Genomic DNA, 53,969 nt, shown 5'->3' on the forward strand with positions numbered 1-53,969 from the left:
AAAGAAAAACTGCCTCTCGAAATTCGCTCCATTCATTTCAAATGACAATTTAACCAACACCCATCTATTGTTGTGACAACCGGGACCTACCATTTAACCAACACCCATCTATTGTCGTGACAACCGGGACCTACCATTTAACCAACACCCATCTATTGTTGTGACTACCAGGACCTACCATTTAACCAACACCCATCTATTGTTGTGACTACTGGGACCTACCATTTAACCAACACCCATCTATTGTCGTGACAACCGGGACCTACCATTTAACCAACACCTATCTATTGTTGTGACTACTGGGACCTACCATTTAACCAACACCCATCTATTGTTGTGACTACCGGGACCTACCATTTAACCAACACCCATCTATTGTTGTGACTACTGGGACCTACCATTTAACCAACACCCATCTATTGTTGTGACTACCGGGACCTACCATTTAACCAACACCCATCTATTGTTGTGACTACCGGGACCTACCATTTGGTTTTGAAGTATTGAAACCAAACCATATGATTGTAATGAAAAGTATTTTAATAAACAACATGAAAAGGTGACTGTAGGAAGTGCTTATCATTTCAAATAGGCTACATGTCATATTAAACAGCATATAAACACTGTAAATAGGTCAGGAGCCAGACAGGGAGTCTAAGAAGGAAAATTAATTATTTAGGCAGTATTATTTAAATTATTTCAAGGCTATAGCCTACAAAGAAATACATTGTGAAGCATTTGCGACAATAGGCTGGAAGGAACATAAAGTCCTCCGCATTTAAATAGCATTTTGTTGTATTAAATCATTACAGTCTATAAGTTATGCATTTAGGCTTTGAGTTACTTAGAAGTAAATACAAATTAAGCTAAAAATGACTTTGAATTCATTTCTGGAAACGCGAGTTTGGGTAGTTTGTGGCTACAGTCTCATGCGATGGTTTCTGGAGAATATCCTCTCCTCTCGCTTGCAGAGCCACTGGGGATGCTAAACACTGTTTTGGCCAGGCTGGGAAGAGATGCAGAGTTGTTCTTTTTTCTTCTAGAGGTAGACCTAAAGGTTTTTAGGCCAAATAACCCAATCAAGGTCCTTGAACCTTTGAATATGCCAGGCCTATAGGACTGCCCAACCCTCTTCCTGGAGAGATACTGTCCTTAGATACTGTCCAACTCTAATTTAGCATATCTGATTTAAGTTAGTTCAGGTCTTGTTGAGCAGCTAATAAGTAGAATCAGCTGTGTTAAATGAGGGTTGGACTGAAAACCCACAGGACGGTAGATCTCCAGGAAGAAGGTTGGACTGAACCCACAGGACGGTAGATCTCCAGGAAGAAGGTTGGACTGAACCCACAGGACGGTAGATCTCCAGGAAGAAGGTTGGACTGAACCCACAGGACGGTAGATCTCCAGGAAGAGGGTTGGACTGAAAACCCACAGGACGGTAGATCTCCTGGAAGAGGGTTTTACTGAACCCACAGGACGGTAGATCTCCTGGAAGAAGGTTGGACTGAACCCACAGGACGGTAGATCTCCTGGAAGAGGGTTGGACTGTGCCCACAGGACGGTAGATCTCCAGGAAGAAGGTTGGACTGAACCCACAGGGCAGTAGATCTCCAGGAAGAAGGTTGGACTGAACCCACAGGACGGTAGATCTCCTGGAAGAGGGTTGGACTGAACCCACAGGACGGTAGATCTCCAGGAAGAAGTTTGGACTGAACCCACAGGGCAGTAGATCTCCAGGAAGAGGGTTGGGCTGCCCTGATAGAACCAAAATTGAATGAAACGTTTAATGTGTGCTTGGGGAGGGGCTTGGCGTGCGTGGGGAGGGGCTTGGCGTGCGTGGGGAGGGGCTTGGCGTGTGTGGGGAGGGGCTTGGCGTGCGTGGGGAGGGGCTTGGCGTGGGGAGGGGAGGGGCTTGGCGTGTGTGGGGAGGGGAGGGGCTTGGCGTGAGAGAGTAAATGGGAAGGTGTACAGTCACAGCAGAAGAGAAAAGTCCAGAGGAAGCGGACATAAACGCTCTTACTTTTTTCGGCCGTACGCCTCCTCTCGGCCGTACGTACGCCTCCTCTCGGCCGTACGTACGCCTCCTCTCGGCCGTACAGCTCGTTTACAGGTATTTCTGCAGCACTGAGGACCCATTTTGTGTATGCTGTGTTTCACTCCAGGGCCCGTATCCACAAAGCCCCTCAAAGTAGGAGTGCCGATCTAAGATCTGTCCATTTATCTTACTTACTAAGATCGTAAAATCAACTGATCCTAGATCAGCACTCATACTCTGAAATGCTTTTGTGGGTACGTGGCCCAGCTCATTAAAACACATTACTCTGCCTGACCTGTGTCGTTTTAATGTCCACATTTCGTTCTCATTTTTCATTTTCCATGACCTTCTACAGACCCGGTTACAGACTCAACAACTCTGGCAGTGTTTGTCTTGTGTAAAGGACTTTTCTAATTAATGGAGTTCTGGTCTTCCTCTCCCAGCACCACCACACAGCCTGTCAACTACGGTTGTTAAGCACGGCGCCACACTATCTTTCACTCCAGCTGAACATATTGTAGAACATCAGGTGGTTTAATACTGCTCCTCAATGGGACTAAGTAGTTAAAAAGAGAACCTCGATACACAGTTGGGTCCCCAGTACTGGAGTTGAAACTCTGCTTTGTATCTAAACCCAAGGCTTCGAGTCCTAGCTAACTCGCCTCTCTCTCTGTTTCTCTCGATAGTTGTCCACACACTGAGGAGAGACTTTTCAGTGAGCAGGAGGAGGCTCGAGCCGCCAGATTCAACGAGTTCCAAGGTAACTTACAGGACCAATGGCCTCGTCTTTGTAATAGTGTCATGTTGATGCTAGACCACTAGGTGGTGGTCATGCTCCAGTCAACATTCACCTTTAATGTTTCTGTTCCTGGCATTTTATGTAATGAACTGTTAATTCTTTCTGTCCCCGTTCTCCTCTACCAGAGCGTCTGAGCCAGAAGGACTTTCAGATTGTGACGTTGCTGACAGAGAAGCTGCAGCTGTTTTCAGACATGTGTCTGGTGTCTGGTCACGAGGATACGAGCTTTCGCTCCCGCCTAATGCTGCGAGGTGACGCCTCAGACCTCCACCAGGGGGAGACACTGCTCAAGGGGACCATCACTGATGGTACAACACACACACATACGCACTTACACAAACACAAGGTACCACACACACTTACACAAACACAAGGTAACACACACACTTACACAAACACAAGGTAACACACACACTTACACAAACACAAGGTAACACACACACTTACACAAACACAAGGTAACACACTCACTTACACAAACACAAGGTAACACACTCACTTACACAAACACAAGGTAACACACACACTTACACAAACACAAGGTAACACACACACTTACACAAACACAAGGTAACACACACACTTACACAAACACAAGGTAAAACACACACTTACACAAACACAAGGTAACACACACACTTACACAAACACAAGGTAACACACACACACACTGTCATATGTTATTGAAAGGAAAAACATGTGATTTGAATGAAAGTATTTGAGTAAACAACATGTAAAGGAAGCTCTCATTTCAAATAGGCTGTGTGTCATATTAAACAGGTCGAAGCGTCTTTTCAGTTCACTGCAGCTAGCGACTGGAACGAGCTGCAACAAACACTCAAACTGAACAGTTTTATCTCCATCTCTTCATTCAAAGACTCAATCATGGACACTATTACTGACAGTTGTGGCTGCTTTGTGTGATGTATTGTTGTCTCTACCTTCTTGCCCTTTGTGCTGTTGTCTGGCCAATAATGTTTATACCCTGTTTTGTACTGCTACCATGTTGTGTTGCTACCATGTTGTTGTCATGTTGTGTTGCTACCCTGTTGTCATGTTGTGTTGCTACCCTGTTGTTGTCATGTTGTGTTGCTACCCTGTTGTTGTCATGTTGTGTTGCTACCGTGTTGCTACCATGTTGTTGTCATGTTGTGTTGTTGTCATGTTGTGTTGCTACCATGTTGTTGTCATGTTGTGTTGCTACCATGTTGTCATGTTGTGTTGTTGTCATGTTGTGTTGCTACCATGTTGTTGTCATGTTGTGTTGTTGTCATGTTGTGTTGCTACCATGTTGTGTTGTCATGTGTTGTTGCCTTGCTCTGTTGTCTTAGGTCTCTCTTTATGTAGTGTTGTGTTGTCTCCCTTGTCGTGATGTGTGTTTTGTCCAATATATTTATATTATTTAATCCCAGGCCCCTGTCCCCACAGGAACCCGTTTTGCCTTTTGGTAGATAAGAATTTGTTCTTAACTGACTTTCCTCGTTAAATAAAGGTGAAATGAAAACATTAAATGCAGGAGTGGCTTCAGGACAAGTCTCTAAATGTCTCCCCAAATACAGGTGTCCCAAGCTTGTAGCTTCATACCCAAGATGACTTGAGGCTGTAATCGCTGTCAAAGGTGCTTCAACAAAGTACTGAGTAAAGGGTCTGAATACTTGTGTAAATGTAATATTAATAAAAAATCTAATAAAACAAATTTAAAAAAGGAAAACAAACAACAACAAAAAATATATATATATAATTAACAGTCTAAATAGGTCAGGTGTCAGACAGGGAGCTTAAGAAAGAAAATGTAATTATTTAGGCTGTATTATTTAACGGCTATAGCCTACAAATAAATAAATGGGGAAGCGAGTCACACTAGGCTGGTAGGTACGTTTCGCCTAAAATGACACCCTAATCTATCTGGCTGCAGCTCAGGACCTGAAGTAAGGATATGCATATTCCTGGTACCATTTAAAAGGAAACACTTTGAAGTTTGTGGAAATGTGAAATGAATGTAGGAGAATATAACACATTAGATCTGGTAATAGATAATATAAAGAGAAAAACATGCGTTTTCTATTTCTTTTGTTCCATCTTTGAAATGCAAGAGATGGGCCATTATATCACTTAGGAGTCTAGGCGCAATTTAAATGTTGGCCACTAGGTTGCAGCAGTGTATGTGCAACGTTTCAGACTGATCCAATTCAATATTTTTTTTAAATCTGTTTAACTAGTCAGTTAAGAACAACTTCTTATTTACAATGATGGCCTACCAGATGGCCTACCAAAAGGCTTCCTGCTGGGCTTCATGCTGGGCTTCATGCTGGGCCTCATGCTGGGCCTCATGCTGGGCCTCCTGCTGGGCCTCCTGCTGGGCCTCCTGCTGGGCCTCCTGCTGGGCCTCATGCTGGGCCTCCTGCTGGGCCTCCTGCTGGGCCTCCTGCTGGGCCTCCTGCTGGGCCTCCTGCTGGGCCTCATGCTGGGCCTCCTGCTGGGCCTCCTGCTGGGATTAAAAATAAATTCAATAAAAATATAGGACAAAACACACGACGAGAGACAACACTACATAAAGAGAGACCTAAGACGACGACAACGGCATGGTAGCAACACAACATGACAACAACATGGTAGCAACACAACATGACGACAACATGGTAGCAACACAACATGACGACAACATGGTAGCAACACAACATGACGACAACATGGTAGCAACATAACATGACAACAACATGGTAGCAACATAACATGACGACAACATGGTAGCAACATAACATGACGACAACATGGTAGCAACATAACATGACGACAACATGGTAGCAACATAACATGACGACAACATGGTAGCAACATAACATGACGACAACATGGTAGCAACACAACATGACGACAACATGGTAGCAACACAACATGACGACAACATGGTAGCAACACAACATGACAACAACATGGTAGCAACATAACATGACAACAACATGGTAGCAACACAACATGACAACAACATGGTAGCAACATGACAACAACATGGTAGCAGCACAAAACAGGGTACAAACATTGTCGGGCACAGACAACAGCACAAAGGGCAAGAAGGTAGAGACAACAATACATTACTGTTCAAAATGTTGTATCAAGTCTGCCCAATCCCCTACGTCCACAGTTTCAGCCCCCCTCTGGCAGGCTATTCAGTAACTAAAGGATGTCTCTCCATGCCTCCTGGTCCGAGGCTTTGGGATAGTTAAAAGGCTGTCTCTCCATGCCTCTTGGTCCTAGGCTTTGGGATAGTTAAAAGGCTGTCTCTCCATGCCTCTTGGTCCTAGGCTTTGGGATAGTTAAAAGGCTGTCTCTCCATGCCTCTTGGTCCTGGGCTTTGGGATAGTTAAAAGGCTGTCTCTCCATGCCTCTTGGTCCTAGGCTTTGGGATAGTTAAAAGGCTGCCTCTCCATGTCTCTTGGTCCTGGGCTTTGGGATAGTTAAAAGGCTGTCTCTCCATGCCTCTTGGTCGAGGCTTTGGGATAGTTAAAAGGCTGTCTCTCCATGCCTCTTGTTCCTAGGCTTTGGGATAGTTAAAAGGCTGTCTCTCCATGCCTCTTGGTCCGAGGCTTTGGGATAGTTAAAAGGCTGTCTCTCCATGCCTCTTGGTCGAGGCTTTGGGATAGTTAAAAGGCTGTCTCTCTCCATGCCTCTTGGTCCAAGGCTTTGGGATAGTTAAAAGGCTGTCTCTCCATGCCTCTTGGTCCAAGGCTTTGGGATAGTTAAAAGGCTGTCTCTCCATGCCTCTTGTTCCTAGGCTGTCTCTCCATGCCTCTTGGTCCGAGGCTTTGGGATAGTTAAAAGGCTGTCTCTCCATGCCTCTTGGTCCTAGGCTTTGGGATAGTTAAAAGGCTGTCTCTCCATGCCTCTTGGTCCTGGGCTTTGGGATAGTTAAAAGGCTGCTTCTCCATGCCTCTTGGTCCTGGGCTTTGGGATAGTTAAAAGGCTGCTTCTCCATGCCTCTTGGTCCTGGGCTTTGGGATAGTTAAAAGGCTGTCTCTCCATGCCTCCTGGTCTGAGGCTTTGGGATAGTTAAAAGGCTGCTTCTCCATGCCTCTTGGTCCTGGGCTTTGGGATAGTTAAAAGGCTGTCTCTCCATGCCTCTTGGTCCTAGGCTTTGGGATAGTTAAAAGGCTGCTTCTCCATGCCTCCTGGTCCTGGGCTTTGGGATAGTTAAAAGGCTGTCTCTCCATGCCTCTTGGTCCTAGGCTTTGGGATAGTTAAAAGGCTGTCTCTCCATGCCTCTTGTTTCTAGGCTTTGGGATAGTTAAAAGGCTGTCTCTCCATGCCTCTTGGTCCTAGGCTTTGGGATAGTTAAGGCTGCTTCTCCATGCCTCCTGGTCCTGGGCTTTGGGATAGTTAAAAGGCTGCTTCTCCATGCCTCTTGGTCCCAGGCTTTGGGATAGTTAAAAGGCTGTCTCTCCATGCCTCTTGGTCCTAGGCTGTCTCTCCATGCCTCTTGGTCTGAGGCTTTGGGATCGTTAAAAGGATGTCTCTCCATGCCTCTTGTTCCTAGACTTCAGGATCGTTAAAAGGCCATGGGTACATAACATAAAAGCATGTCTGACATGTATTGTGGTGCACAATCATGGATTGATTTAAAAACCCAATAGAAGAATATTAAAATGTATTGTAAAACTCACAGGCAGTCAGTGTTTAAAACCAGTGTAATATGTGCTCTCCGTCTGGTCTTGGTCTGTATCTGTGCTGCAGCAATCTGTATGTTTTGCAGCTGATGGCTTTCATGGGTAGACCAGACAGGAGGAGCGTTACAGTAGTCAAGCCTGCTTGTAATAGAAGCATGGATGAGTCTCTCTGTATCTGTATGTTTGTTTTACTCCATGTGTAACTCTGTGTCGTTGTATGTGTCGAACTGCTTTGCTTTATCTTGGCCAGGTCGCAGTTGTAAATGAGAACTTGTTCTCAACTTGCCTACCTGGTTAAATAAAGGTGAAATAAATAAATAAAATCAGCCTGGGGGAGAAATGGCCACACCGTGGCAATGTTCCTCAGGTGGTAAAAGCTATTTTGATCACATTCCTAATGTGTGATTTGAAATTTAGTTCAGAATCTAAAATAAGGCCTAGGTTTGTTTTTTTTACCTGGTGTTTTATCTTTATTTCCCATGAATTAAAATGTGCTGCCAGATTCTCTCTCTGTACTTTGACTCCAGCAATAAGAAACTTTTTTTATTTTTTTTTATTCAGCTGGAGGAAGTTGTGAGCCATTTAAATATTTAAATCACTTAATGCGGTTTTTATTTATCCGTGGAGATAACGTTTACTGTGTCACCAGATGATTTTAAGTTGTGTATCGTCTCTGTGATGGTGAAAATCAATGCGTTGCTTTCTAATAATAACAGTGCCAAGGGTTTATATATCAAAAAAAAATATATATATATATATAACTGAACAGTACCTCGATTAGTTTAATCAGGTGTGTTAGATCTGTTACCGTAGGAGGGTCGGCTTCTCACTACACGCATCTGTTACCACAGGAGGGTCGGCTCCTCGCTACACCCGTCTGTTACCGTAGGAGTGTCGGCTCCTCGCTACACCCGTCTGTTACCGTAGGAGTGTCGGCTCCTCGCTGCACCCATCTGTTACCACAGGAGGGTCTGCTCCTCCCTGCACCCGCCTGTTACCACAGGAGGGTCGGCTCCTCCCTGCACCCGCCTGTTACCACAGGAGGGTCGGCTCCTCCCTGCACCCGTCTGTTACCACAGGAGGGTCAGCTCCTCCCTGCACCCGTCTGTTACCACAGGAGGGTCAGCTCCTCCCTGCACCCGTCTGTTACCACAGGAGGGTCGGCTCCTCGCTGCACCCATCTGTTACCACAGGAGGGTCGGCTCCTCGCTGCACCCATCTGTTACTACAGGAGGGTCGGCTCCTCGCAAATCTTGTCCTATCATAAAAACAGCCTTGAAACATTGTTAATCTCTCTCTCTCTCCTCTCCCCCCGCCTCCCTCTCCACAGTGGAGAGTCTTCAGAACCTGTTGCTGTCTGGTGTGAGAGAGCCAGCTTCACGTCTAGAGGAGGGTTCAGGATCCGGGGCTCTGCCCAGGAGAGCAGACACCTTCGGGGGCTATGACAGCAGGCCCATCATCCTCAACAAGAGTGAGTCCACTCCGTCTGCCTGTTCTGAGCCCCGTATCCACAAAGCATCTTAGAGTACGAATGCTGATCTAAACTCTGTCCATAGAATCATGTATTATGATCTAAAAGGTGTTTGACTCTGTGTTTGTGTGCGTTAGAAGGCATTGTGAAGAAGAATCACAGTGGAGGGGACAGGGCCAGAGACGAGACCCAGAAAGGCTGCTCTGACCCCCAGCTTACGAAGATCCAGGCTAGTCAGACCTTGGAGCAGCCACAGGTGGGTCAAATATACAAACACACACCCTACACAACAGTGTGTAATTGTGTGTGTAATGGGGGGGGTGTGTGTGTGTGTAATGGGGTTGTGTGTGTGTAATGGGGTTGTGTGTGTGTGTAATGGGGTTGTGTGTGTGTAATGGGGTTGTGTGTGTGTGTAATGGGGTTGTGTGTGTGTGTAATGGGGTTGTGTGTGTGTGTAATGGGGTTGTGTGTGTGTGTAATGGGGTTGTGTGTGTGTAATGGGGTGTGTAATGGGGGATATGTGTGTGTGTGTGTGTGATGGGGGGGTGGGTGTGTTATGGGGGTTGTGTGTGTGTGTGTGTGTGTAATGTGGGCGTGGTGTGTATAATGTGTGATGTACAGGCTGATGATGATGAGGACGAGGCCTCTCCAGCCACCTGGAGCCCCATCTGGTCTAACACCTTCCCTGAGGCTGAGGTAGGAGATGTGCTCATTTCAGTTGGTATTTTAACCTCTGTTAAGCTTCTTCAATCCTTATGCGTTATTATGGCCTCTATAAGGTGTGCTCAGAGTGTCCAAACCATCGGTATAAAACAGTCGGTATCTATGGCGCTAACCTACAGTTGTCTGTTGACCTGCTCTTTCCTAACGTTCCTGTTTCTGCCTCAACTAGTTCTTTGACCGGGTGCTGATGCTGTCCCAGAGACTCTACAGCCTGCAGGTAAACACTCACGTTTTCCTAGGTACCCTCTCAACATACTCCACATGACATGTAGCTCTCCTCCTGTCCAGTCCTGTCCTGTCTGTGTGTGTGACTGGGCCATGAACAGTCAACAGGACTGCAGTCTTCTTACCAGGGCTAGACCCCAAATACTAGTCTGTTTGCATGTGAACAAAACATTTTAAAATGACATCACATGGAGACTGCTAGACTCACCTTTTGATTGGTTATGGTCTGTGACCACAAGCCTTATCCTTTCAAAAGGTTGACCCACATCTCTCCTCCCTTCCCCTCCCGTGCCCCCCTCCCTTCGCCCCTCCCTCCCTCCCCCTCCCGTGCTCCCCTCCCTTCCTGTCTCCCCTCCCTTCCTGTCTCCCCTCCCGTGCTCCCCTCCCGTGCTCCCTGTCTCCCCTCCCGTGCTCCCCTCCCTTCCTGTCTCCCCTCCCTTCCTGTCTCCCCTCCCGTGCTCCCCTCCCGTGCTCCCCTCCCTTCCTGTCTCCCCTCCCGTGCTCCCCTCCCTTCCTGTCTCCCCTCCCGTGCTCCCCTCCCTTCCTGTCTCCCCTCCCGTGCTCCCCCCCTCCCGTCTCCCCTCCCATGCTCCCCCCCTCCCTTCCCTCCCGTGCTCCCCTCCCATCCCCTCCCGTGCTCCCCTCCCTTCCTGTCTCCCCTCCCGTGCTCCCCTCCCTTCCCATCCCATGCTCCCCTCCCTTCAGGCCATCATCGCCAAGCAGGACAGCCACATCGAGCTACAACGCGCCTCCCTCACCGAGCGCGCCTCCTTCCCTGGCCGTCACCGCGGCAACGTTCTCCTGGAGCAGGAAAAACAGAGGACGCTGGCCCTGCAGAGGGAGGAGCTGGCCAGCTTCCACAAGCTGCAGTCACAGCACCGTCAGGAGCAGGTGGGACTCAGTGGAAATGGTTCTTCATGTGATTTATCCTAGCCTTCCCGGGTTGTCTTCATTCCAACTCCACGTGCAGGTGATTAAACGTCACAGTGCTCGGAGAAAGGCACCACGTTAGTATGAGCATCATGATTCATTCTGCACAAACAAAAAGCTGTGCCCCCCCCAAACCTCTTTCTCAATGCTAAGGACGTCCTGCGTTATTTTACACACACAATGTTTTCTATGTAGCTGCTCCCCCCCCCCTCCACGTTTCTCTCTCTACTCCCCCCCCCTCCCTCCACGTTTCTCTCTCTACTCCCCCCCCTCCTTCCACGTTTCTCTCTCTACTCCCCCCCTCCCTCCACGTTTCTCTCTCTACTCCCCCCTCCCTCCACGTTTCTCTCTCTACTCCCCCCCCCTCCACGTTTCTCTCTCTACTCCCCCCCCTCCCTCCACGTTTCTCTCTCTACTCCCCCCCTCCCTCCACGTTTCTCTCTCTACTCCCCCCCCTCCCTCCACGTTTCTCTCTCTACTCCCCCCCTCCCTCCATGTTTCTCTCTCTACTCCCCCCTCCCTCCACGTTTCTCTCTCTACTCCCCCCTCCCTCCACGTTTCTCTCTCTACTCCCCCCTCCCTCCACGTTTCTCTCTCTACTCCCCCCCTCCCTCCACGTTTCTCTCTCTACTCCCCCCTCCCTCCACGTTTCTCTCTCTACTCCCCCCCCTCCCTCCACGTTTCTCTCTCTACTCCCCCCTCCCTCCACGTTTCTCTCTCTTTACTCCCCCCCCCCTCCACATTTACAATGATGATTACATCTCTAATTAGACTGGCTGTCTGCCTCCTACTATAGCCAGGTTTACAATGAGGATTACATCTCTAATTAGACTGGCTGTCTGCCTCCTGCTATAGTCAACGTTTACAATGATGATCACATCTCTAATTAGACTGGCTGTCTGCCTCCTGCTATAGCCAATGTTTACAATGATGATCACATCTCTAATTAGACTGGCTGTCTGCCTCCTGCTATAGTCAATGTTTACAATGATGATCACATCTCTAATTAGACTGGCTGTCTGCCTCCTGCTATAGTCAACGTTTACAATGATGATCACATCTCTAATTAGACTGGCTGTCTGCCTCCTACTATAGCCAGGTTTACAATGAGGATTACATCTCTAATTAGACTGGCTGTCTGCCTCCTACTATAGCCAGGTTTACAATGAGGATTACATATCTAATTAGACTGGCTGTCTGCCTCCTGCTATAGTCAACGTTTACAATGATGATCACATCTCTAATTAGACTGGCTGTCTGCCTCCTACTATAGCCAGGTTTACAATGAGGATTACATCTCTAATTAGACTGGCTGTCTGCCTCCTACTATAGCCAGGTTTACAATGAGGATTACATCTCTAATTAGACTGGCTGTCTGCCTCCTGCTATAGTCAACGTTTACAATGATGATCACATCTCTAATTAGACTGGCTGTCTGCCTCCTGCTATAGTCAATGTTTACAATGATGATTGCATCTCTAATTAGACTGGCTGTCTGCCTCCTGCTATAGTCAACATTTACAATGAGGATTACATCTCTAATTAGACTGGCTGTCTGCCTCCTGCTATAGTCAACATTTACAATGAGGATTACATCTCTAATTAGACTGGCTGTCTGCCTCCTGCTATAGTCAACATTTACAATGATGATTACATCTCTAATTAGACTGGCTGTCTGCCTCCTGCTATAGTCAACGTTTACAATGATGATCACATCTCTAATTAGACTGGCTGTCTGCCTCCTGCTATAGTCAACGTTTACAATGATGATCACATCTCTAATTAGACTGGCTGTCTGCCTCCTGCTATAGTCAACATTTACAATGAGGATTACATCTCTAATTAGACTGGCTGTCTGCCTCCTGCTATAGTCAATGTTTACAATGATGATCACATCTCTAATTAGACTGGCTGTCTGCCTCCTGCTATAGTCAACGTTTACAATGATGATCACATCTCTAATTAGACTGGCTGTCTGCCTCCTGCTATAGTCAACGTTTACAATGATGATCACATCTCTAATTAGACTGGCTGTCTGCCTCCTGCTATAGTCAACGTTTACAATGATGATCACATCTCTAATTAGACTGGCTGTCTGCCTCCTGCTATAGTCAACGTTTACAATGAGGATTACATCTCTAATTAGACTGGCTGTCTGCCTCCTGCTATAGTCAACGTTTACAATGATGATCACATCTCTAATTAGACTGGCTGTCTGCCTCCTGCTATAGCCAACGTTTACAATGAGGATTACATCTCTAATTAGACTGGCTGTCTGCCTCCTGCTATAGCCAACGTTTAGAGTGATGACTACATCTGTAATACAGCTGTTTGCCTCTTGCTTGTGTTTGATATGCTGTCTAGATAGCTGCATGGAACTCCCCACTTGAATTTAGCATTGGGGCAAAATAAAATGTTTTAACCAATCACAGGTTGCTATTTCCCCCGTCAATAGAGAGCAATAATAATGGCGTGTTTTGGTAGGCACGATCTATAGTAGTTTGAGCATGTCTACCATGTATTTTGTGTACAACATTCATGGGCGATCGAGTAGAGGGAGGAAGCGTCAGGGGAGCCGCCAGCAGCAGCCGAACACAGAGGTCGGTTGTGGCATAGAAGACCTAGTTCAATTGCAGTTGGTCCAGAACAGAGCAGCACGTAGCTCGACACAGAGGGTGAATGGCGTACCCTTTACAGACAGACTTTACTGTGTTTTGCTTATTTAAAATAGAAAAAAAGATCTGTCAGTGTTCTCTTTTAGAACCCAATTCAGAATCCCCATTTTTAGCACGTTCTTGCTGGGATGAGCCTTTGGTTATATCTCCCATGTCGGGCAAGTTGAGGAGTAAAACATGGATTTGGTGTTTTTGCTATTTTATTAGGATCAAATCAAATCTTAAGTTTATTTGTCACGTGCGCCGAATACAACAGGTGTAGTAGACCTTACAGTGAAATGCTGAATACAACAGGTGTAGTAGACCTCACAGTGAAATGCTGAATACAACAGGTGTAGTAGACCTTACAGTGAAATGCTGAATACAACAGGTGTAGTAGACTTTACAGTGAAATGCTGAATACAACAGGTGTAGGTAGACCTTACAGTGAAATGCTGAATACAACAGGTGTAGTAGACCTTACAGTGAAATGCTGAATACAACAGGTGTAGTAGACTTTACAGTGAAATGCTGAATACAACAGGTGTAGTAGACCTTACAGTGAAATGCTGAATACAACAGGTGTAGTAGACCTTACAGTGAAATGCTGAATACAACAGGTGTAGTAGACTTTACAGTGAAATGCTGAATACAACAGGTGTAGTAGACTTTACAGTGAAATGCTGAATACAACAGGTGTAGTAGACTTTACAGTGAAATGCTGAATACAACAGGTGTAGTAGACCTTACAGTGAAATGCTGAATACAACAGGTGTAGGTAGACCTTACAGTGAAATGCTGAATACAACAGGTGTAGTAGACCTTACAGTGAAATGCTGAATACAACAGGTGTAGTAGACTTTACAGTGAAATGCTGAATACAACAGGTGTAGTAGACTTTACAGTGAAATGCTGAATACAACAGGTGTAGTAGACTTTACAGTGAAATGCTGAATACAACAGGTGTAGTAGACTTTACAGTGAAATGCTGAATACAACAGGTGTAGTAGACTTTACAGTGAAATGCTGAATACAACAGGTGTAGTAGACCTTACAGTGAAATGCTGAATACAACAGGTGTAGGTAGACCTTAGTGAAATGCTGAATACAACAGGTGTAGGTAGACCTTACAGTGAAATGCTGAATACAACAGGTGTAGGTAGACCTTACAGTGAAATGCTGAATACAACAGGTGTAGTAGACCTTACAGTGAAATGCTGAATACAACAGGTGTAGTAGACCTTACAGTGAAATGCTGAATACAACAGGTGTAGTAGACTTTACAGTGAAATGCTGAATACAACAGGTGTAGTAGACCTTACAGTGAAATTATGAATACAACAGGTGTAGTAGACCTTACAGTGAAATGATGAATACAACAGGTGTAGTAGACCCCACAGTGAAATGCTGAATACAACTGGTGTAGTAGACTTTACAGTGAAATGCTGAATACAACAGGTGTAGGTAGACCTTACAGTGAAATGCTGAATACAACAGGTGTAGTAGACCTTACAGTGAAATTATGAATACAACAGGTGTAGTAGACCTTACAGTGAAATGATGAATACAACAGGTGTAGTAGACCCCACAGTGAAATGCTGAATACAACAGGTGTAGTAGACCTTACAGTGAAATGCTGAATACAACAGGTGTAGTAGACCCCACAGTGAAATGCTGAATACAACAGGTGTTGTAGACCTTACAGTGAAATGCTGAAGGTAAGTAAAGAAATAAAAACAACAGTAAACAACAGTAAAAGACAGGCTATATACAGTAGTGAGGCTATAAAAGTAGCGAGGCTACATACAGACCCGGTTAAAGTGACTATGCATATATGATGAACAGAGAGTAGCAGTAGCGTAAAAAGAGGGGTTGGTGGGACACGATGCAGATAGCCCGGGTTAGCCAATGTGCGGGAGCACTGGTTGGTCGGGCCAGCTACTCTTCCTGTAGTCCACACAAAACACAATACAGAACATCAATAGACAAGAACAGCTCAAGGACAGAACTACATGCATTTATGAGGGTGGATGTCTATTTTAATAAATCCATTCAATATGCACCATAAGAAAGAGAGAGAACATAGAAAGTCATGTTTTGAGTTGATGTTATTGGTGTGTGCAGCCGATAGGTCAGATGGCTGAGCCAATGAAATCAATAGTTCAACTGACAAGAAACCTTTAGTCTGCCCTGATCAGTCGCGTACATATTTTATAGTATATAGTATAGTATATTTTTATAGTAGGCTGAGAATATAATGAAATATAACGGAATCAAATATAAATATTTCATGGCAACGTGTGGAACCGCTGTCGTTTAACAAATAAATGATGATGTTTTGAAACTGAGCCCAAGACGAGGCCATGCTTTTGATTTCCGTTTCATCTAGATTCCTACCCTAACTCTGCTTTGTTAGGGAACAGTCGTAGGGTCTTTAAATTAAAGGGTGATTCGTCGTGATGTGTGAGTCTCGTGTTCATATTTCACAACCTCCGCGGGATTTTGGAGTTGCCTTTTACGAGATCAAGCAAAATAGACCTACACTTGATTTAGGCTTCATTATCGCAAGCTAAATGCTTCTGTTCAGTAATAGATGAGTAAACGAATAGATGAGCTATACAGCAGGTTGCCTAGTGGTTAGAGCTTTGGACAGGTAGCCTCGTGGTTAGAGCGTTGGGCAGGTAGCCTAGTGGTTAGAGCGATGGGCAGGTTGCCTAGTGGTTAGAGCGATGGGCAGGTAGCCTAGTGGTTAGAGCGATGGGCAGGTAGCCTAGTGGTTAGAGCGTTGGGCAGGTAGCCTAGTGGTTAGAGCGTTGGGCAGGTAGCCTAGTGGTTAGAGCTCTGGGCATGTAGCCTAGTGGTTAGAGCGTTGGGCAGGTAGCCTAGTGGTTAGAGCTCTGGGCATGTAGCCTAGTGGTTAGAGCTCTGGGCATGTAGCCTAGTGGTTAGAGCTCTGGGCATGTAGCCTAGTGGTTAGAGCTCTGGGCATGTAGCCTAGTGGTTAGAGCTCTGGGCATGTAGCCTTAAATTTACCAAATATACAGACAGAGATTCAGTTAAACAAAATCACAATGGTTGATTTAAGACTAGTTTCAGGCTTTTGGTCAAGAGTAGGCCTAGGTTACTAAGCAATTACAAATCAAGAGCAAAATAATCCACTTGTTAAACTACAAAATATTTCTGGCGAAATGTTCTGATCAGTGCTGATAATTGAGCCACCTAGACAAGGTGATTATGAGCAGCACTCACATCAACTTAGCATTTCCACAACCTAATTGTATTGTAGCCTAACCAATATCTAAACGGAGATTTTAGTGAAAAGAAAATTTATTGATTTATTAAAGACGAGCCCCCTTCCCCACGCTTGTCTAAAAGCAGGGTGAAACGGTGCTGAAATAGGCTGGGCTATTCCTTCAAAATGGATTACAAGATCATCATTGGATCATTTGGGGACTTTTAGTAAACAATTTGCTGTCTTTAAAATATATATATATATATATATATATATACAGTGCCTTGCGAAAGTATTCGGCCCCCTTGAACTTTGCGACCTTTTGCCACATTTCAGGCTTCAAACATAAATATATAAAACTGTATTTTTTTGTGAAGAATCAACAACAAGTGGGACACAATCATGAAGTGGAACGACATTTATTGGATATTTCAAACTTTTTTAACAAATCAAAAACTGAAAAATTGGGCGTGCAAAATTATTCAGCCCCTTTACTTTCAGTGCAGCAAACTCTCTCCAGAAGTTCAGTGAGGATCTCTGAATGATCCAATGTTGACCTAAATGACTAATGATGATAAATACAATCCACCTGTGTGTAATCAAGTCTCCGTATAAATGCACCTGCACTGTGATAGTCTCAGAGGTCCGTTAAAAGCACAGAGAGCATCATGAAGAACAAGGAACACACCAGGCAGGTCCGAGATACTGTTGTGAAGAAGTTTAAAGCCGGATTTGGATACAAAAAGATTTCCCAAGCTTTAAACATCCCAAGGAGCACTGTGCAAGCGATAATATTGAAATGGCCGTCCCTCTAAACTTTCAGCTCATACAAGGAGAAGACTGATCAGAGATGCAGCCAAGAGGCCCATGATCACTCTGGATGAACTGCAGAGATCTACAGCTGAGGTGGGAGACTCTGTCCATAGGACAACAATCAGTCGTATATTGCACAAATCTGGCCTTTATGGAAGAGTGGCAAGAAGAAAGCCATTTCTTAAAGATATCCATAAAAAGTGTTGTTTAAAGTTTGCCACAAGCCACCTGGGAGACACACCAAACATGTGGAAGAAGGTGCTCTGGTCAGATGAAACCAAAATTGAACTTTTTGGCAACAATGCAAAACGTTATGTTTGGCGTAAAAGCAACACAGCTGAACACACCATCCCCACTGTCAAACATGGTGGTGGCAGCATCATGGTTTGGGCCTGCTTTTCTTCAGCAGGGACAGGGAAGATGGTTAAAATTGATGGGAAGATGGATGGAGCCAAATACAGGACCATTCTGGAAGAAAACCTGATGGTGTCTGCAAAAGACCTGAGACTGGGACGGAGATTTGTCTTCCAACAAGACAATGATCCAAAACATAAAGCAAAATCTACAATGGAATGGTTCAAAAATAAACATATCCAGGTGTTAGAATGGCCAAGTCAAAGTCCAGACCTGAATCCAATCGAGAATCTGTGGAAAGAACTGAAAACTGCTGTTCACAAATGCTCTCCATCCAACCTCACTGAGCTCGAGCTGTTTTGCAAGGAAGAATGGGAAAAAATGTCAGTCTCTCGATGTGCAAAACTGATAGAGACATACCCCAAGCGACTTACAGCTGTAATCGCAGCAAAAGGTGGCGCTACAAAGTATTAACTTAAGGGGGCTGAATAATTTTGCACGCCCATTGTTTCAGTTTTTGATTTGTTAAAAAAGTTTGAAATATCCAATAAATGTCGTTCCACTTCATGATTGTGTCCCACTTGTTGTTGATTCTTCACAAAAAAATACAGTTTTATATCTTTATGTTTGAAGCCTGAAATGTGGCAAAAGGTCGCAAAGTTCAAGGGGGCCGAATACTTTCGCAAGGCACTGTATATATATATACACACACACACACACACACACACACATGCAAAGAAATATTTAGCCACTGAACTTTTGGGTTCCCGAAAATCCTGAACCGCAGCCACTTCGAAGAACAACTGTATTATACCAGTCTGCATGAAGTAGAGATGAACCTTGTGTTTGTCCCCAGGCTCGCTGGGAGAGGGAGCGGGAGCGCCACCGGCTGCAGGCCGAGGTCACAGAAGGGATGCTGAGGCAGAGAGAGGACGACTGCAGGAGGCTGGAGGAGAAGCTGGCGGAAGAGAGGGAGGACCTGGAGAGACAGAGAGAGACGTACCAACAGGATCTGGAGAGACTGAGGGAGTCAACCCGCACAGTGGAGAAGGAGAAGGAACGCCTGGAGCAGCAGAGGAAGATCAAGAGGAAGACCATTGAGGTGGGGATGATGTCTCTCTCTCTCACACACACACACACATTACACTTACACCCGGTGTCCATTGGTATCGCTCTGCTATCCGTACCAGCACCAGTCGCATATGGCTAAAACACGACTTGCCCCAACCCAACACCTCATTGGTGGTTAACAACTAAAGCTTTGAAGTTATCTGGTGACCTACCAACCCATTTCACCAAGCCATGTCCCAGTATCAAGCCAAGACCCAAGAATGAGGGATTCCACTCGATGGCACAAACTCAAAGTAAAAATGGGCTATATCCTAAACTTGATTTTCTTTGATATTTTTGGTCTTCTTTTAAGGTTAGCATTGTGGCTAGGGTTAAGGTTAGTTTTAAAATCAATTTTTTTTTAGACGATCAATTGTGGAAATAGGCAGTGTTTATGACTTTGTGGCTGTGGTAACTAGTACTTCAATTTTGAAGTAGTTAATTTTCTTCTTCGGGATTGGCTGATCCCTCCTGATGACCCGGTTGGACATGACTCCCAACAGGGTCACCAGGAGGGATCAGCCAATGGAAGTTGGACGCCCCCAGTTGACAACATTAAAATGGCGGAAGCCCTTAATGGCGCTGCCTGTGCTAACACTGCCTTTTGTCCACTACAGGCCTCTATCATGTTCTGTTTCCCCCTCATATCCTTCCCCATCCAGCATAGCAAACACCTCTGCTGTGTTTCAGTGTTACCTATGCTCTGTCCCTATGCCAACAGGAGAACAGACACACAAATACTGAAGATACTCCCTCCCTCCCTTGTTCCCTCCCCTCCCTCCTTTATTCCCTCCCTCCTTTGTTCCCTTCATCCATCCTTCCTCCCCCCTTGTCTGTCTGGATTCCTATAGCAGCCCACACACTTGCACACACACACACACCTGCCACTTCCCTTAGACTGTTTACTGATGGGCCGTGTGATAACCACAGCAGTAGCACAGTAATGGGGGAAACACCCACATATCTGAATACAGTTCTAACTAGTCAACCAGGAAGCCACCTACACAGGGAAATATTCTCTTTCCTTCTCTCTTTCCATCTCTTTTTACTCTTCAACAAAAACTTGAATTGTGTGAGTTTGTTCAACTAGTGGAAGTCTATAGGAACAGCTAGCATGCCATTGAGCACAGAACAGTACTAGCATGCAGCTGACGTGAATTACCTGCTACATTACAGCCAAATATCATTAAATGTATCTAAATGTAAATGTATGTCTTTCACGCCGGCAGGCGGGACTGTGTTTCACCCGGAACATTCTGCAGACAGACGGGTGCCCCTGATAGCCAGAGCTGCCTTGTGGGTATTATTTGGTTTGACTTCAATTGACTGGGTTAGCCATCTGAAGTGAGGAGTTGACTACCACAACCACGACGTTGTTCAGGTATGACATGGCATCTCTGGCTGGCTACTTGTCAGATCAAGACCTGGCCAACTCCACAGGAAGTGGAGGGAATCTCCCTTGAGTCCCTAATGATAAGGATCTTTGGCAATGTCCGTGGCTAGAAACAGGTCTCTCTGTGGTGGTGTAAAGCAGAGAGTGACAGAGTTACACAATTTGTTGTTAGTGAGTGAAGTGATGAGAGCATTATTGTATTTGGTGCAAATCATTCCTTAAGTGCTAGACATCAGCTGAATCTGGTAATGAATGGTGTGGCTGTGGAACAAGTGGAGGAGACTAAATGACTTGGTGTTACCTTAGATTGTTAACTGTCATGGTCAAAACATATCAATTCAATGGTTATAAAGATGGAGAGGGGTCTGTTCGTAATAAAGAGATGCTCGACTGACACCACACTCCACAAAGCAGGTCCTGCAGGCTCTAGTTTGATCTGATCTTGATTATTGTCCAGCCATGTGGTCAAGTCCTCCAGGCTCTAGTTTGATCGTATCTTGATTATTGTCCAGCCATGTGGTCAAGTGCTGCAAGGAAAGACCTAGTTAAGCTGCAGCTGGTCCAGAACAGAGCGGCTCGTCTTGTTCTTCATTGTAATCAGAGGGCTGATATAAATACTATGCTGCCAGTCTCTCCTGGTTAAGAGCTGAGGAGAGACTGGCTGACTGTACTTCTTGTTTTTATATAGAAACATTAATGTTGAAAATTCCAAATTGTTTGCGTAGTCAATTTACACACAGCACTGACACACACACACACCTCAAGACATGCCACCAGGGGTCTTTTCACAGTCTCCAGGTCTAGAACAAATTCAAGGAAATGTACAGTATTATACAGAGCCGTGAGTGAGTGGAACTCCCTTTCAATCTTATGTATCACAAGAGAACAGCAAACCTGTTTTCAATAAACTAATAAAGCAACGCCTCACGCACGCCTCTCCTCCATGTGACCTACTGGTTGTGTGTATGTACTTACATGTGACCTACTGGTTATGTGTCTACTGGTATGTACTGTGTGTGTGATGTTTTTCAGCTCTGAGTAAGAGCTTGTTTTCTCCCAGGCAGACGTTAAACACAACAGCCTTTTGAAAATCAGTGACACACAGACTCTGCTCTAGGCTGGCCTCTGAGTCAAGCTGATAACATCACTGCTCTTCAGCTATCCTTTAGCCCTCATGAAGAAAACTTCTTTAGGATATATTGTCTTTTTATCTATTATTATTATTTATTTATTTTTACCCCTTTTTTTCTCCCCAATTGGTAGTAGTTACAGTCTTGTCTCATCGCTGCAACTCCCGTACTTACTCGGGAGAGACGAAGGTTGAGAGCCATGCGTCCTCCGAAACACAACCCGACCAAGCCACACTGCTTCTTGACACAATGCACATCCAACCCGGAAGCCAGCCGCACCAATGTGTCGGAGGAAACACTATACACCTATCACCCTGGTCAATGTGCACTGCGCCCGGCAGAAGTTGCTAGTGCTCAATGAGACAAGGATATCCCTGCCGGCCTAACCCGGACGACGCTGGGCCAATTGTGCGCTGCCCCATGGGCCTCCCGGTCGCGGACGGCTGCGACAGAGCCTGGAGCAAACCCAGAATCTCTGGTGGCACAGCTAGCACTGTGATGGAGTGCCTTAGACCACTGCGCAACCTGGGAGGCCATATTGTCATATTTTGATACTCAAATGTGTATTTATTTCAACTGTTGTCTGCTCTTCAAAGGTCTAAAATCTAATCTCAACTGATCACACTTAGGCGGTGCTATCACAATACACAGCACCCAGCTAGTTAACTATCACAATACCCAGCTAGCTAACTATCACAATACCCAGCACCCAGCTAGTTAACTATCACAATACCTAGCTAGCTAACTATCACAATACCTAGCTAGCTAACTATCACAATACCCAGCACCCAGCTAGTTAACTATCACAATACCTAGCTAGCTAACTATCACAATACCTAGCTAGCTAACTATCACAATACCCAGCACCCAGCTAGCTAACTATCACAATACCCAGCACCCAGCTAGCTAACTATCACAATACACAGCACCCAGCTAGTTAACTATCACAATACCCAGCTAGCTAACTATCACAATACCCAGCACCCAGCTAGCTAACTATCACAATACCCAGCACCCAGCTAGCTAACTATCACAATACCCAGCACCCAGCTAGCTAACTATCACAATACCCAGCACCCAGCTAGCTAACTATCACAATACACAGCACCCAGCTAGCTAACTATCACAATACCCAGCTAGTTAACTATCACAATACCCAGCACCCAGCTAGCTAACTATCACAATACACAGCACCCAGCTAGCTAACTATCACAATACACAGCACCCAGCTAGCTAACTATCAAAACTAACAAATAACACATATGGAATCATGTAGTAACTAAATAATTGTTAAACAAATCTAAATATATTTTGTATTTGAGATTTGTCAAAGTAGCCAACCTTTGCCTTGATGACAGCTTGGCACACTCTTGGCATTCTCTCAACCAGCTTCATGAGGTAGTCACCTGGAATGCATTTCAATTAACAGGTGTACCTTGTTAAAAGTTAATTTGTGGATTCCTTTCCTCAATGTGTTTGAGCCAATTAGTTGTGTTGTGACAAGGTAGGGGTGGTATACAGAAGATGGCCCTATTTGGTAAAAGACCAAGTCCATATTATGGCAAGGAATTATGCAAATAAGCAAAGAGAAATGTCTCTCCGTTACTTAAAGTACAGGTCAGTCAGTCCGGAAAATGTAAAGAACTTTGAATGTTTCTGCGACCGCACTTGAAGAAACTATCAAGCGCTATGATGAAACTGGTTCTCATGAGGACCGCCACAGGGAAGGAATAGCCAGAGTTCCCTCTGCTGCAGAGGATACGTTCATTAGTTAACTCCACCTCAGGTTGCAGCCCAAATAAATGCTTCACAGAGTTCAAGTAACGCACATCTCAACATCAACTGTTCAGAGGAGACTGCGTGAATCAGTCCTTCATGGTCAAATTGCTGCAAGGTAACCACTAATGAAAGGACACCAATAAGAAGAAGAGACTTGCTTGGGCCAAGAAACATGAGCAATGGACATTAGACTGGTGGAAATCTGTCCTTTGGCCTGATGAGTCCAAATTTGACATTTTTGGTTCCAACTGTCGTGTTGGAACCGAAAGGACAGATTTCCACCGGTCTAATGTCCAGTGCTCGTGTTTCTTGGCCCAAGCAAGTCTCCTTCTTGCTAAGCAAGTCTCCTTCTTGCTTTATACTAAGATTATTTCCAGACAAGGCATTTTTTCCAGCTGTGTGTAACTTTTTATTGAGGTCTTTTTTGGAAGTACATACAGTCAGGATTGCAGTAATGATGATCGTTGCTCAGCAACACTCCGTTCTTTTCATGAGCACCAAATTTAATTTTACATTATTAAGCTTGAAAAGCTGGTGAACGGGAAGTTTGAACGGCTGCTTCCTGAGAACGTCTTGTGTGAACCCAGATTCTGGTTCAGAGTTGGGGTTAAGAGTTAGGATTTAAGGTAGGGATGTCCCAGCTAGCTAGCTATCCCATCACCCACAGCAGCAGCCGGCAGGTTTGGGCCCATAGGCCCTTCACAATGTTCGTTGGATAAAATGGGGGAAGTGTTACCTCTCCAGAAGGAATGCATATGTTAATTATCATTCCGCCCACTCCACTATCAGGACCATGTGCTTTTTTTGGAACACGAAAAGGCCTTGGGTCTGAACTCTGAACTCTGAACTCTGCAGTGAAGGCTGCTGATGCCGTTGTAAAACCACAGGTCTGAATGGGAATCGTTTCCAATGATAAAAAAAAAAAAAAAAAAAAACATTTTTAAAGGAAAAACTTATCTAAAATACAAATATTGCCACATTCTAATAATAATAAGTTATTTAATAAGGCCATGTATGGCTTGAGAACCTGTGAAACAGTGGAGGTCAGTGCCGTTTAAGATGAGGAGGGAATCTTTTTTTTTTTCTTCATTTAAATGAGCGTGGCCTTATTTCTATTACAGCATATTGGATGACTGTCATTCATATTCCATTCACCCAGTTCAGTGTAACAGCGATAGGTTTAGGATACTACATGATACTCTAATTTGCACTATATACATCATGAGGTTGCTACAACCTAGCCTACGAATGGAAGTTTGACACAGGTGCACAGGTCAATGAGACCAATTGGAGTAATCAAGGTGGGTGACACATTCGATACGGCCTAGCCTGCATCTAGCTGATCTGGGCTGTAAGCATTAGTCCAAGCAGTTGTGAATCTTGTGTCCCCAATCATTGCCCTGGGGGATTGGGATCATTTTTTAAATTTTTTTAGACCAAAGCTAAATGTGCCTCCTATTGGCCCTCCAACACCACTTCCAGCAGCATCTGGTCTCCCATCCAGGGACTGACCAGGACCTACCCTGCTTAGCTTCAGAAGCAAGCCAGCTGCTGTCGAACAGTGGGTTTTAATCTGTTATTTGGTGACGTGAATATATTTAGTGTTTAAACAAACAAACAAAAAAGGCTTAACTTTTTTTTAAATAGGTTATGTATTTATTTACTATGAAAATTCTTCTGTCGTCCCGTTCCTCCACTGCTGTAAAGGTTATCAGTATTTCTGCATCACTGCACACTTTGCTCTGCACTCTAACGTAGAAACACCGTGCACCTGGCAACCTTGGTTAGCGCGCACTGCGCCCGGCCCGCCACAGGAGTCGCTGGTGCACGATGAGACAAGGATATCCCTACTGGCCAAACCCTCCCTAACCTGGACGACGCTAGGCCAATTGTACGTCGCCCCACGGACCGGTCGGTTACAACAGAGCCTGGGCGCGAACCCAGAGTCTCTGGTGGCACAGCTGGCGCTGCAGTACAGTGCCCTTAACCACTGTGCCTCTTAACCCCTGACCCCCCCCCCCCTTGGTCTTGGTCACGTGTCTGACGTCTCACTGTATCCTAGTCATTCAGTGTCACTGTATGATGTTTTGTAAATGGAATAATTCATTCCTTCTCACCCTTCCCACTATAACACAGTAGCTAGGTGATGTGTGATGAGCTTGCTGGCATACAAACACTGCTGTGGCATCACTCAGGTGGGTCAGAGTGCTTCACCACCTACTCCTTTGCAATGAGTCCACTCTTCTTACTATGTAAAAGGACTTAGACAATGTTTCAATCACAATATCCACTCCATTTTCAAGCCATTCATCAACTCCACATCTTTCTGCCTGTCTGTCTCCTGATCCTGCTTTTTCTATATATTTTGGTTTTTGGCATATTGACATTTATCCAGACAGTGAGGAAATTGGAGGTGGGAGAAACAGTTGGAAGGGTGGACGCTGGGATTGAAATCCATTGCACTTCCTGGTCGCCCTCTGTGATATAATACAGCTTTCTGGCAGTGTTGTCGTGGTCTGTCAGACAGTCGGAGTGGTTTTACGGCTAACTCTGTCAAGGCCTCTGGGGTCAAGGCCTCTGGGGTCAGCCAGGGCTCTTAGTCACTTCCTCTCCTCCAGGTAATAACTTATGTTCCTCACATCAGGCCTGTAAACCTGTACTCACTCACACCAGACCTGCTATCCTCAGGGCACACATTCTGTTGTCTTGAGTATTAGCAATCCCATGTTAGTGTGCAGTGCAGTGCTCTGACCCTAGCTTACGTTGAGACTGAAAAGAGGATGATTTCTGAGGCATTTTGTGTCTTTTTTTAAAAATAAAGTTTTGTTTTTGGCTGGAGTGGAGGTGCTAGTACCACAAGCTTTTCTGTTTTCTTTTCTTAGAGCAGACAAGTTAGGCCCACCTGCTTGAACAGGAATGAGCCCTGTTAGCTATTTGGGTTATGGGTTCGCAGCCCCCTTCCCAAGGCATTGTGTAAACAGGAAACAGGAAACCCACCTGTCTCAGCTGGTGATGAGTATCCAAGGAGCCTGATGATGAGAAAAAGCCACCATGTATAATTAGCCATTCGGCAGGCAACCCATCACCCTCTCATTAATAGAGCTGCTAGAGCCCAGTCAGGCCTAATTGTTTATGTGCTGTCAGTCAAGTCTTTGTGCTCCCTGTATTTACCATGTCTTTACCATGGGCACCTTGGGGAGGAAACAATGGAACGTCTGTGTGCGAGTGTTGAGAGAGGGGAGAGCGCTAGCCAGCACAGAACCCCACTGCATAACTGAGTAATCACCTCGGGGCACTTCTATCCTCCAGAGCTGAGCGGGCTGCAGCCTCAGAAGAGGCCTCAGTGTTACCTTTCACAAACAGACATGCATACCACTCGCTCCGCCTGGCCTACCCACTCCCTCAGCCTGGCCTACCCACTCCCTCAGCCTGGCCTACCCACTCCCTCAGCCTGGCCTACCCACTTGCTCAGCCTGGCCTACCCACTCGCTCAGCCTGGCCTACCCACTCGCTCAGCCTGGCCTACCCACTCGCTCAGCCTGGCCTACCCACTCGCTCAGCCTGGCCTACCCACTCGCTCAGCCTGGCCTACCCACTCGCTCAGCCTGGCCTACCCACTCGCTCAGCCTGGCCTACCCACTCGCTCAGCCTGGCCTACCCACTCGCTCAGCCTGGCCTACTCACTCGCTCTGCCTGGCCTACGCACTCGCTCTGCCTGGCCTACCCACTCGCTCTGGAACCAGCCCCCTGGGACCCAGGCCCTCCCAGCCCCCTGGGACCCCGACCCTCCCAGCCCTCTGGGACCCCGACCCTCCCAGCCCTCTGGGAACCCAGACCCTCCCAGCCCTCTGGGAACCCAGACCCTCCCAGCCCTCTGGGACCCAGACCCTCCCAGCCCTCTGGGACCCAGACCCTCCCAGCCACCTGGGACCCCGACCCTCCCAGCCCTCTGGGACCCAGACCCTCCCTGGCATCCCATCTCCTTCTCCACACTCATCAATCATACTGGAGCTGGACTGTCTGTCACTGCACAGGGTGTCAGATATATGCCAGCAGGACAATAAACTGATGTGGTTTCTTGACTTAATACATTTTTTTTGGAGATCGACCTCCTACACTTTGGTGCTTCACTCAACTTTCTTCGAAGGTGGTTATTAGTGTGACAATGCAGACAGTGTTTAGAGTTTTATTTTTGTTGCTTTGGGATTGTGTTGTAAAAGCCAAAATGCCTGCTCAGCAGAAAGAGCAGCATGTGTTTCTGATTGCTCTTCAACAGATTGTGTTTCCTTTAATGGTACAGCGGCTCTGTGCTGAGTTAAGACGCTGCTGTCGCACGGCGCCGGGTGCCGGGCTGGCCCTTTAGAAGCAGGGTTCAAAGATACCTCAACACTCATTTAAACATAACAAGCAGTGCTCTCTCTCTCTCGCTGCCGTGCACTGCAAACCGCGGCTGCCGTGCACAAACATAAAATTCCAAAGAAAGAGGGTTCCAATTTACATGGCAAACCAAGTTCGCTCAAAGCCATAGAACAGAGATCAACAAACTATTATATTATGTTGTTACCATGGGTTCCATGACAACAGTATTCTCTTTTATGTTGTTACCATGGGTTCCATGACAACAGTATTCTCTTTTATGTTGTTACCATAGGTTCCATGACAACAGTATTCTCTCTAATGTTGTTACCATAGGTTCCATGACAACAGTATTCTCTTTTATGTTGTTACCATAGGTTCCATGACAACAGTATTCTCTTTTATGTTGTTACCATAGGTTCCATGACAACAGTATTCTCTTATGTTGTTACCATAGGTTCCATGACAACAGTATTCTCTTTTATGTTGTTACCATAGGTTCCATGACAACAGTATTCTCTTTTATGTTGTTACCATAGGTTCCATGACAACATTATTCTCTTTTATGTTGTTACCATAGGTTCCATGACAACAGTATTCTATTTTATGTTGTTACCATGGGTTCCATGACAACAGTATTCTCTTTAATGTTGTTACCATAGGTTCCATGACAACAGTATTCTCTTTTATGTTGTTACCATAGGTTCCATGACAACATTATTCTCTCTAATGTTGTTACCATAGGTTCCATGACAACAGTATTCTCTTTTATGTTGTTACCATAGGTTCCATGACAACAGTATTCTCTTTTATGTTGTTACCATAGGTTCCATGACAACAGTATTCTCTTTTATGTTGTTACCATAGGTTCCATGACAACAGTATTCTCTTTTATGTTGTTACCATAGGTTCCATGACAACAGTATTCTCTTTTATGTTGTTACCATAGGTTCCATGACAACAGTATTCTCTTTTATGTTACCATAGGTTCCATGACAACAGTATTCTCTTTTATGTTGTTACCATAGGTTCCATGACAACAGTATTCTCTTTTATGTTGTTACCATAGGTTCCATGACAACAGTATTCTCTTTTATGTTGTTACCATAGGTTCCATGACAACAGTATTCTCTTTTATGTTGTTACCATGGGTTCCATGACAACAGTATTCTCTTTTATGTTGTTACCATAGGTTCCATGACAACAGTATTCTCTTTTATGTTGTTACCATAGGTTCCATGACAACAGTATTCTCTTTTATGTTGTTACCATAGGTTCCATGACAACAGTATTCTCTTTTATGTTGTTACCATATGTTCCATGACAACAGTATTCTCTTTTATGTTGTTACCATAGGTTCCATGACAACAGTATTCTCTTTTATGTTGTTACCATAGGTTCCATGACAACAGTATTCTCTTTTATGTTGTTACCATATGTTCCATGACAACAGTATTCTCTCTAATGTTGTTACCATAGGTTCCATGACAACAGTATTCTCTTTTATGTTGTTACCATAGGTTCCATGACAACATTATTCTCTCTAATGTTGTTACCATAGGTTCCATGACAACAGTATTCTCTTTTATGTTGTTACCATAGGTTCCATGACAACATTATTCTCTCTAATGTTGTTACCATAGGTTCCATGACAACAGTATTCTCTTTTATGTTGTTACCATAGGTTCCATGACAACAGTATTCTCTTTTATGTTGTTACCATAGGTTCCATGACAACAGTATTCTCTTTTATGTTGTTACCATAGGTTCCATGACAACAGTATTCTCTTTTATGTTGTTACCATAGGTTCCATGACAACAGTATTCTCTTTTATGTTGTTACCATAGGTTCCATGACAACAGTATTCTCTTTTATGTTACCATAGGTTCCATGACAACAGTATTCTCTTTTATGTTGTTACCATAGGTTCCATGACGACCTCAATCTAAAGCGATGTAATTGTCCTGCACATTTTTGGTGTCCAACTGAAACTGAAATATCTATATCTTGAGTTGAACTTGTTGAAACTACTTGCACATGTGACTCAAAATGGCTTCTCATCCTCCACTTTTATGTTATTAATTGTGTGTATGCACAGTGCATTCGGAAAGTAGTCGCACCCCTTGACTTTTCACCCCCAAAAAATTACTTTACAGCCTTATTCTAAAATGTATTTCATTTTTTCTCATCAATCTACACACAATACCCCATAATGACATCACAATACCCCATAATGACATCACAATACCCCATAATGACATCACAATACCCCATAATGACATCCCAATACCCCATAATGACATCCCAATACCCCATAATGACATCCCAATACCCCATAATGACATCCCAATACCCCATAATGACATCACAATACCCCATAATGACATCCCAATACCCCATAATGACATCCCAATACCCCATAATGACATCCCAATACCCCATAATGACATCCCAATACCCCATAATGACATCCCAATACCCCATAATGACATCCCAATACCCCATAATGACATCCCAATACCCCATAATGACATCCCAATACCCCATAATGACATCCCAATACCCCATAATGACATCCCAATACCCCATAATGACATCCCAATACCCCATAATGACATCCCAATACCCCATAATGACATCCCAATACCCCATAATGACATCCCAATACCCCATAATGACATCACAATACCCCATAATGACATCACAATACCCCATAATGACATCACAATACCCCATAATGACATCACAATACCCCATAATGACATCCCAATACCCCATAATGACATCCCAATACCCCATAATGACATCCCAATACCCCATAATGACATCCCAATACCCCATAATGACATCTCAATACCCCATAATGACATCACAATACCCCACAATGACATCACAATACATCATAATGACAAAGCAAAAACAGGTTTTTAGACATTTTTGCACATTTACACAAGTATTCAGACCTTTTACTCAGTACTTTGTTGAAGAGCCTTTTGGCAGCGATTTACAGCCTCCAGTCTTCTTGGGTATGACGCTACAAGCTTGGGACACCTGTATTTGGGGAGTTTCTCCCATTCTTCTCTCCTGATCCTCTCAAGCTCTGTCTGGTTGGATGGGGAGCGTCGCTGCACAACTATTTTCAGGTCTCTACAGAGATGTTAGATCGGGTTCAAGTCCGGGCTCTGGCTGCAGAGATGGTTGTTCCTCTGAAAGGACTAGAGCGCTGTCAGAGTGACCATCGGGTTCCTGGGCACCTCCCTGACCACGCCCCTTCTCCCCCGATCGCTCAGTTTCCCGGGCGGCCAGCTCTAGGAAGAGTCTTGGCGGTTCCAAACTTCTTCCATTTAAGAATGATGGAGGCCACTGTGTTCCTGGGAACCTTCAATGCTGCAGACATTCTTTTGGTACCCTTCCCCAGATCTGTGCCTCGACACAATTCCTTCGACCTCATGGCTTGGTCTTTGCTGAATGAATGAATGAATGAATGCTCTCCCTTTCCCCCTCCCAGGTGATGCCCTTCTCTGGCAGTCTAAATGGGGATCTCCTTCTGGGCGTGGGCAGTAGCTGCAGCGTCGGACCAGACCTCTCCCTCCCCCAGAAGGCCCTGGTTCGTTCTAGCCCTTCTGTGGCGCCCGCAGACTACCTGGAGCGTCCTGAGGTTCTGGCTCGGGGTCAGAGCGCCAACGCCACGGCGCTGCCGTTGAAGAAGGAGGTGCCCCTCCACCTGTGCAGCACCACCAACCAGCAGCACAAGCAGGTGGGTGTCCAGCAGCAGATCCCCACCAAGCTGGCAGCCCTGAGCTCAAAGAGTTCGAAGAGTGCCAAGGCCACCCACCGCACCGACAGCACAGGTAAGACCAGCCACAACACATCACCACCCTACAGTAGGATAGCAGGTCACTCCCTACTGTTGATCTATGATGTAATGTTGATCTAATGTTGATCTATGATGTAATGTTGGTCTATGATGTAATCTAATCTAATGTTGAATCCAAGATGGCGCCGCAGTCGGACTTTTGTTTTTGTCTTGTCCCGTCCCGTGTATATATCGTTTTCTTCGTATATATTTTTAAGTTCAATTTCCATCTATGGACTGAACATACTCTCCTGCAACCCTCCTCACCCAATGTGGTACGGATCTGCAACCCCCACCAGAAGCTAGCCAGCTAACTAGCTAGTAGTCAGTTAGCCACTACCTAGCAGTCAGTTAGCCACTACCTAGCAGTCAGTTAGCCACTACCTAGCGGTCAGTTAGCCACTACCTAGCGGTCAGTTAGCCACTACCTAGCGGTCAGTTAGCCACTACCTAGCGGTCATCACCGTTGAACATCAGCCAGTCTGCACAGCGCGATATCAACCCAGAGCATATCGGACTGCCTTGTCTCTACCACATCTCCGGATTCCTACCGCAAGCTCTGAACCTTCACACCTGATCATCGCAGATAGCTAGCTGCTAGGAGTGGCTAATCCTGGCTAACGTTTCTGTCCCGACGCAAGCAACAGTTAGCCTGGAGCTAACCTCGAGCTAGACCCATCTCCAGGCTAGCCGAAGAGGTCCATCAGCCAATTCTTGGGCTACAATACCTCTTTTGCCAATTGGCCTGGACTGCCGACACGGAGACCCGCCAATCCATCACGACCGGTCTGTCGACGTAACCGTCCGAGGTGGTTTCAACAGGCTCTTCTGTTGCGACGTCCCCAGAGGCTCATCTGCTAGCCCCGGCCCGCTAGCTGTCTGAATCGTCGTGTCTCCAGCTCGCCTAGCATAGTAGCGATTACTGAATTGGTTCCCTGACTCATATATTGCTACTCACTGGACCCAATGATCACTCGGCTACACACGCCTCTCCCTTATGTCAATATGCCTTGTCTATTGCTGTTTTGGTTAGTGATTGTCTTATTTCACTGTAGAGCCTCCAGCCCTGCCCAATATGCCTTATGCCCTTTTGTTCCACCCCCCACACATGCGGTGATCTCACCTGGCTTAACTGGTGCCTCTAGAGACAAAACCTCCCTCATCGTCACTCAGTGCCTAGATTTACCTCCACTGGACTCACTTCCTACCACACCCTTGTCTGTACATTATGCCTTGAATATATTCTTCCGCACCCAGAGATCTGCTCCTTTTACTTTGTTCCCGAACACACTAGACGACCAGTTCTTATAGCCTTTACCCGTACTCTTATCATACTCCTCCTCTGTTCATCTGGTGATGTAGAGGTTAACCCAGGCCCTTGCTTGACATCATGGGAAAATCAAAAGAAATCAGCCAAGACCTCAGGAAAAAAAAAATGTGTATACCTCCACAAGTCTGGTTCATCCTTGGGAGTAATTTCCAAACGCCTGAAGGTACCACAGTCATCTGTACAAACAATAGTACCCAAGTATAAACACCATGGGACCACGCAGCCGTCATACTGCTCAGGAAGGAGACGCGTTCTGTCTCCAAGAGATGAACATACTTTGGTGCGATAAGTGCAAATCAATCCCAGAACAACAGCAAAGGACCTTGTGAAGATGCTGGAGAAAACGGGTATAAAAGTATCTATATCCACAGTAAAATGAGTCCTATATCGACAACCTGAAAGGCCGCTCAACAAGGAAGAAGCCACTGCTCCAAACCTGCCATAAAAATGCCAGACTACTGATTGCATCTGCACATGGGGACAAAGATCGTAATTTTTGGAGAAATGTCCTCTGGTCTGATGAAACAAAAATAGAACTGTTTGGCCATAATGACCATGATGTTTGGCTTGCAAGCCGAAGAACACCATCCCAACCGTGAAGCAAGGGGGTGGCAGCATCATGTTGTGGGGGTGCTTTGCTGCAGGAGGGACTGGTGCACTTCACAAAATAGATGGCATCATGAGGCAGGAAAATTATGTAGATATATTGAAGCAACATCTCAAGACATCAGTCAGGAAGTTAAAGCTTGGTCGCAAATCCCAAATGGACAATGACACCAAGCATACTTCCAAAGTTGTGGCAAAATGGCTTAAGTGGAGTGGCCATCACAAAGCCCTGATACTATATTTGTGGGCAGAACTGAAAAAGCCTCCAGCCTCCGCAAGCAAGGAGGCCTACAAATCTGACTCGGTCACACCACTTTGTCAGGAGGAATGGGCCAAAATTCACCCAACTTATTGTGGGAAGCTCGAAACGTTTGACCCAAGTTAAACAAAAAATTATTATTATTATTTTTTTTTTTTGAATTTTTGTTTTTAATCTTTTTGAATTTTTACCCCTTTTTCTCCCCAATTTCGTAGTATCCAATTGTTATCCTATCTTGTCTCATCGCTACAACTCCCGTACGGGCTCGGGAGAGACGAAGGTTGAAAGTCATGCGTCCTCCGATACACAACCCAACCAAGCCGCACTGCTTCTTAACACAGCGCGCGTCCAACCCGGAAGCCAGCCGCACCAATGTGTCGGAGGAAACACCGTGCACCTGGCCACCTTGGTTAGCGCACACTGCGCCCAGCCCGCCACAGGAGTCGCTGGTGCGCGATGAGACAAGGACACCCCTACCGACCAAGCCCTCCCTAACCCGGGCGACGCTAGGCCAATTGTGCGTCGCCCCACGGACCTCCCGGTCGCGGCCGGTTACGACAGAGCCTGGGCGCGAACCCAGGAACTCTGATGGCACAGCTGGCGCTGCAGTACAGCGCCCTTAACCACTGCGCCACCCGGGAGGCCCCAAGTTAAACAATTTAAAGGCAATGCTACCAAATACTAATTGAGTGTATGTAAACTTCTGACATTTCACATAATTAAAATAAAGTGGTGATCCTAACTGACATAAGATGGGGAAGTTTTACTAGGATTAAATGTCAGGAGTTGTGAAAAACTGAGTTTAAATGTATTTGGCTAAGGTGTATGTAAACTTCCGACTTCAACTGTTTGTGTCTGGTTAGACTGTAAACTCTCCTTCCAGACTCACAGTAAGCATCTCCAATCCAAAATTAAATCTAGAATCGGCTTCCTATTTTGCAACAAAGCGTCCTTCACGCATGCTGCCAAACATACCCTTGTAAAACTGACCATCCTACCGATCCTTGACTTCGGTGATGTCATTTACAACATAGCCTCCAACACTCTACTCAGCAAACTGGATGTAGTCTATCACAGTGCCATCCATTTTGTCACCAAAGCCCCATATACTACCCACCACTGCGACCTGTATGCTCTCGTTGGCTGGCCCTCGCTACATGTTCGCCCTCGTTGGCTGGCCCTCGCTACATGTTCGCCCTCGTTGGCTGGCCCTCGCTACATGTTCGCCGCTTTTGTCGCACTGCTTTGCTTTATCTTGGCCAGGTTGCAAATGAGAACTTACTCTCAACTGGGCCTACCTGGTTAAATAAAGGTGTTCTCAACTGGCCTACCTGGTTAAATAAAGGTGTTCTCAACTGGCCTACCTGGTTAAATAAAGGTGTTCTCAACTAGCCTACCTGGTTAAATAAAGGTGTTCTCAACTGGCCTACCTGGTTAAATAAAGGTGTTCTCAACTGGCCTACCTGGTTAAATAAAGGTGTTCTCAACTGGCCTACCTGGTTAAATAAAGGTGTTCTCAACTGGCCTACCTGGTTAAATAAAGGTGTTCTCAACTGGCCTACCTGGTTAAATAAAGGTGTTCTCAACTAGCCTACCTGGTTAAATAAAGGTGTTCTCAACTGGCCTACCTGGTTAAATAAAGGTGTTCTCAACTGGGCCTACCTGGTTAAATAAAGGTGTTCTCAACTAGCCTACCTGGTTAAATAAAGGTGTTCTCAACTAGCCTACCTGGTTAAATAAAGGTGTTCTCAACTGGCCTACCTGGTTAAATAAAGGTGTTCTCAACTAGCCTACCTGGTTAAATAAAGGTGTTCTCAACTAGCCTACCTGGTTAAATAAAGGTGTTCTCAACTAGCCTACCTGGTTAAATAAAGGTGTTCTCAACTGGCCTACCTGGTTAAATAAAGGTGTTCTCAACTGACCTACCTGGTTAAATAAAGGTGTTCTCAACTGGCCTACCTGGTTAAATAAAGGTGTTCTCAACTAGCCTACCTGGTTAAATAAAGGTGTTCTCAACTAGCCTACCTGGTTAAATAAAGGTGTTCTCAACTGGCCTACCTGGTTAAATAAAGGTGTTCTCAACTAGCCTACCTGGTTAAATAAAGGTGTTCTCAACTAGCCTACCTGGTTAAATAAAGGTGTTCTCAACTGGACTACCTGGTTAAATAAAGGTGTTCTCAACTAGCCTACCTGGTTAAATAAAGGTGTTCTCAACTAGCCTACCTGGTTAAATAAAGGTGTTCTCAACTAGCCTACCTGGTTAAATAAAGGTGTTCTCAACTGGGTCTACCTGGTTAAATAAAGGTGAAATAAAAAAAAAACGTATTTTCTTTGTTGAGCTCAGGAAATGTAAATAAAATTAAACGGTAGCCACACCCTGCACTAGTAAAAGCTGACTATGTAGGTTAAAGGCTGACTATGTAGGTTAAAGGCTGACTATGTAGGTTAAAGGCTGACTATGTAGGTTAAAGGCTGACTATGTAGGTTAAAGGCTGACTATGTAGGTTAAAGGCTGACTATGTAGGTTAAAGGCTGACTATGTAGGTTAAAGGCTGACTATGTAGGTTAAAGGCTGACTATGTAGGTTAAAGGCTGACTATGTAGGTTAAAGGCTGACTATGTAGGTTAAAGGCTGACTATGTAGGTTAAAGGCTGACTATGTAGGTTAAAGGCTGACTATGCAGGTTAAAGGCTGACTATGCAGGTTAAAGGCTGACTATGCAGGTTAAAGGCTGACTATGTAGGTTAAAGGCTGACTGTAGGTTAAAGGCTGACTATGTAGGTTAAAGGCTGACTATGTAGGTTAAAGGCTGACTATGTAGGTTAAAGGCTGACTATGTAGGTTAAAGGCTGACTATGTAGGTTAAAGGCTGACTATGTAGGTTAAAGGCTGACTATGTAGGTTAAAGGCTGACTATGTAGGTTAAAGGCTGACTATGTAGGTTAAAGGCTGACTATGTAGGTTAAAGGCTGACTATGTAGGTTAAAGGCTGACTATGCAGGTTAAAGGCTGACTATGTAGGTTAAAGGCTGACTATGTAGGTTAAAGGCTGACTATGTAGGTTAAAGGCTGACTATGTAGGTTAAAGGCTGACTATGTAGGTTAAAGTCTGACTATGTAGGTTAAAGGCTGACTATGTAGGTTAAAGGCTGACTATGTAGGTTAAAGGCTGACTGTAGGTTAAAGGCTGACTGTAGGTTAAAGGCTGACTATGTAGGTTAAAGGCTGACTATGTAGGTTAAAGGCTGACTATGTAGGTTAAAGGCTGACTATGTAGGTTAAAGGCTGACTATGTAGGTTAAAGGCTGACTATGTAGGTTAAAGGCTGACTATGTAGGTTAAAGGCTGACTATGTAGGTTAAAGGCTGACTATGTAGGTTAAAGGCTGACTATGTAGGTTAAAGGCTGACTATGCAGGTTAAAGGCTGACTATGCAGGTTAAAGGCTGACTATGTAGGTTAAAGGCTGACTATGTAGGTTAAAGGCTGACTATGTAGGTTAAAGGCTGACTATGTAGGTTAAAGGCTGACTATGTAGGTTAAAGGCTGACTATGTAGGTTAAAGGCTGACTATGTAGGTTAAAGGCTGACTATGTAGGTTAAAGGCTGACTATGTAGGTTAAAGGCTGACTATGCAGGTTAAAGGCTGACTATGCAGGTGAAAGTCTGACTATGTAGGTTAAAGTCTGACTATGTAGGTTAAAGGCTGACTATGCAGGTTAAAGGCTGACTATGCAGATGAAAGTCTGCCTCTCAAACACACCTATCTCCTGAAGCGTCCTAAGCAGACACACCACTGTGAGGCTATTTACTTCAGGATCAGGTGGGACTTTCTGCTACGTGAGAAGACCGTACAAATCGAAGCCTGCCTGGTGCCTCTGGTCGAACAGTGTGATACCTACACCCTGGCTTCTGAAAACACGTCTCTGGCCTTACTGATCTTAATGGTGCTCCATCATGATCACATTAGCTGCTGTGAACTGGCCAATAACACAGTAATTGGAATGGAATGGAATGTAATGGGACTGTCCTCTGTTCTCTCCCCTCTCTCTCTGTCTTTGTTCTCTCCCCTCTCTCTCTCTCTGTTCTCTCTCCTCTCTCTCTCTCTGTTCTCTCTCCTCTCTCTCTCTCTGTTCTCTCTCCTCTCTCTCTCTCTGTTCTCTCTCCTCTCTCTCTCTCTGTTCTCTCTCCTCTGTCTCTCTCTGTTCTCTCTCTCCCCCCCCCCTCTCTCTCTCCCCCTCCCCCTCCCTCTCTCCCCCTCCCCCCCTCTCTCTCTCCCCCTCCCCCTCTCTCTCTCTCCCTCCCCCCTCTCTCTCTCCCCCTCCCCCTCTCTCTCTCCCTCCCCCCTCTCTCTCTCCCTCCCCTCGCTCTCTCTCTGTTCTCCCCCCTCTCTCTGTCTCCCCCCTCTCTCTGTCTCCCCCCTCTCTCTCCCTCCCCCTCTCTCTCTCTGTCCCCCCCTCTCTCTCTCTGTCCCCCCCTCTCTCTCTCTCTGTTCTCTCCCCTCTCTCTCTCCCCCTCTCTCTCTCCCCCTCCCCCTCTCTCTCTCTCCCTCCCTCTCTCTCTCCCTCCCTCTCTCTCTCTCTCTCTCCCCCCCTCTCTCTCTCTCTCTGTCCCCCCCTCTCTCTCTGTATCTGTTCTCTCTCTCTTACCCTCTCGCTGTTGCGCTCTTTTTCTACCAACCCCCTCATCTCTGTCCCCCCCCCCCCCCCTCTCCCAGCCTCTCTGGATATGAAGCAAATGCTGCCTATGAAGTTGTCAGCCAAAGAGGACGGCACTCTGAAAGCCAAGCGCTCCATCAGCCCTAACCAGCAGCTTCCTCACACCCTAGTCCACTCCCAGTCCATGCACTTGACAGGTAACACACACATTCGCAAACTCACACACACACTCTCGCTCTCTCTCACTCTCACTCACTCACACACACACCACTACCCCTATCTAAAACCAAATGGCTGAGTGCTATCTCTCTGGCTCTCTTCCCCACAGTTTCATCGAGCCTTCCAGACAGGGGGCCAGAAAACCAGCCCGCCGGCCTACAGAAGCCCCCCAGCCAGGCCTCCAACCCCCTGCACATTCACACCCAGCCCCAGGCTCCTAACCCCCTCCATACCCAGAGCCCTAACCCCCCTCCAGCACAGGCCCCTGTCCACAGCCACAGCCTGCCCCCTCCATGCAGGATCCCTGAGGATGTAATCTTCTTCTGAGCCCCCCGTCCCCCCCACGTCAGTCAGGGACCAAAGGGAGGCCTGTGATGTCACATCTCTAGAAACCGTTCAGATCTGGGACGCAACACGTTGCCGTAAAAAAAAGAGTCATTTAAAACATGTAAAAAAGATAACTCTGTTCATTCTTAGAAGAATCTATATAATCACGTCTCCCTAAAACTAATTCCAATAATTGTTTTGAATCATTTGTTTTATTGAACCGCCGATTGTTGAATATGAAGAAAGACAACTATGATTAATATGAAGGTTTATTTTAAACATGAAGGGGTCACGTGACGTTCTGGACAAATCCAGAAAGGAGAGGGGGGGGGTTGGAGAGTGAGTTTGGGGAGCGAGTTTGGGGAGCGAGTTTGGGGAGCGAGTTTGAGGAGCGAGTTTGGAGAGCGAGTTTGGAGAGCGAGTTTGGAGAGCGCGATTGGAGAGCGCGATTGGAGAGCGATTGGGGAGGAGAGGGATTGGGTAGAGAGAGGAGGAGAGGGATTGGGTAGAGAGAGGAGGAGAGGGATTGGGTAGAGAGAGGAGGAGAGGGATTGGGTAGAGAGAGGAGGAGAGGGATTGGGTAGAGAGAGGAGGAGAGGGATTGGGGAGCGAGGGGAGGAGAGGGATTGGGGAGCGAGGGGAGGAGAGGGATTGGGTAGAGAGAGGAGGAGAGGGATTGGGTAGAGAGAGGAGGAGAGGGATTGGGGAGTGAGAGGGGGAGAGTCTCCTGACATAATGTACACCTTTTGGAAGCAGTGGAGCCACAGGAAGCGTCAGACTGATGGCATCGCTCGATGTCCTGTGTGTTGTTTTATTTTGCACAGTCCAAATACTCCTTTTACAGGCCGACGTGACGTTACTGTGATGCTTTGGACTTTGGGTGGACCCATCAATTAAGTTGTAACTATGAAGGGTTAATTTTATTTCAGTGTTGTTGTTTTTTTCTTCCCTTAATCATGTGTTTCTCGAAAAGACTGAACAGTTGTTGTGCAGTTGTTGTAATTGATATTGGCTCCTTTTGTTGAAGATGTCTTGGTTCGGTCCACTGTTGGGACAGACGGGCTTATTTAAAATAACATTTTATTTTCATTTTAATCTCACTGTAAACAGAATGTTTGATTTGATTTTAGAGAATTGACTTTAAATACCGCTAGCCATAGACGAGTTATCTTATTTAGAACGTCATCATTATAATTCATACCAGATTTTGAATCGACGGCTTTTTTAAACGCTTCCATTGTAATTGTATACAGCGTGTGTAAATACAACCAACCTTGTTGTGTAGCGAAGATTATTTGAACATGAAGCCATTCTGTATAACCAACAATGACTTAGGGATGCTGTGACACTGGTTTAGACGTCTCCCTAGCACTGCCTGGGTCCCAGGGCGAGGGCCACTCTCATGGCATCCCCTTCCTAATTTCTGTCTAGGCACACGGACCATTTCATACATGATAACAATATGGAAGGGGGGGGGGGGGGGTGTCACAGAATGGTTAGATAAGCAGTAGTGCGGACACTGAAGGATTTCATAGCTTGATTATACTGTAAAGCTGTAAACCATTTAAGTAATGTTTAAACAAGCCAGTATCTTACAAATGTAAGATGTATCATTCAGTTTTTATTGATTAAGTTTGGTGTGATTTTGCATTAGCAGCAGGTCCTGAATCACAACGTGGTTTCCACACATGTCCTTCAGCCTGGTCATTAGTCTGAAGAATGCAGTGGGCCTCATGCAGGAGTGTCTCGTTTTCCCCTGTTTCTTTACAAAACTATTTAGTTACCTCTGTGTCTGTATAGCTGGGCGTGTGTGTGTGTGTGTGTGGTGGAATACATGTCTCTAATAGGGAAGGCAAAGCATTCCCTGACAGGTTGAGTGGTACATGATCATTGTGATCACTTGTTAGCCGGACCTTTCGGAACAAGTCTTGTTCAAGTGCATTCTGTTTTGGACCCTGTGTTTCTGATATACAGGTAACTGCCGAAACAAAGGACATCTTGAGTAAATGAGGGATACTAAGTACACTATATATACAAAAGTATGTTAAAATAGTTGGATTTTCGTCAATTTTAGCCACACCCATGCTGACGGATGCATTAAAAAAAATTGCACACTGCCATGCAATCTCCATAGACAAACATTGTCAGTAGAATGCCCTTACTGAAAACCTCTGACTTTCAACGTGACACCCGCCATAGGATGCCACCTTTCCAACAAGTCAGTTTGTCAAGTTTATGAGCTGCCCCAGTCAACTGTAAGTGCTGTTATTGTGAAGTGGAAACGTCTAGGAGCAACAACGGCTCAGCCGCGAAGTGGTAGGCCACACAATCTCACAGAACAGGACCTCTTTATTTGGGCAGGTACCTGTATATTCTCTGCATGGACAGCCATTGAGTATACATGAGGGTGGTGATGGATAGTCCTGGTGCTCTGAGTTAGCAACATGTAAAGCTATTGGACCACCGGCCTAATTCTGATTCCGGTGACATTTCATAACTCCCCAATAAAATACTAAGCTTTATTTCAGTTTTGTGGTTCCGATTGTTTTATCTCTTAACCTGTGTTTTTTGGAAACGATGAAGGCAAAGTTGGCTCTTATTTTATACTAAATAAAAATATAAACGCAACATGTAACATTTTCATCGATTTTACTGAGTTACAGTTCAAATAAGGAAATCAGTACATTGAAATACCATTTTCACATGGATTTCACATGACTGGGCATGGGGTGCAACCATGGGTGGGTGCCAGGCCCAGCCAATCAGAATGAGTTTTTACGACAAAAGGGCTTTATAACAGACAGAAATACTCCTTTCAACAGCTGTCCGGGTGGCTGGTCTCTGATGATCCCGCAGGTGAAGAAGCCAGATGTGGAGGTCCTGGGCTGGTGTGATTACACGTGGTCTGTGGATGTGAGGCCAGTTGGACGTACTGACAAATTCGCTAAAATGATGTTGGAGACTTATAGTAGAGAAATGAACATTTAATTATCTGGCAACAGCTTTGGCGGACATTCCTGCAGTCAGCATGCCAATTGCGCGCTCCCTCAAAACTTGAGACATCTGTGGCATTGTGTTGTGTGACAAACCGCACATTTTAGTGTCATTTTTATTGTCCCCAGCACAAGGTGCACCTGTGTAATGATCATGTCGTTTTAATCAGCTTCCTGACATGCTACACCAGTCCGGTGGATGGATTATCTTGGCAAAGGAGAAGGGCTCTCAAACTGGGACGTAAACACATTTGAGAGAAATAAGCTTTTTGTGCGTGCGTATGGAACAATTCTGGCATCTTTTATTTCAGCTCATGAAACGTGGGACCAAACACTTTACATGTTGCATGTTATATTTTTGTTCTGTAAAGAACTGGTACTCTAATCATTGTTTTGCCGTTATAACACCGACGTTGTGTAGCAGTAGTTGGCGACTCATTTATTTTACATTTCATTTCACCTGGTTAACCAAAGACATTTTCATATTTGACCTAATGCTTTATGGTGTCTTATTGAAACTGATATGAAAAGGTTATTTTTTGGAGATGACGCGACGAAGAATCATTGCTCGATTTGAAGATTCATCCGAGGTCCATGTTTTTTAAAATATGTGATGTCACTGGTCTGAGAGATGATTCATCTGAGGTCCATGTTTTTAAAGATGTGATGTCACTGGTCTAAGAGATGATTCATCCGAGGTCCATGCTTTTAAAAGATGAGATGTCACTGGTCTGAGAGATGATTCATCTAAGGTCCATGTTTTTAAAGATGTGATGTCACTGGTCTGAGAGATGATTCATCTGAGGTCCATGTTTTTAAAGATGTGATGTCACTGGTCTAAGAGATGATTCATCCGAGGTCCATGTTTTTAAAGATGTGAGAGATGATTCATCTAAGGTCCATGTTTTTAAAGATGTGATGTCACTGGTCTGAGAGATGATTCATCTGAGGTCCATGTTTTTAAAGATGTGATGTCACTGGTCTGAGAGATGATTCATCTGAGGTCCATGTTTTTAAAAGATGTGATGTCACTGGTCTGAGAGATGATTCATCTGAGGTTCATGTTTTTAAAGATGTGATGTCACTGGTCTGAGAGATGATTCATCTGAGGTTCATGTTTTTAAAGATGTGATGTCACTGGTCTGAGAGATGATTCATCTGAGGTTCATGTTTTTAAAGATGTGATGTCACTGGTCTGAGAGATGATTCATCTGAGGTTCATGTTTTTAAAGATGTGATGTCACTGGTCTGAGAGATGATTCATCTGAGGTCCATGTTTTTAAAGATGTGATGTCACTGGTCTGAGAGATGATTCATCTGAGGTTCATGTTTTTAAAGATGTGATGTCACTGGTCTGAGAGATGATTCATCTGAGGTCCATGTTTTTAAAGATGTGATGTCACTGGTCTGAGAGATGATTCATCTGAGGTTCATGTTTTTAAAGATGTGATGTCACTGGTCTGAGAGATGATTCATCTGAGGTTCATGTTTTTAAAGATGTGATGTCACTGGTCTGAGAGATGATTCATCCGAGGTCCATGTTTTTAAAGATGTGATGTCACTGGTCTAAGAGATGATTCATCCGAGGTCCATGTTTTTAAAGATGTGATGTCACTGGTCTGAGAGATGATTCATCTGAGGTCCATGTTTTTAAAATATGTGATGTCACTGGTCTGAGAGATGATTCATCTGAGGTTCATGTTTTTAAAGATGTGACCATTTCTAAAGTCTTACATTTCCTCTAGCTCTACTGGAATCTGAGTTTGAGTCTTACTCAACCAAGAGAGCCGTGTGTGTGTGTGTGTGTGTATGTGTGTGTGTGCGTGTGTGTGTGCGTGCGTGAGAGAGAGAGAAAACCCCCGTCAATGTTAACAATATTGCCTAACTGAAAGGTTTCTAGAAGTTGTTTTATTTCCTTGCTTGTGTGTTTCTACAGATACAAGTATGATGATCCAGAATTTATAAAGAACCAAGATCATGTTGTGTACTGCCAATTACCACGAGTCACTTTGGATAGTAGCATACTTGAAGGGGAAATGAATGTCCTTAATAATAATAATAATGCTTAGTAATGTGAGGTTGGTTCTAACTTTTATCTATCGCTTTCCGTCTTTATTTAGTCTTTTTTGTAGCAGCACACAGCAAGGATGATTTTATTGTGCCGTTGTAGTTTGTTGACCGTCGGATGTAGAGACCTAAGAGACGCATGAAACTGCTGCCTTAGAGAAATCAGCTTTTTTAGGAATAAATGTTTTTCAAACTAAGTGTTGTGGGTTTGTTTTATTTGCTAGGGATTTTTAAGTGTTTATTACGTATGGATTACTGGGCTCGCATGAACACAACCATTTATCATCTCATATTTCCCAGCATGATTAACTTAGCTAGTTACCTTCCCGGTTGAAAGTTAACTGGTTGTCGGTTAATGTGATTTGTACATTTTTAATTTTGTGTGTTATTTCAAAGGATATGTTTTTATTTATTTTTTACTCGTTTCCTAAATATCCTGGAAGTTTTAACATTTGCAGTAGGGCCACGTTTTGTTTATTGTAATGGCCACTACATTCATTAAATATTCCGTGAAAATACATGGTCTAGACCAGGGGTGTCAAACTCGTTCCATGGAGGGCCTAGTGCAGCGTTTCCCCAAACTCGTTCCCATGGAGGGCCTAGTGCAGCGTTTCCCCAAACTCGTTCCATGGAGGGCCTAGTGCAGCGTTTCCCCAAACTCAGTCCTCACGACCCCAAGGGGAACAAAATGTAGTTTGTTTTTTGTTGCCTTAACGCTATACAGCTGATTCAAATAATCAACGCTTGGAAAGAGTTTGACACCTGATCTAGACTTACGAGTGGCTGTCATGGCATTCTATGATATTATTGGCTAAATGGAAAAACCAGAAGAGAACAGTGGGAAACCTGTTGGCAGAATGTTTGCTCTTCCTCGTTTGTCGTGCTGTTGCAGACAAAAGGCAGTTTTTCAGGTGTTGTGGTTGTGTCGTTAAGTCCCTGCAGGACATCCGGTCCTTCTGCTATTCTTTTATCTTCTCTGGCTTGTGGAGAAGAACTGCAGCTCGCTCTCCTCTCAATAGGCAACCGTTTGGAAAACACTGTGTTTCCCTGCTCGTGGTCTAAGAGGCCTGTGGTGGTGTGATGATGTCACTTCTGGGCAACACAAAGAAACTTGTTGAAAGACGATGCTGACCATCTCCAGCCTGGTCTCAGAGACAAGATGTAACATAGTAAACATACATCCGGGACACTCAAATTAGTACAGTATATGTTTGGTATGGTTACATGAGACAGAAGTTTACTTAAAGCAAAAAATAAAGTAGGGTGGTTGGTTGTTTGGGAGTATAACACGAACGTCTAGCAACTCAAAGGTTGTGTGTTCGAATCTCATCATGAAAAACTTTAGCATTTCAGCTGATTTGCAACTACTTAGCATGTTAGCTAATCCATTCCCTAACCTTAAACCTTTAACCTAACTCTTAACCCGAACCCCTAGCCTAGCTAACGTTAGCCACTCAGCCAGCTGAGCAGATAATTATATCCGGTAACAAATTGTGTCTTGGCTAATTAAAATCGGTCACGTTTCACTAAATCATCCTTAGCAAAATCCACCTACACCTTCTGATCAGGTGTTGTGATAATGACTGTCGCCTACAGCTCTATCTAGTGGTCGCGTGGGGTACGACAACTGTAGCATTGTAGCTAACCCTAACCCTTTTCCTAACCTGCTACGTTAATTATCCTAACCTGCTACGTTAATTATCCTAACCTGCTACGTTAATTATCCTAACCTGCTACGTTAATTATCCTAACCTGCTACGTTAATTATCCTAACCTGCTACGTTAATTATCCTAACCTGCTACGTTAATTATCCTAACCTGCTACGTTAATTATCCTAACCTGCTACGTTAGTTATCCTAACCTGCTACGTTAATTATCCTAACCTGCTACGTTAATTATCCTAACCTGCTACGTTAATTATCCTAACCTGCTACGTTAATTATCCTAACCTGCTACGTTAATTATCCTAACCTGCTACGTTAATTATCCTAACCTGCTACGTTAATTATCCTAACCTGCTACGTTAATTATCCTAACCTGCTACGTAAACAAACCATCTGTGGCGACAAGTCAAAAGTATCACCACACCAGTCTGGACAATTAGCAAGTTGCAGTCATCACCTTTAAAGATTAAGAATTAATTTCATAAGGAGCTTGGTCTAGAACCTTCTTCAGCACTCTTCACAAGCACGACTGCTACAGCCTGATAATATCTCACTCTTCACAAGCACGACTGCTACAGCCTGATAATATCTCACTCTTCACAAGCACGACTGCTACAGCCTGATAATATCTCACTCTTCACAAGCACGACTGCTACAGCCTGATAATATCTCACTCTTCACAAGCACGACTGCTACAGCCTGATAATATCTCACTAGTAGGTTACATAACTATCCTGTACAGACTGTAGAGTAGGTTACATAACTTCCTGTCCTGTACAGACTGTAGAGTAGGTTAGGTTACATAACTTCCTGTCCTGTACAGACTGTAGAGTAGGTTACATAACTATCCTGTCCTGTACAGACTGTAGAGTAGGTTACATAACTTCCTGTCCTGTACAGACTGTAGAGTAGGTTAGGTTACATAACTATCCTGTCCTGTACAGACTGTAGAGTAGGTTACATAACTTCCTGTCCTGTACAGACTGTAGAGTAGGTTACATAACTATCCTGTCCTGTACAGACTGTAGAGTAGGTTACATAACTTCCTGTCCTGTACAGACTGTAGAGTAGGTTACATAACTTCCTGTCCTGTACAGACTGTAGAGTAGGTTACATAACTTCCTGTCCTGTACAGACTGTAGAGTAGGTTACATAACTTCCTGTCCTGTACAGACTATAGAGTAGGTTACATAACTTCCTGTCCTGTACAGACTGTAGAGTAGGTTACATAACTTCCTGTCCTGTACAGACTGTAGAGTAGGTTACATAACTATCCTGTCCTGTACAGACTGTAGAGTAGGTTACATAACTTCCTGTCCTGTACAGACTGTAGAGTATGTAAACTCTGTGTTCTGACTAAACAGTACGTTTCCCTAGTTACTACTATAAGTCCCAATTTTTTTTTTTTTTACTGCTCTACTGTATGAGAGGTCAACTAACAAGGAGCACATACCACCACTACTATAACAGGACTAAAACAAGGCTTTGTTCCTGAAACCTGCTCACCTGATGGCAGATCCTGTTGCAGAAAAAGCATGAGAAGATCTCCACAATACTTCTGCAATCGATGCCAAATGACCCATGAGATCAGGTGTAATTCCAACAGATAGGGAGGGCACTTAGCCTAAATCCATCTGAAAATGGAAGTAGTCAAACAAGGTTTGCTGACTTACTCACTGTGTACATTGGCATACACCGCTGCAGACCAAGTTGTTGGCTTGTTAATCTAGGCCTCTATTCAATGATTGAATGATTGAAATGTAAAGGTGATGTTCCTGCTTTAGTAGAGACTGCGTTCATTGCAAACGCTGCATATGTCGGCTCAATCGGAAATTACCTTTCATTTTCTAGTGCGGGATCTCTAACGCTTCAGTTTAGCCGACTGAATAGAGCTCCTCGTTTCACTATCCATTGGACAATGCCTAAGTCTGGGGTTTTTTTCGGGCAGAGAGTAATACTGTATAATATAAAGCAACTTAGTCATGCGTGCATACATTTTACATAAGGGTGGTCCCGGGATTTGAACCCACTACGCTGGTGTTACAAGCGCCATGCTCTACCCAATTGATCTACAAAGGACCACAAGGAGAGAACAGGTGTTGCACATAGTGTTTTATTACACTTTATTATCCAGTTATACAACGGGTGGGTCTAATCCTGAATGCCGATTGGTTAAATCCGCATTCCAGTCAGTGTCTATTCCACAAGTTACCACAGGCTAAATCTATGACGTTAAAATGCCTTTTTACTCCGTTCCGTGTGACTACGCAATCCACTGTCTCATCAGCCCAGCCAGGCAATTTATACATTTGATCTCCACTATAAAAAGCATCTAGACATTATCTCACATTTCTTTTAGTTTTCAACAGCGGAGATTTGTATAAACCTGGGTCCATAGATACAGAACAAACAGACTAAACGACTGGGTCGCGTCCATAGATACAGAACGAAAATACTGAACGACTGGGTCGCGTCCATAGATACAGAACAAACAGACTAAACGACTGGGTCGCGTCCATAGATACAGAATGAAAAGACTGAACGACTGGGTCGGGTCTCTGGCAAACGAACCTATAGAACGAACGACCAGCCGGCTTGAGTAGCAACCCTAGATTTCTGTTGGGACTATATCTTGTGGAAGGATGAATTAGTTTGAATAAATTCATTTTTTTTTAATGAAAATATGCAAATCATTACTTGAATATGTTGGTAACCCCTGATATGAAAGTGATAATGCCTGAGAAGCCGGTGTTTGGAGGGATATATTGGCACGGTTTGTCGGCCATCGGGCCTACAACATCCGTGTCAATATATCCTCCAAACACCAGCTTCTCAGGCATTATCACTTAAATCTATGTTTTTGGAGTAAAATGATCATATTTCTGACTGACTGAAAATCTTTGAAAACCAAATCCTCCAAGGCTGTCAGTGTAAATAGTCTGAGTGGCCATTTGATGAATTGTTCAGCAGTCTGATGGCTTGGGGGTAGAAGCTGTTCAGCAGTCTTATGGCTTGGGGGTAGAAGCTGTTCAGCAGTCTTATGGCTTGGGGGTAGAAGCTGTTCAGCAGTCTTATGGCTTGGGGGTAGAAGCTGTTCAGCAGTCTTATGGCTTGGGGGTAGAAGCTGTTCAGCAGTGTTATGGCTTGGGGGTAGAAGCTGTTCAGCAGTCTAATGGCTTGGGGGTAGAAGCTGTTCAGCAGTCTTATGGTTTTGGGGTAGAAGCTGTTCAGCAGTCTTATGGCTTGGGGGTAGAAGCTGTTCAGCAGTCTTATGGCTTGGGGGTAGAAGCTGTTCAGCAGTGTTATGGCTTGGAGGTAGAAGCTGTTCAGCAGTCTTATGGCTTGGGGGTAGAGCTCTTAAGGAGCCTTTAGGACCTAGACTTGGTGCTCCAGTACCGCTTGCCATGCGGTAGCAGAGAGAACAGTCTATGACTTGGGTGACTAGAGTCTTTGACAATTTTTGCCCCATCCTCTCACACCGCTTGGTATATAGATCCTGGATGACAGGAAGCTTGTCCCCAGTGATGTACTGGGCCGTACACAATACCCTCTGTAACACCTTCTGGTTGGATGCCGAGCAGTTGCCATACCAGGCGGTGCAGCTGTAGATCTCCTAAGGGGGAAAAGGTGTTGTCGTGGCCTCTTCACAACTGTCTCGGTGTGTTTGGACCATGATAGTTTGTTGGTGATGTGGACACCAATGATCTTCAAACTCTCAACCCGCTCCACTACAGCCCCGTCGATGTGAATGGGGGCGTGTTTGGCCCTCCTTTTCCTGAAGTCCACGATCAGCTCCTTTGTCTTGCTCACGTTGAGGGAAAAGTTGTCCTGAGCTTTAAGAGAGCGTAAGTGGGAAACACAGGAGTGTACATTATGCTTGGTGGTTGTATCCTATCCTCCTGAGTTGACTGTGTCAAAACATTGGTACAGTATATGTGGTATGTCTTTGTGAGTGCTGCTGCAGACTCTGTAGTTTAATGTAGTGGAGTAATGCAGAAATATTCGTAATCCTCTATACAATACACTGCACTTGAAAAGCTCTCTAGGAGCCTGCTCTGTTCTGTCCTGTCTTGCTCTATCCTATCCTGCTCTGCTCTGTTCTGTCCTGTCTGATAATACTCCCGAAGGATGTATATATTAAGGTTGTAGGGGAAGACATTTTTTAAAGTTAAGTACTGTAATTTATCCCGGTATTTTGCTGTGTATTCTTTCTTGTATGTACAGTCCATTCAGAAAGTAATCAGACCCCTGGACTTTTTCCCCATTTTGTTACGTTACAGCCTTATCCTAAAATTGATTACATTGTTTTTTCCCCTCAATCTACAAAATACCCCCTAATGACATCACAATACCCCGTAATGACATCACAATACCCCATAATGACAAAGCAAAAAAAAGGTTCTTAGAAATGTTAGCAAATGTATAAAAATAAAAAACTGATTTCCATAAGTATTCAGACCATTTACTCAGTACTTTGTTAATTAATGTACCTTTGGGGCCTCCCGGGTGGCGCAGTGGTTAAGGGCGCTGTACTGCAGCGCCAGCTGTGCCATCAGAGTCCTGGGTTCGCGCCCAGGCTCTGTCGTAACCGGCCGCGACCGGGAGGTCCGTGGGGCGACGCACAATTGGCCTAGCGTCGCCCGGGTTAGGGAAGGCTTGGTCGGTAGGGGTGTCCTTGTCTCATCGCGCACCAGCGACTCCTGTGGCGGGCTGGGCGCAGTGTACGTTAGCCAAGGTGGCCAGGTGCACGGTGTTTCCTCCGGCGCATTGGTGCGGCTGGCTTCCGGGTTGGATGTGCGCTGTGTTAAAGAAGCAGCGGCTTGGTTGGTTGTGTATCGGAGGACGCATGACTTTCAACCTTCTTCTCTCCCGAGCCCGTACGGGAGTTGTAGCGATGAGACAAGATAGTAGCTACTACAACAATTGGATACTACGAAATTGGGGAGAAAAAGGGGGTAAAAATAAAAAATAAAAAATTAATGTACCTTTGGCAAGTATAATGCTTCAAGCTTGGCACACATGTATTTGGGGAGTTTCTCCCATTCTTCTCTCCTGATTCTCTCAAGCTCTGTCAGGTTGGATGGGGAGCGCCGCTGCACAGCTATTTTCAGGTCTCTACAGAGATGTTCGATTGGGTTCAAGTCCAGGCTCTGGATGGGCCACTCAAGGACATTCAGAGACTTGTCCCGAAGTCACTCCTGCGTTGTCTTGGTTGTGCGCTTAGGGTCGCTGTCCTGTGAACTTTCACTCCAGTCTGAGGTCCTGAGCAGATTTTCATCAAGGATCTCTGTACTTTTCTCCATTCAACTGTCCCTCGATACTGACTAGTCTCCCAGTCCCTGCCTCTGAAAAGAATCCCCACAGCATGATGCTTCCACCAGCATGCTTCATGGTGCCAGGTTTCCAACAGACCAGAGAATCTTGTTTCTCATGGTCTGATAATCCTTTAGGTGTCTTTTGTCAAAATCCAAGCGAGCTGCCTTTTACTGAGGAGTGGCTTCCATCTACCATAAAGGCCTGATTGGTGGAGTGCTGCAAATCCAAATCAAAAATCAAATCAAATCAAATCAAATCAAATCAAATTTTATTTGTCACATACACATGGTTAGCAGATGTTAATGCGAGTGTAGCGAAATGCTTGTGCTTCTAGTTCCGACAATGCAGTAATAACAAGTAATCTAACTAACAATTCCAAAACTACTGTCTTGTACACAGTGTAAGGGGATAAAGAATATGTACATAAGGATATATGAATGAGTGATGGTACAGAGCAGCATAGGCAAGATACAGTAGATGGTATCGGGTACAGTATGTACAAATGAGATGAGTATGTAAACAAAGTGGCATAGTATAGTATAAAGTGGCTAGTGATACATGTATTACATAAGGATACCGTCGATGATATAGAGTACAGTATATACGTATGCGTATGAGATGAATAATGTAGGGTAAGTAACATTTATATAAGGTAGCATTGTTTAAAGTGGCTAGTGATATATTTACATCATTTCCCATCAATTCCCATTATTAAAGTGGCTGGAGTTGAGTCAGTGTCAGTGTGTTGGCAGCAGCCACTCAGTGTTAGTGGTGGCTGTTTAACAGTCTGATGGCCTTGAGATAGAAGCTGTTTTTCAGTCTCTCGGTCCCAGCTTTGATGCACCTGTACTGACCTCGCCTTCTGGATGATAGCGGGGTGAACAGGCAGTGGCTCGGGTGGTTGATGTCCTTGATGATCTTTATGGCCTTCCTGTGGCATCGGGTGGTGTAGGTGTCCTGGAGGGCAGGTAGTTTGCCCCCGGTGATGCGTTGTGCAGACCTCACTACCCTCTGGAGAGCCTTACGGTTGAGGGCGGTGCAGTTGCCATACCAGGCGGTGATACAGCCCGCCAGGATGCTCTCGATTGTGCATCTGTAGAAGTTTGTGAGTGCTTTTGGTGACAAGCCGAATTTCTTCAGCCTCCTGAGGTTGAAGAGGCGCTGCTGCGCCTTCTTCACGATGCTGTCTGTGTGAGTGGACCAATTCAGTTTGTCTGTGATGTGTATGCCGAGGAACTTAAAACTTGCTACCCTCTCCACTACTGTTCCATCGATGTGGATAGGGGGGTGTTCCCTCTGCTGTTTCCTGAAGTCCACAATCATCTCCTTAGTTTTGTTGACGTTGAGTGTGAGGTTATTTTCCTGACACCACACTCCGAGGGCCCTCACCTCCTCCCTGTAGGCCGTCTCATCGTTGTTGGTAATCAAGCCTACCACTGTTGTGTCGTCCGCAAACTTGATGATTGAGTTGGAGGCGTGCGTGGCCACGCAGTCGTGGGTGAACAGGGAGTACAGGAGAGGGCTCAGAACGCAACCTTGTGGGGCCCCAGTGTTGAGGATCAGCGGGGAGGAGATGTTGTTGCCTACCCTCACCACCTGGGGGCGGCCCGTCAGGAAGTCCAGTACCCAGTTGCACAGGGCGGGGTCGAGACCCAGGGTCTCGAGCTTGATGACGAGCTTGGAGGGTACTATGGTGTTGAATGCCGAGCTGTAGTCGATGAACAGCATTCTCACATAGGTATTCCTCTTGTCCAGATGGGTTAGGGCAGTGTGCAGTGTGGTTGAGATTGCATCGTCTGTGGACCTATTTGGGCGGTAAGCAAATTGGAGTGGGTCTAGGGTGTCAGGTAGGGTGGAGGTGATATGGTCCTTGACTAGTCTCTCAAAGCACTTCATGATGACGGATGTGAGTGCTACGGGGCGGTAGTCATTTAGCTCAGTTACCTTAGCTTTCTTGGGAACAGGAACAATGGTGGCCCTCTTGAAGCATGTGGGAACAGCAGACTGGTATAGGGATTGATTGAATATGTCCGTAAACACACCGGCCAGCTGGTCTGCGCATGCTCTGAGGGCGCGGCTGGGGATGCCATCTGGGCCTGCAGCCTTGCGAGGGTTAACACGTTTAAATGTCTTACTCACCTCGGCTGCAGTGAAGGAGAGACCGCATGTTTTCGTTGCAGGCCGTGTCAGTGGCACTGTATTGTCCTCAAAGCGGGCAAAAAAGTTATTTAGTCTGCCTGGGAGCAAGACATCCTGGTCCGTGACTGGGCTGGGTTTCTTCCTGTAGTCCGTGATTGACTGTAGACCCTGCCACATGCCTCTTGTGTCTGAGCCGTTGAATTGAGATTCTACTTTGTCTCTGTACTGGCGCTTAGCTTGTTTGATAGCCTTGCGGAGGGAATAGCTGCACTGTTTGTATTCGGTCATGTTACCAGACACCTTGCCCTGATTAAAAGCAGTGGTTCGCGCTTTCAGTTTCACACGAATGCTGCCATCAATCCACGGTTTCTGGTTAGGGAATGTTTTAATCGTTGCTATGGGAACGACATCTTCAACGCACGTTCTAATGAACTCGCACACCGAATCAGCGTATTCGTCAATGTTGTTATCTGACGCAATACGAAACATCTCCCAGTCCACGTGATGGAAGCAGTCTTGGAGTGTGGAGTCAGCTTGGTCGGACCAGCGTTGGACAGACCTCAGCGTGGGAGCCTCTTGTTTTAGTTTCTGTCTGTAGGCAGGGATCAACAAAATGGAGTCGTGGTCAGCTTTTCCGAAAGGGGGGCGGGGCAGGGCCTTATATGCGTCGCGGAAGTTAGAGTAACAATGGTCCAAGGTCTTTCCTCCCCTGGTTGCGCAATCGATATGCTGATAAAATTTGGGGAGTCTTGTTTTCAGATTAGCCTTGTTAAAATCCCCAGCTACAATGAATGCAGCCTCCGGATAAATTGTTTCCAGTTTGCAGAGAGTTAAATAAAGTTCGTTCAGAGCCATCGATGTGTCTGCT

General features: G+C 45.2%; 1 protein-coding gene across 1 annotated transcript; it reads left to right on the forward strand.

Annotated features, from left to right (window-relative positions):
• The first annotated feature begins 2,376 nt into the window (after positions 1-2,376).
• Positions 2,377-39,630, forward strand: LOC139398566 (rho guanine nucleotide exchange factor 18-like). The gene is made up of 12 exons (XM_071144500.1): positions 2,377-2,432; positions 2,722-2,795; positions 2,960-3,142; positions 8,826-8,966; positions 9,107-9,222; positions 9,588-9,662; positions 9,859-9,906; positions 10,620-10,805; positions 18,754-18,999; positions 31,175-31,517; positions 38,435-38,572; positions 38,704-39,630. The coding sequence occupies exons 1-12, from the start codon at positions 2,377-2,379 to the stop codon at positions 38,919-38,921; spliced, it is 1,824 nt and encodes a 607-aa protein (XP_071000601.1). The 3' UTR covers positions 38,922-39,630.
• Positions 39,631-53,969: the final 14,339 nt, after the last annotated feature.

The sequence above is a fragment of the Oncorhynchus clarkii genome, unplaced genomic scaffold (genome assembly GCF_045791955.1).
Source record: "Oncorhynchus clarkii lewisi isolate Uvic-CL-2024 unplaced genomic scaffold, UVic_Ocla_1.0 unplaced_contig_11022_pilon_pilon, whole genome shotgun sequence".
Taxonomy (NCBI): Eukaryota; Metazoa; Chordata; class Actinopteri; order Salmoniformes; family Salmonidae; genus Oncorhynchus; species Oncorhynchus clarkii.

Excerpts from the sequence above, each read along its gene's own strand:
- LOC139398566 (XM_071144500.1), top strand. The coding sequence starts at position 2,377 with ATGACCTTCTACAGACCCGGTTACAGACTCAACAACTCTGGCAGTGTT. Across the intron at positions 3,143-8,825 it reads CAAGGGGACCATCACTGATG|TGGAGAGTCTTCAGAACCTG; the intron begins GTACAACACACA and ends CCCTCTCCACAG. Across the intron at positions 38,573-38,703 it reads CCAGTCCATGCACTTGACAG|TTTCATCGAGCCTTCCAGAC; the intron begins GTAACACACACA and ends TCTTCCCCACAG.